Here is a 72,089-nt window from a genome sequence, read left to right on the forward strand (position 1 = left end):
TAAAGTATAGGATACTTTTTTGCGTACGTTAAAAAGGGGCGCTGGGAAAAAAGGGCGCGGGGTTTTAAACGATAAGCATGGAAAAGTTTAAAAATGTATTGTACTGTATTTCGTTTAAAATTAATGTTTTATAAAGTTATAAAACCTTAAATAATGTGCATTAAATCGGCAATTGTAAAAACGTTAATCTTCCGTTTAAATAGTGAAACGTATAATAACGTTTAAAAAAAAAATTACTAAGTAACCCTCCCTGTACCTACCCCTAACCCCTAGACCCCCCTGTTGATGCCTAAACCTAAGACCCCCCCCCCCCTGTTGGTGCCTAAGTAACCCTCCCTGTACCTACCCCTAACCCCTAGACCCCCCTGTTAGTGCCTAAACCTAAGACCCCCCTCTTGGTGCCTAAACCTAAGACCCCCCTGTTGGTGCCTAAACCTAAGACCCCCCTGTTGGTGCCTAAACCTAAGACCCCCCTGTTGGTGCCTAAACCTAAGACCCCCTGTTGGTGCCTAAACCTAAGACCCCCCTGTTGGTGCCTAAACCTAAGACCCCCCTGTTGGTGCCTAAACCTAAGACCCCCCTGTTGGTGCCTAAACCTAAGACCCCCCTGTTGGTGCCTAAACCTAAGACCCCCCTGTTGGTGCCTAAACCTAAGACCCCCCTGTTGGTGCCTAAACCTAAGACCACCCTGTTGGTGCCTAAACCTAAGACCCTCCTTAGTGCTCACTGTATTGTGTGTAGAATAATGTTTTAAAAACAGTAAGGGATAAAATATATTACAATTTACATTACGTACTGATCGCTTTGTTTCGTGAATAATAATGTTTTACAAACAGTAAGGGATAACATTTAAAATAATGTTTTATTGAAATAAGAAACGTAAATCATCACAAGCAGTTATAAAACATGAAAAATCTTCGGGCGCCGTTGGAAAACCTTATTATTCTCGGGCGCCCTTTTTTCCTGTTCGGCGCCCATTAAACGATAATTATTATAGGAGTGAATTGCGGCGCCTGATTTGTCCACTAGCCTCCTGCGCCCTTTTTTACTGTTACCTACTTTTTCTTCCCATAACCAAAAAGACAAATACAAATTTCACTAGAAAATGTAAACTGCAGCCATTCTTACACTGTTAATGGTAGGGTTTAGGGATGGTCGGAATGCCAATTTCCGATTCCGCGGTAAATCCGCATTCCGTCATGTACCGATTACCGATTCCGCCTTCCGCTACCAATTTCCGCATTCTAATGCGGAATTTCCGCCGGAAATCGCGGAAATTCCGCCCGACTTTAACATCGATTTTCTCAAAAACTATAAGGTCTTTTTGAAAACTTTTTTTTGCATCTTGTTCAGAAGATTCTGTTTAATAAACCCTAAAAATTTGGTGTTTCTAGGACTTACGGTGGCTTTGCTATTAACTGCTAAAGTCGGCAGATTTTTACTGTAATATAAAATGCAGAAAATAGGCAGATGCAGATTTTCTGCATTTTACATTACAGTAAAAATCCACCGACTTTAATGGTTAATAACAAAGCCCCCTTAAGTCCTAGAAACACCAAATTTTCAGGGTTTATTAAACCGAATCTTGTGAACAAGATGCAAAAAAAAGTTTTCAAAAAGACCTTATAGTTTTTGAGAAAATCGATGTTAAAGTCGGGTGGAATTTCCGCAATTTCCGGCGGAAATTTCCGCGATATCCGGCGGAAATCCGCCTACGGCACTTACATTACCGATTTCCGCATTCCGATGCGGAAATGCAATTTCCGATCGGAATTTCGGAAATTGCATTTCCGCGGAATCCGAATGAGCATTCTCAAACTTTGCACAGTTGGTCGTTGGGTTACTGGGATTAATATTCAGAAAGGTGGGTGGAGTCTATAAAGCCAATCAAAATTCACCTATTGATTTTCAAGGGGAATATTTACATTGCTGCCATTCTTGCACTGTTAATGGCACAAGCCTCAAACCTGGTACAGTTAATCATTGGGTGACTGGGGTTCAATTTCAGAAAGGGGGTGGAGCCACAAACAGCCAATCAGATTTGTTTCATTTCAATGCAAATTATTGATGCCAAACACCGCAAAGATCACAAACTTGGTAATTGATTAATTCTGTGTTAGGGTTAGAAAAGTAGGCACAGCCAACACCAGCCAAATACTTAAGCGGGCAATGCCGGGTCATAAGTGGGCGGAGACAAATACAAATTTTACCTGGAAAATGTAAACTGCAGCCATTCTTACACTGTTAATGGTAGGGTTCTCAAACTTTGCACAGTTGATTACTGGGTGACTGGGATTAATATTCAGAAAAGTGGGTGGAGTCTATAAAAGCCAACCAAAATTAACCTATTTATTTTCAAGGGGAATATTTACATTGCTGCCATTCTTGCACTGTTAATGGCACAAGCCTCAAACCTGGTACAGTTGATCATTGGGTGACTAGGGTTCAATTTCAGAAAGGGGGTGGAGCCACAAACAGCCAATTAGTTTTTTTACATTCCAATGCAAATTATTGATGCCAAACACCGCAAAGCTCACAAACTTGGTAATTGAGTAATTGATTGTGGGTTAGGGTTAGAAAAGTGGGCACAGCCAACACCAGCCAAATACATAAGCGGGCAATGCCGGGTCATAAGTGGGCAGCGACAAATACAACTTTTACTGTGAAAATGTAAACTGCAGCCATTCTTACATTATTAATGGTAGCGTTTTTCAACTTTGCACAGTTGGTTACTGGGTAACTGGGGTTAATATTCAGAAAAGTGGGTGGAGCCTACAAAAGGCAATCAAAAATTACCTATTGATTTTTCAGGGGAATATTTCATTGCTGCCATTCTTGCAATGTTAATGGCACAAGCCTCAAACCTGGTACAGTTGATCATTGTGTGACTTGGGTTTACATTCATAAAACAGGGTGGAGCCACACACAGCCAATATGATTTGTTTCATTTTAATTCAGGTTATTGATGCCAAAGACCGCAAAGCTCACAAACTTGGTAATTGAGTAATTGATTAATTGTGTGTTAGGGTTAGGAAAAGTGGGCGCAGCCAGCACCTGCAAAATACATAATCAGGCAATGCTGGGTCATCAGTAGGCGGAGACAAATGCAAATTTCACTGAGAAAATGTAAACTGCAGCAATTCTTACACTTTTAATGGTAGGGTTCTCAAACTTTGCACAATTGGTCACTGGGTGACTGGTATTAATATTCAGAGAAGTGGGTGGAGCCTACCAAAGCTAATCAAAATTCACCTATTGATTTTCAAGGGGAATATTTACATTGCTGCCATTCTTGCACTGTTAATGGCACAAGCCTTAAACCTGGTACAGTTGGTCATTGGGTGACTGGGGTTCAAATTCAGACAAAGGGGTGGAGCCACAAACAGCCAATCAGATTTGTTTAATCTCAGTGCAAATTATTGATGCCAAAGACTGCAAAGCTCACAAACTTGGTTATTGAGTAATTGTGTGTTAGGGTTAGAAATAGTAGGTGGAGCCAACACCAGCCAAATACATACCTGAACAATGTTAGAAAATAAGTGGGTGGAGAATTTTTTTACTGGGAAAATGTAAACTGTGGCCATTCTTACACTGTTAATGGCAGGGTTCTCAAACTTTGAAAGGGGGTGGAGCCACAAACAGACAATCAGATTTGTTTCATTCCAATGCAAATTATTGATGCCAAACATCGCAAAGCTCACAGACTTGGAAATTGAGTAATTTATTAATTATGTGTTAGGGTTAGGAAAGTGGGCACAGCCAACACTGCCCAAATACATAAGTGGGGAACGCAGGGTCATAAGTGGGTGGAGACAAATACATATTTTACTGGGAAAATATAAACAGCAGCCATTCTTACACTGTTAGTGGTAGGGTTCTCAAACTTTACACAGTTGGTCACTGGGTGACTGGGATTAATATTCAGAAAGGTGGGTGGAGCGTACAAAAGCCAATCAAAATCCACCTATTGATTTTTATGAGGAATATTTAATTGCTGCCATTCTTGCACTGTTAATCACCTGTACCTGGTACAGTTGGCCATTGGGTGATTGGGGTTCAAATTCAGAAAAGGGGTGGAGCCACATCCAATCAGCTTAATTTTATTTCATTGCAAATTATTGATGCCAAAGACCGCAAAGCTCACATACTTGGTCATTAAGTAATTGTGTGTTAGGGTTAGGAAAAGTGGGCACAGCCAACACTAGCCAAATACATACCCGGGCAACGCCTCGCGTCCAGCTAGTATAATAAATTCGAAAGTTTGGATGTTTGGATGTTTGTTACTCGATCACGCAAAAATGGCTGAACGGATTTGAATGAAATTTGGCACACACATAGTACATTACCAGGAATAAAGTATAGGATACTTTTATTACCATAACCAAAAAGGGGGCGGAGACAAATACAAATTTCACTGACAACATGTAAACTGCAGCCATTCTTACACTGTTAATGGTAGGGTTCTCAAACTTTGCACAGTTGGTTACTGGGTGACTGGGATTAATATTCAGAAAAGTGGGTGGAGTCTATAAAAGCCAATCAAAATTAACCTATTGATTTTCAAGGGGAATATTTACATTGCTGCCATTCAGCCAATCAGATTTGTTTAATCTCAATGCAAATTATTGATGCCAAAGACCGCAAAGCGCACAAACTTGGTCATTGAGCAATTGTGTGTTAGGGGAAAAGTAGGCGGAGCCAACACCAGCCAAATACATACCTGAACAATGTCAGGAAATCAGTGGGTGGAGAAAAATACAAATTTCATTGGGAAAATGTAAACTGCAGCCATTCTTACACTGTTAATGGTAGGGTTCTCAAACTTTGCACAGTTGGTTACTGGGTGACTGAGATTAATATTCATAAAGGTGGGTGGAGCGTACAAAAGCCAATCAAAATCCACCTATTGATTTTTAAGGGGAATATTTAATTGCTGCCATTCTTGCGCTGTTATTGGCACAGGCCTCTTGCACTGTTAATCACCTGTACCTGGTACACTTAGCCATTGTGTGATTTGGGTTCAAATTCAGAAAAGGGGTGGAGGCACAGTCAATCAGATTTATTTTATTTCAATGCAAATTATTGATGTCAAAGACCGCAAAGCTCACAAACTTGGTCATTAAGTAACTAAGTAATTGTTTGTTAGGGTTAAGAAAAGGGGGCGGGGCCAACACCAGCCAAATACGTACCCGGGCAACACCGGGCGTCCAGCTAGTAGTGTAATATGTACTTGTAAATGGTTACTAGATAGAGTAAATATTAATACTCACAAACCAGGGTTACTATTAGGCAACCACTGTAAAGGCAGGTGGGGAGATTCCCCACTCAGGAATAAGAAGTCGCTCTCTGTAGATGAGAAAAAGGGGGTTCAACCCTCCACCCAGGGTGGACTCAATATTATGCAGGAGAACAGAGGTGCCAAAAGGATAAAAGGAAGCTAAATGAGCTTAAAAACAAATTCTTGGTAAATAGAGGAGGTAGTGGTGGACTTACCTCCTCCAAGTAGACACACAACGACTGTAGTAAAGACAGTCAATATATTTTATTTATAAACTCCAAGTATGCAATGCGTTTCGCAGGTTTGATCCCGCTCCATCAGAAGAGGTGCCTGGCTCTTCTACTGACCACATATGCTGTTGCTCCATTGTTATTGCCTGATGAAGTGGGATAAAACCTGCGAAACACGTTGCATATTTGGAGTTCATAAATAAAATATATTGACTGTCTTTACTACAGTCGTTGTGTGTCTACTTGGAGGAGGTAAGTCCACCACTACCTCCTCTATTTACCAAGAATTTGGTTTTTAAGCTCATTTAGCTTTCTTTTATCCTTTTGGCGCCTCTGTTCTCCTGCATATTAGGAAAATGTAGAGGGGCATGGAGCACAGCAAAGCGGCAACCAGGTTGAGTTAAGCCTCTTTCTTGCAGCCATTTCCACCAACCCTCTGGTTTCAGTTTTGCCTGACTCCTCAATGGGCAGCATATTGGCATAATAGATAGCACTCTTAGCTAGAGATGAGCGTAATGGAGTAATTACGATTTCGCGAAATTTCGCGTAATTAGTGTAATTACGTTTATGGCCGTAAGTACATAATCTTAATGAAGAAGGATTTCGCGAAATTTCGCGTAAGCGTAATTTTTCGCGTAATTTTCGCATTGCACCGGTTATTACGAAATTAATGCGTATGGTCATGTTCCCGAAGCGGAAAAGTTGACGCATGTATCAATGTTAGGTAGCCGCCGACTTTAAGGGTTAATAGCAAAGCCCCCTTAAATGCTAAGAGCCTCAAATTTGGAGAATATATTAAGGAGATCAGAAGGAATAAGAGGAAAAAATTTTTTTTTTAAAAAGACCTTATAGTTTTTGAGAAAATCGATGTTAAAGTTTCAAAGGAAAAATGTATACATTTAAAAACCCGCCGACTTTAACGGTTAATAGCAAAGCCTGCTTAAAGTTTAGGAACACCAAATTCCCAGGGTATATTAAGGGGAACAGTGGGAATAAGAGGAAAAAAAATTTTTTCAAAAAGACCTTATAGTTTTTGAGAAAATCGATTTTTAAGTTTCAAGGGCGAAAATGTCTTTTAAATGCAGAAAATGTCAGTTTTTTTTTGCACAGGTAACAATAGTGTATTATTTTCATAGATTCCCCCAAGTGGGAAGAGTTTTACTTACTTTGTTCTGAGTGTGGGAAATATTAAAAAAAACGACGTGGGGTCCCCCCTCCCAGACCTCTTTAACCCCTTGTCCCCCATGCAGGCTGGGATAGCCAGAATGCGGAGCACCGGCCGCGTGGGGCTCTGCACCCTGACTATACCAGCCCGCATGGTCCATGGATTGGGGGGTCTCGGAAGGGGAGGGGCAGCCAAGCTTTCCCCTCCCCCTCCGAGCCCTTGTCCAATCCAAGGACAAGGGGCTCTTCTCCACCTCCGATGGGCGGTGGAGGTGGAGGCCGCGATTTCCTGGGTGGGGGGTTCATGGTGGAATCTGGGAGTCCCCTTTAAAAAGGGGTCCCCCAGATGCCCACCCCCCCTCCCAGGAGAAATGAGTATAGAGGTACTTGTACCCCTTACCCATTTCCTTTAAGAGTTAAAAGTAAATAAACACACAAACACTTAGAAAAAGTATTTTAATTGAACAAAAAACATAACCACGAAAAAAGTCCTTTAATATTCTTAATTAACCATTAATACTTACCTGTCCCTTTAAATAAATGATCCCTCGAAATAGCCTCGGAAATGTTCTATCAGTTACAATGTAACAAAGTTATTACAATGTAACAACTTTGTTACATTGTAACTACGCCGCACCCGACGCCACTCGCTGCTCAGCCGCCGCATACGCGTCCGTGCAGGACGCTAAGTCCCCGCAGCTCCCGCTGTCCACCCCGCCCACATCTGTCACCCACATGTCACCCACATGTGGGTGACATGTGGGTGACATGTGGGAGAGGCGGGGAGGGCAGCGGAGCCGGCGGGGACTTAGCGTCCTGCACGGACCCGACAGAGCTCTGAGCTATATAGCTCAGAGCTCTCTAAAGCATCTTTGTATTTGGGCTCCAAGGAGCCCCATTGGTCCTTAGCAGACCAATGGGGTTCCTTCAAATCAGAAGGAACCCCATTGGTCTGCTAAGGACCAATGGGGCTCCTTGGAGCCCAAATACAAAGATGCTTTCGAGAGCTCTGAGCTATAGCTCAGAGCTCTGTCGGGTCCTGCAGCACAGACGCGGAGGCGGCGGCGGCGGTGAGTGACGTCGGGTGCGGCGTAGTTACAATGTAACAAAGTTGTTACATTGTAATAACTTTGTTACATTGTAACTGATAGAACATTTCCGAGGATATTGCGTGGGATCATTTATTTAAAGGGACAGGTAAGTATTAATGGTTAATTAAGAATATTAAAGGACTTTTTTCGTGGTTATGTTTTTTGTTCAATTAAAATACTTTTTCTATGCGTTTGTGTGTTTATTTACTTTTAACTCTTAAAGGAAATGGGTAAGGGGTACAAGTACCTCTATACTCATTTCTCCTGGGAGGGGGGGTGGGCATCTGGGGGACCCCTTTTTAAAGGGGACTCCCAGATTCCACCATGAACCCCCCACCCAGGAAATCGCGGCCTCCACCTCCACCGCCCATCGGAGGTGGAGAAGAGCCCCTTGTCCTTGGATTGGACAAGGGCTCGGAGGGGGAGGGGAAAGCTTGGCTGCCCCTCCCCTTCCGAGACCCCCCAATCCATGGACCATGCAGGCTGGTATAGTCAGGGTGCGGAGCCCCACGCGGCCGGTGCTCCGCATTCTGGCTATCCCAGCCTGCATGGGGGACAAGGGGTTAAAGAGGTCTGGGAGGGGGGACCCCACGTCGTTTTTTTTTTATATTTCCCACACTCAGAACGAAGTAAGTAAAACTCTTCCCACTTGGGGGAATCTATGAAAATAATACACTATTGTTACCTGTGCAAAAAAAACTGACATTTTCCGCATTTAAAAGACATTTTTGCCCTTGAAACTTAAAAATCGATTTTCTCAAAAACTATAAGGTCTTTTTGAAAAAAAAAAATTTCCTCTTATTCCCACTGATCCCCTTAATATACCCTAGGCATTTGGTGTTCCTAAACTTTAAGCAGGCTTTGCTATTAACCGTTAAAGTCGGCGGGTTTTTAAATGTATACATTTTTACTTTGAAACTTTAACATCGATTTTCCCAAAAACTATAAGGTCTTTTTGAAAAAAAAATTTTTCCTCTTATTCCTCCTGATCTCCTTAATATATTCTCCAAATTTGAGACTCTTAGCATTTAAGGGGGCTTTGCTATTAACCCTTAAAGTCGGCGGCTTTTTTATATTATACCGAGCGTTCTGGTTTAACGCGAAATTACGGTAGCGTTTAATGCGAAATTACGGCATGAACGAAATGCGAAATTACGGCATGAACGAAATGCGAAATTTCGCGTTGAAAATTACGCTTACGGTATTTTCAATTACGATTTTAATGGCAATTTCGCTACGCTAATTACGCATCGTAATCGCAAATTTCGCATGCGTAATTATAGTAATGCGAAATTACGAAAATTTCAGCTCAACTCTACTCTTAGCTTGCAGCCCTGGGTCCCCGGTTCAAATTCAAGCCAGGGCACTTTCTGCACAGAGTTATTATAGTCTCACTGTGTCTGTGTTGGTTTCCTGTGGGCACTCCAGTTTCCTCCAAAATTCCAAAACTGGCCCTAGACCACAATGAACATATAAGTATAGTAGAGACTAGCTGGACGCCCGGCGTTGCCTGGGTATGTATTTGGCTAGTGTTGGCTCTGCCCACTTTTCCTAACCCTAACACACAATTACTTAATGACAGTATGTGAGCTTTGCGGTCTTTGGCATCAATAATTTGCAATGAAATAAAATTAATCTGATTGGATGTGGCTCCACCCCTTTTTGAACCCCAATCACCCAATGGCCAACTGTACCAGGTACAGGTGATTAACAGTGCAAGAATGGCAGCAATTAAATATTCCCCTTAAAAATCAATAGGTGGATTTTGATTGGCTTTTATAGGCTCCACCCACTTTTCTGAATATTAATCCCAGTCCCCCAGTGACCAACTGTGCAAAGTTTGAGAACCCTACCATTAACTTTGTAAAAATGGCTGCAGTTTACATTTGCGCAATGAAATTTTTATTTTTCTCCACCCACTTATTGCCTAACATTGTTCAGGTATGTATTTGGCTGGTGTTGGCTCTGCCTACTATTTCTAACCCTAACACAAAATTACTCAATAACCAAGTTTGTGAGCTTTGCGGTCTTTGGCATCAATAATTTGCATTGAGATTAAAGAAATCTGATTGGCTGTTTGTGGCTCCACCCCTTTGTCTGAATTTGAACCCCAGTCACCCAATGACCAACTGTACCAGGTTTAAGGCTTGTGCCATTAACAGTGCAAGAATGGTAGCAATTACATATTCCCCTTGAAAATCAATAAGTGCATTTTGATTAGCTTTTGTAGGCTCCACCCACTTCTCTGAATATTAATCCCAGTCACCCAGTGACCAATTGTGCAAATTTTGAGAACCCTACCATTAAAAGTGTAAGAATTGCTGCAGTTTACATTTTCCCAGTGAAATTTGCATTTGTCTCCACCCACTGATGACCCGGCATTGCCCGATTATGTATTTGGCAGGTGTTGGCTGCGCCCACTTTTCCTAATCCTAACACACAATTAATCAATTACTCAATGACCAAGTTTGTGAGCTTTGCGGTCTTTGGCATCAATAACCTGAATTAAAATGAAACAAATCATATTGGCTGTGTGTGGCTCCACCCTGTTTTATGAATGTAAACTCAAGTCATGCAATGATCAACTGTACCAGGTTTGAGGCTTGTGCCATTAACAGTGCAAGAATGGCAGCAATGTAAAAATTCCCCTGAAAAAATCAACAGGTAATTTTTGATTGCTTTTTGTAGGCTCCACCCACTTTACAGAATGTTAATCCCAGTCACCCAGTAACCAACTGTGCAAAGTTTGAGAACCCTACCATCAACAGTGTAAGAATGGCTGCTGTTAACATTTTCCCAGTAAAATTTGTATTTGTCTCTGCCTACTTATGACCCGGCGTTGCCCGCTTATGTATTTGGCTAGTGTTGGCTGTGCCCAATTTTTTAACCCTAACGCACAATTAATCAATTACTCAATTACCAAGTTTGTGAGCTTTGCGGTGTTTGGCATCAATAATTTGCATTGAAATGAAACAAATCTAATTTGCTGTTTGTGGCTCCACCCCCCTTTCTGAAATTGTACCCCAGTCACCCAATGATCAACTGTAGCAGGTTTGAGGCTTGTGCCATTAACAGTGCAAGAATGGCAGCAATGTAAATATTCCCCTTGAAAATCAATAGGTTAATTTTGATTGGCTTTTATAGACTCCACCCACCGTTATGAATATTAATCCCAGTCACCCAGTAACCAACTGTGCAAAGTTTGAGAACCCTACCATTAACAGTGTAAACATGGCTGCAGTTTACATTTTCCAGTGAAATTTGTATTTGTCTCCGCCCCCTTTTCGGTTATGGGAATAAAACGTATCCTATACTTTATTCCAGGTAATGTACTAAGTGTGTGCCAAATTTCATTCAAATCCGTTCAGCCATTTTTGCGTGATCGAGTAACAAACATCCAAACATCCGAACATCCAAACATCCAAACATCCAAACATCCAAACTTTCCCATTTATTATATTAGTAGGATTAGATTATGAGCTCCTCCAAGGGACAGCTAGTGACAAGATTAAGTATAGTATGCTCTGTAAAGTGCTGCGGACAATGGCACTATATAAATACAACATAATAATATTAAGGGACATGTATGTGTAAATTCTATGCAAAATGAAAATGTAACCCGTCGTCAACATAATTTTGAATTTCATGGATTCCAAGGTTGTATTGCAAATGGAAAATTCGTTATTTGTTGCCTGGCAGTCCTGCTGATCCTCTAATGCTTTCAGCCATAGACCCTGAACAAGCACGCAGCAGATCAGGTGTGTCTGACATTATTGTCAGATCTGAGAAGATTAGCTTCATGCTTGTTTCTGGTGTTGTTCAGACACTACAGCAGCCAAATAGATCAGCAGGGCTGCCAGACAAAATATATTTGGAATTCTGGAATTTGGAATGAAATTTTGTAATTTTGGTGGATTTGAAATTTGGCTGTTGCAGCCATCTTTAAAAAAGAGAACATACAAACTTTGTGCAGATAGTGTCCTCACGCAGATTCAAACCTGAGACCGAGCGCTGCAAGGCAAGAACGGTGTCCTTGCTGAGAGGTAAACTTGGTCCCGCTGTGCTTCATGACCAAAGTGCTAGCCACTCATGCTGCTCTAGAACTAAGCAGATAAACTGTTAACCACTTCAGGACTCAGCCTTTACCCCCCCTCCCCCCTTAAGAACAAGCGCTGATTTAGAAGATCTGTGCTGGGTGGGCTCTACAGCCCCCAGCACAGATCAAATAGCAGGCAGACCGACCAGATCGCCCCCTTTTTTCCCCACTAGGGGATCCTGGGGGGGTCTGATCGCTCCTGCCTGCGTGTGGGTGGCGGGGGGGGAGGGGCACCTCAAAGCCCCCTCCCTGGCAGGATTCCCCCTCTCCCTCCCTGCCCTGGAGATCGGAGGCTGCACAGGAATGGATCTGTCCTGTGCAGTCTCTAACAAGCTCCTGCCTGTCATGTGACAGCGATTCCCGGCCGCTTAATCCTCACTAACACAAACAGGATGTACCGGTATATCATCTTTGCAATCAGCGGCGAGTGTGTGCACACTGATGCTGCTCGATTGCGGCGGGACTTACACTTGGGTGATTGGTGAATGGGAACATTACACACCAGGGAACTTTGTAGGGGAGGGAGTGATCACTGGACACATGGCCGTTTCTACGGCCGTGCAGGGCGTGCCGCCGCCCGGGGCGCTGCTGGGAGGGGGGCGCTGTGGTGGAGGGGGAGCTGCAGCCGTGGGGAGGGCAGCCTGACCTCTCCCTCCCTTCCTCTCCCCGGGCCGCCCTCAGTGCGATCCCCCTCGGATGGAGAGCAGAGTAATGCAGCAGGGAAGCGCTATGCAAAACTACTCACCTCGCTGGCTCGAAGTGCTGCTCTCTCGACGCCAGTCTCCTCTCTGCCTACACGCTGATACACACACACGCTGCTTCCTGTTTAGCAGCGTGTGTGTGTATCAGCGTGTAGGCAGAGAGGAGACTGGCGGCGAGAGAGCAGCGCTTGGAGCCAGCGAGGTGAGTAGTTTTGCATAGCGCTTCTCTGCTGCATTACTCTGCACTCCGAGGGGGGATCGCACGGAGGGCGGCCCGGGGAGAGGAAGGGAGGGAGAGGTCGGGCTGCCCTCCCCGTGGCTGCGGCTCCCCCCTCCATCATGGGGGGCACCTACCTAACCTATACTGGGGCAGCTACCTATCTAACCTATCCTGGGGGGCACCTACCTAATCTAACCTATCCTGGGGGGCACCTACCTAATCTAACCTATACTGGGGGCACCTACCTAATCTAACCTATACTGGGGGCACCTACCTATCTAACCTATCCTGGGGGGCACCTACCTATCTAACCTATCCTGGGGGGCACCTACCTAATCTAACTTATACTGGGGGGCACCTACCTAATCTAACCTATACTGGGGGGCACCTACCTATCTAACCTAAACTGGGTGGCAGCTACCTATCTAACCTATCCTGGGGGGCACCTACCTAATCTAACCTATACTGGGGGGCACCTACCTAATCTATACTGGGGCAGCTACCTATCTAACCTATACTGGGGGGCACCTACCTATCTAACCTGGGGGGCAGCTACCTAATCTAACCTATACTGAGGGGGCAGCTACCTAATCTAACCTATACTGGGGGTCACCTACCTAATCTAACCTATACTGGGGGGGCAGCTACCTATCTAACCTATATTGGGGGCAGCTACCTATCTAACCTATACTGGGGGGAAGCTACCTACCTAACCTCTACTGGGGGCACCTACCTAACCTATACTGGGGGGCAGCTACCTATCTAACCTGGGGGGCAGCTACCTAATCTAACCTATACTGAGGGGGCAGCTACCTAATCTAACCTATACTGGGGGGCACCTACCTATCTAACCTATACTGGGGGGCAGCTACCTATCTAACCTATACTGGGGGGCACCTACCTATCTAACCTATACTGGGGGCAGCTACCTATCTAACCTATACTGGGGGGCACCTACCTAACCTATACTGGGGGGCAGCTACCTATCTAACCTATAGTGAGAGCATTAACTTATCTAACCTGTATTGGGGGCACCTACCTACCTAGCTAGTCTATACAGGTGACAACTATACTGGCTACCTATATTGGAGGCACCTACCTAACTAACCTATACTGGGGGCATCTACCTATCTAACCTATGCTGGGGGCAACTATTCTGGCTACCTATATTAGAGGCACCCACCTAGCTAACCTGTACTGGGGACACCTACCTATCTAACTTATACCGGGGACGCCTGCCTATCTAACCTATACTGTGGGCAACTATACTGGCTACCTATGCTCTAGGCACCTACCTGGCTAACCTATACCGGAGGCAACTATACTGGCTCACCTATGCCTGGCTACCTATACTGGGGGGACCTATAGCTGGCTACCTATACTGGGGTACCTATTCTGGGGGAATCTATACTGAGTGCAACTAGAGCTGGCTAAACTACACTGCGGGCACCCATACCTTGCTTCGGGGGCGCAATTTTTACACCCTCGCCCTGGGTGCATTTTAGCCTAGAAACTGCACTGACTAGACACCAGGGAACTGCAAAGGGGAGGGAGATCCACTAGACATGAGGGAACTGTATAGGGGAGGGAGGGGCACTAGACACCAGGGATTATGTATGGGGAGGGGGGGGGGCACTTGACATCAGAGAACTGTATAAGGGAGGAAGTGGGGCTATTAGGCACTAGGGATGGCCCAAATGGTTTGCCGGCGAACTGGAACTTTTGCAAACGCTGAGAGCCGCAAACTTTTACGGAAGTTCGATTCGCCCCTACACTACATCATTAGGGTCAACTTTGACCCTCTACCTCACAGTCAGCAAGCACATTGTAGCCAATCAAGCTACACTCCCTCCTGGAGCCCCACCCCCCTGCAGTAATTAGAGAAGGGAGAGCTGCTGCACAGAGACCTATGGGGAAAGCTTAGTTAGGCTCTTGTAGGCTTATTAGCTTGCTCCTTGCTGATTCTTATTGCTAAAAAAGCACCCCTCAACAGCTCTTTTGAGAGCTAATCTTGTTCTTGTGATCTATTTTTTTTTTGTGTGGCCCACTTGCATTATATACAGCCCTGTCAGTCAGTCACAGCTGGCCTTTGGCCCCTTGGTGGTAATTCCTACTGTGCCACTGCCAGGCCCAGCACATTCAGTGACTACCTGTGTGTGTGACAGGCAGCTGCACATTTGCAATCCCAATCACTGAACCTGTTCACTGTTCAGTGTACCTACCTACTTACCTACCTACGTGAGTGCACGCATTGTTAATACCACCAGTCATTGCACCTGTTCACGATACCTGTGTATGTGTGTGACAGCTGCACATTTGTAAAACCAATCACTGCAGTGCATACCTGTAACCTGTTCAGTGCACCTACGTGACTGCAAGCAGTGTAATATACCACCAGTCATTGCACCTGTTCATGGTACCTGTGTGTGACAGCTGCACATTTGTAATACCACTCCATGCATACCTGTTAACTGCACCTGTGTGACAGCTGCACATTGTATCATAATACCAGTCACTGCTACCTTTCACTGCACCTGTGTGACTGCACATTGTATTAGTCAAGTCAGTGCATACCTTTCACTTAATTCCCCCGATATGGACAAAACAACAGGCAGAGGCAGAGGTAGACCCAGAGGCAGGCCACCCGGCAGGTCTGTTCGAGGTCATGCTGATGTGATTTTGTGCGGCCCTAGACCAAAGTACAGTGCTCAGAAGAAGGAACGTCCCATCAACTCCCAAGATTGACAGGACGTGGTTGACTATTTAACACAGAAAACCTCATCTTCCGCAGCCACCAGCGCTACTACTAGTACCACAACCGCTACATTTGACACTTCGCAGGAGTTATTTGGGGGAGAAATCACTGATTCACAGCCATTATTGTTACAACAAGATGAAGATGCTAAGCAAGTTACACCACCTCATATGTCTGAGTTAGGCGACACTATGGACGTAAGGTGTAAGGAGGAGGAAGATGAAATACCTGTTGTTGGTGCAGTTTTGGAGATGTTTGATACAAGCGAAGCTGGGGAGTATAATTATGATGATTATGATGATACGGATGCCACGTGGGCTCCCAATAGAGGAGATGAACAGGTGGACAGTTCAGAGGGGGAGTCAGAAAGCAATGCCAGCTGTACTCTCTGCCACCAAAAATTGAGCCATGGAAAGGCCAACACTCATGTAGGGACAACTGCCTTACGAAGGCACATGCAGAAAAGGCAAAATCTGCAATGGGAAGACCACCTGGGCAAAAGCATCACACAAAAGCAAAGCCACCCTTCTTCTCCTTTTCCTCCTTCAGGTGCATCATCTTCAGCCGCTTTCTCCCTTGCACCTTCACAATCACAGCCACCCTCCTTCACTCCGCCTCTCACCTGGAGTGGCTCCTGCTTCTCTGCCCACAGCAGCAGCCAGGTGTCCATGAGGGAAATCTTTGAGCAGAAGAAGCCAATGTCTGCCAGTCACCCCCTTGCCCGGCGTCTGACAGCTGGCTTGGCGGAACTGTTAGCTCGCCAGCTGTTACCATATCAGCTGGTGGACTCTGAGGCCTTCCAAAAATTTGTGGCCATTGGGACACCGCAGTGGAAGATACCAGGTTGCAATTATTTCTCCAAAAAGGCGATACCCAAACTGTACCATGAAGTAGAAAGGCAAGTGGTGCCATCTCTGGCACACAGCTTTGGGTCAAGGGTCTATCTGACTACCGATGCCCGGTCTACCAAGCACGGTCAGGGCAGGTTCATTACTTACACAGCCCATTGGGTCAACCTGGTGACCGATGGCAAGCAGGGAGTACGTGGCTGTGCAATGGACCTAGTTGTGACACCTGCACGGGTTGCAGGAATGCCTGCTGCCACCTCCTCTCCTTCTCTTCCTACTCTTCCTGCTACATCCGCTTCGCTGTCATCATCCTCCTCCTCCTTCTTGGCTGAGTGGCAGTGCAACTCTACTGGTGCTGCAATCTCCTCTCCAGCTACACAGCCCCAGCTCCCCAGGGGCCAGGGCCTATGCTGCATGCCAGGTACGACGGTGTCACGCCACGTACGACGGTGTCAGGTACAACGGTGTCACAACATGTCTTGCCTCAAAGCGGAAAGTCACACTGGAGCAGCTCTCCTGGCTGCTCTGAACAAACAGGTGGGTCAGTGGCTAACCCTGCACCAACTGGAGATCAGCAACGTGGTGTGTGACAATGGCAGAAATCTCATTTCGGCTTTGAATTTGGGAAAGTTGACACATGTATAGAGTTGAGCTGAAATTTTCGTAATTTCGCATTACTATAATTACGCATGCGAAATTTGCGATTACGATGCGAAATTAGCGTAGCGAAATTGCCATTAAAATCGTAATTGAAAATACCGTAAGCGTAATTTTCAACGCGAAATTTCGCATTTCGTTCATGCCGTAATTTCGCATTAAACGCTACCGTAATTTCGCGTTAAACCGTAACGCTCCGTATAATATAAAAAAGCCGCAGACTTTAAGGGTTAATAGCAAAGCCCCCTTAAATGCTAAGAGCCTCAAATTTGGAGAATATATTAAGGATATCAGGAGGAATAAGAGGAAAAAAATTTTTTTCAAAAAGACCTTATAGTTTTTGAGAAAATCGATGTTAAAGTTTCAAAGGAAAAATGTAAACATTTAAAAACCCGCCGACTTTAACGGTTAATAGCAAAGCCTGCTTAAAGTTTAGGAACACCAAAGTCCCAGGGTATATTAAGGGGATCAGTGGGAATAAGAGGAAAAAAAATTTTTTCAAAAAGACCTTATAGTTTTTGAGAAAATCGATTTTTAAGTTTCAAGGGCGAAAATGTCTTTTAAATGCGGAAAATGTCAGGTTTTTTTGCACAGGTAACAATAGTGTATTATTTTCATAGATTCCCCCAAGTGGGAAGAGTTTTACTTACTTCGTTCTGAGTGTGGGAAATATAAAAAAAAAACGACGTGGGGTCCCCCCTCCCAGACCTCTTTAACCCCTTGTCCCCCATGCAGGCTGGGATAGCCAGAATGCGGAGCACCGGCCGCGTGGGGCTCCGCACCCTGACTATACCAGCCCGCATGGTCCATGGATTGGGGGGTCTCGGAAGGGGAGGGGCAGCCAAGCTTTCCCCTCCCCCTCCGAGCCCTTGTCCAATCCAAGGACAAGGGGCTCTTCTCCACCTCCGATGGGCGGTGGAGGTGGAGGCCGCGATTTCCTGGGTGGGGGGTTCATGGTGGAATCTGGGAGTCCCCTTTAAAAAGGGGTCCCCCAGATGCCCACCCCCCTCCCAGGAGAAATGAGTATAGAGGTACTTGTAGTACCCCTTACCCATTTCCTTTAAGAGTTAAAAGTAAATAAACACACAAACACATAGAAAAAGTATTTTAATTGAACAAAAAACATAACCACGAAAAAAGTCCTTTAATATTCTTAATTAACCATTAATACTTACCTGTCCCTTTAAATAAATGATCCCACGCAATATCCTCGGAAATGTTCTATCAGTTACAATGTAACAAAGTTATTACAATATAACAACTTTGTTACATTGTAACTACGCCGCACCCGACGTCACTCCCCGCCGCCGCCACCACCGCGTCTGCGCTGCAGGACCCGAGCTCTGAGCTATATAGCTCAGAGCTCTCAAAAGCATCTTTGTATTTGGGCTCCAAGGAGCCCCATTGGTCCTTAGCAGACCAATGGGGTTCCTTCTGATTTGAAGGAACCCCATTGGTCTGCTAAGGACCAATGGGGCTCCTTGGAGCCCAAATACAAAGATGCTTCTCAGAGCTCTGAGCTATATAGCTCAGAGCTCTGTCGGGTCCGTGCAGGACGCTAAGTCCCCGCCGGCTCCGCTGCCCTCCCCGCCTCTCCCACATGTCACCCACATGTCACCCACATGTGGGTGACATGTGGGTGACAGATGTGGGCGGGGTGGACAGCGGGAGCTGCGGGGACTTAGCGTCCTGCACGGACGCGTATGCGGCGGCTGAGCGGCGAGTGGCGTCGGGTGCGGCGTAGTTACAATGTAACAAAGTTGTTACATAATAACTTTGTTACATTGTAACTGATAGAACATTTCCGAGGATATTGCGTGGGATCATTTATTTAAAGGGACAGGTAAGTATTAATGGTTAATTAAGAATATTAAAGGACTTTTTTCGTGGTTATGTTTTTTGTTCAATTAAAATACTTTTTCTATGTGTTTGTGTGTTTATTTACTTTTAACTCTTAAAGGAAATGGGTAAGGGGGTACTACAAGTACCTCTATACTCATTTCTCCTGGGAGGGGGGTGGGCATCTGGGGGACCCCTTTTTAAAGGGGACTCCCAGATTCCACCATGAACCCCCCACCCAGGAAATCGCGGCCTCCACCTCCACCGCCCATCGGAGGTGGAGAAGAGCCCCTTGTCCTTGGATTGGACAAGGGCTCGGAGGGGGAGGGGAAAGCTTGGCTGCCCCTCCCCTTCCGAGACCCCCCAATCCATGGACCATGCGGGCTGGTATAGTCAGGGTGCGGAGCCCCACGCGGTCGGTGCTCCGCATTCTGGCTATCCCAGCCTGCATGGGGGACAAGGGGTTAAAGAGGTCTGGGAGGGGGGACCCCACGTCGTTTTTTTTTTATATTTCCCACACTCAGAACGAAGTAAGTAAAACTCTTCCCACTTGGGGGAATCTATGAAAATAATACACTATTGTTACCTGTGCAAAAAAAACTGACATTTTCCGCATTTAAAAGACATTTTCGCCCTTGAAACTTAAAAATCGATTTTCTCAAAAACTATAAGGTCTTTTTGAAAAAAAATGTTTTCCTCTTATTCCCACTGATCCCCTTAAAATACCCTGGGAATTTGGTGTTCCTAAACTTTAAGCAGGCTTTGCTATTAACCGTTAAAGTCGGCGGGTTTTTAAATGTTTACATTTTTCCTTTGAAACTTTAACATCGATTTTCTCAAAAACTATAAGGTCTTTTTGAAAAAAAAAATTTTCCTCTTATTCCTCCTGATCTCCTTAATATATTCTCCAAATTTGAGGCTCTTAGCATTTAAGGGGGCTTTGCTATTAACCCTTAAAGTCGGCGGCTTTTTTATATTATACGGAGCGTTACGGTTTAACGCGAAATTACGGTAGCGTTTAATGCGAAATTACGGCATGATACGACTGTAATGCGAAAATTACGCGAAAATTACGCTTACGCGAAATTTCGCGAAATCCTTCTTCATTACGATTATGTACTTACGGCCATAATCGTAATTACACTAATTACGCGAAATTTCGCAAAATCGTAATTAGGTCATTACGCTCATCTCTACACATGTACCCCGCATGGCACATGTGCTCATTCTCGTAATCCAGAGATTTGTGTGTAAGTACCCAGGCCTACAGGATGTCCTGAAGCAGGTCAGGAAGTTGTGTGGGCATTTCAGGGGGTCTTACATGGCCATGGGACGCTTGGCCGATATTCAGCGGAGAAACAACTTGCTGGTGAGGCGCTTGATTAGCGATAGCCCGACTCACTGGAATTCGACCCTCCTGATGTTCGACCGCCTGCTACAACAGGAGAAAGCCGTCACCCATTATATCTACAATTACAGTAGAAGGACATGGTCTGGGGAGTTGGGAATGTTCTGGCCGAAGAACTGGACACTTATGCAAAATGCCTGCAGGCTCATGCGGCCGTTTGAGGAGGTGACAAACATGGTGAGTCGCAAGTGAAGGCGCCGTCAGTGGCTTGATCCCGTATGCCTTCTTCCTGGAGCGTGCCATGAGTAGAGTGGTGGATCAAGCTGTGGATGAGCGTGAACAGTAACAGTTACAGGAGGAACAGTTGTGGGATCAATTCTCATCAGAACCAGATGTTTCCTCAACACCTGCGGCAGCACAGAGGGGGGGAGGAGGAGGAGGAGGAATAGTCGTGTGGGGAAGAGGAGTCAGATGATAAGGAAGGTGTTTTGTTTTTTTTAGGAGGAGGCGGTGGCAGAAAAACAACCGCAGCAGGCGTCGCAGGGGGCTTGTGCTGCTCAACGCTCCCGTGGTATTGTTCATGGCTGGGGGGAGGAGGAGAACTTACCTGACATCACTTAGGTAGAGCAAGAGGAGTTGGATAGTACGTCTGGATCCAAATTTGTGCAGATGGCATCTTTCATGCTGTCCAGCCTGTTGAGGGACCCCGTATGAAAAAACTCAAGGGGAATGAGCTGTACTGGGTGGCCACGCTACTAGACCCTCGGTACATGCACAAAGTGGCGGACATGTTACCAACTCACCTGAAGGCAGAAAGGATGCTGCACATGCAGAACAAGCTAGCAACTATGCTTTACAGTGCGTTTAAGGGTGATATCACAGCACAACGGAAAAAAGGTACCACTGCCAGTACTCCTTCTCCAATGTCCAAGCAGGCAAGGACAGGACGCTCTCTGGCGATCTCATGGTGATGTCGGACATGCGGACATTCTTTAGTCCTTAGCGCTTCCGGATCCACCCTTCACCAACGCCTCTACTGGCAAGTAGCTGACTACCTGGCCTTAAGTGTGGATGTAGACACTGTGAGCAGCGATGAACCCTTGTACTACTGGGTGCGGAGACTTGACCTGTGGCCAGAGCTGTCACAATTTGCCATCCAACTTCTGTCTTGCCCTGCCTCAAGCGTCCTGTCAGAAAGGACCTTCAGCGCAGCTGGAGGCATTGTCACTGAGAAAAGAAGTCGCCTAAGTCACAAAAGTGTTCAGTACCTCACCTTTATCAAAATGAATGAGGCATGGATCCCGGAGGGCTACTGCCCCGCCCGAAGACTAAGTCAGTCCCCACACACAGTATCTCTGCCTGCACGCCGTGTGACTGGCTGCCTGCCCCAAGACTAAGTCCCTCCCCACACAGCATCTCTGCCTGCAGGCCGCTTGACTGCCACCACCAACAGGGTCCACCAGGACTCCACGCGGATTCCTGAATTTTTAAGGCCGCTGCTAGCAGTGACCGCTATAATACTTTTTCTGGTGCATGTACATGCCTGCCTAATTTTTCTGTCTGCACTGCAGCTGCAACAACAAAACAAATGGCATGTACATGCGCCCATTCCCCTTCATGATCATTACCTTGCCGTGGTGAAGGGGCTTGCATATCACAATGAAGCAATGACCGCCGGCTATATGAGTGTGTTTGGGTTGGGGGGCACACCTGACCCAAGAAGATAGATAATAAGGTTGTTGCTTCATTGTGGACAGACCAAATTCGATCAGCTGGACACTCAGTCACTGTTGTTCTGTCATTCAGCTACCTCACATGGGCTTGAAAACCGCCATCACCTGCACTCTGGCCATGGTGCGCACCAGTCCAGCACGGCCGTCACAACACAAACAGCTGTTTGCGGTGCATTACACAGTGAGTTTGGTCTGTCAGTGTGAAGCAATACACTAATTACACTCCCTGATTGATGTATACACATGCAAGATGTTTTAAAGCACTTTGGGCCTCCAATTTAGCAACAAAATCTGATTTCTGCCCTTAAAATGCTGCTGTGTGTCAAATCCTGATTTTTCCTGGGGAGTTTTGGCATGTATCCCACTCCATCATGCCCCCCTCCAGGTGATAGACCCCTTAAAACATCTTCTCCATCACTTTTGTGGCCAGCATAGATTTTTCTAGTTTTTAAAGTTCGCCTCCCCATTGAAGTCTATTGCAGTTCGCGGAAGATCGCATGTGTGCAAACTTCGCGAACCGAAAATCGGAGTTTCGGGCCATCTCTATTAGGCACCAAGGAATTTTATAAGGGAGGGAGGTGGCCAGTAGATATTAAGGTTGGCTCGCGACTTGGCCCCAGAAATGCTGGAAATATTCCCTGCTTAAATTCTAAACACCAGCCGAAACTGCAGCTACGACACACACCCGCAGCACTTTCTGTTGAATCAAGGCTGGGAACTAGAGTGAATAACTTTTTAACTTCTACATCCCCCTCTCATATTAACTTTGCAACTTTGTTGTGATGATACAATATTATCCCTACAGAAATCATTTCACCTATCTATTTCACACGTTTTCTGCTTCCAAACAAGCCTGCCAGCTGTTGTGAGGGAGGCATATTACTGACGATTGCTTGCTTAAGTGTGTTTTGTGGCATGTTTATTTGGTCAAGGCAATGAAGAAATCTGCTATAAATACAATGTATATCTGAAATTTTGGACATAATACAACATTCTGATTGGAAGAAATGTAGAATAAATTATACACTGGAAAATAGTGACACCTAGTGGACAATAGAGAGAACACACAAAACATTTATAACCATTTCACTTTTTATTGGTGGTAAAGTATATGTGAAGTGAGAAAAAAAAAAAGATGCAAATACTTAAATATGGAGAGGGAAGGCTCTGGATGCAAAGAACATTCCCTGTCCTCTCTTCAGTGGAGTAGCAATAGAGAGAGCGACCGCACCGGAGCCCCTGGACTAGAGGGACTCTCCTTCATCCCTCTTATTAGCTTTAAATTGGTGCTATGCTGGTAATGAATACATCTGTATATTCTTTGCATAGTGGTAACCCTTAAAGGGACACTTAAGTCAAAAAAAAAAAAAGAGTTTTACTCACCTGGGGTTTCCAATAGCCCCCTGCAGCTATGAGGGTGCTTTGTCTCTGGTTCTCTTTAAAGGGACACTTAAGTCAAACAAAAAAAAAGAGTTTTACTCACCTAGGGCGACCGCACCGGAGCCCCTGGACTAGAGGGACTCTCCTTCATCCCTCTTATTAGCTTTAAATTGGTGCTATGCTGGTAATGAATACATCTGTATATTCATTGCATAGTGGTAACCCTTAAAGGGACACTTAAGTCAAAAAAAAAAAAAAGAGTTTTACTCACCTAGGGCTTCCAATAGCCCCCTGCAGCTGTCCGGTGCCCTTGCCGTCTCCCTCCGATCCTCCTGGCCCCGCCGGCAGCCACTTCCTGTTTCGGTGACAGGAGCTGACAGGCTGGGGATGTGAGTGATTCTTCGTGTTCCTGGCCACAATAGCGCCATCTATGCTGCTATAGCATATATCTTATACCATATAGCAGCATAGAGGGTGCTAATGTGTCTGGGAACACAAAGAATCACTTGCGTCCACAGCCTGTCAGCTCCTGTCACCGAAACAGGAAGTAGCTGCCTGCGGGGCCAGGAGGATCGGAGGGAGATGGCGAGGGCACCGGACAGCTGCAGGGGGCTATTGGAAGCCATAGGTGAGTAAAACTCATTTTTTTTGTTTGACTTAAGTGTCCCTTTAAAGAGAACCAGAGACGAAGCACCCTCATATATTTTATTACATTTATCAGTGAGAACATGACAGTAAACACCTACCCTGCTTTTAGTTTTATTCTTATCTGCTTAATTAGTCTATTAGCAGCTGTGATAAGAATCCCCGACTGGCTCAGTCTAGGTTTGACCTGGAATCATTATAGCTGAGTCACTCTTCTGTGGAGTCTTTTCAAGCCCAAGCCTGCCACCTCCTAGCTCAGATTTCCTGCTTTGCATACTGAGAGCTGTGATGACATGGGAGGGGCTGCTGCTGCTGAGAGAGAATCTCTGAAACAGACAAGTGTGGCTGCAATATGATCCCTGTGTGCTCTGTGTGCTCTCAGCATAGATAATGATGATGACTGCAGTTTCATTCCTATGAGAGAGACTTCCTACAGGCAGCTGCACGTCATACCAGAATGAAAGCACACAGATGAAAGGCTGCAGCAGCCTAGTCTTATATAGCCTAGATAGCAGCCTAGTCTCATATAGCCTAGATAGCAGCCTAGTCTCATATAGCCTAGACAGCACATCCAGAACAACTCATAACCCGGAAGCAGAAGGGATATGAGCCAGCGGCCATATTTGATTTTTCCTGGAGCAATAATGGATAACACTGGTACTTGAAAGAAAAAGCTGTGCACCTTCCTCACAAACTGCTTTTATTTAGGCCTTCAAACAACAGCCAGCGTATACAGCATACATATGAAACAGAAATTGTCAATGTTTGTCAAACTTGGATTCCATGGAGGTGTGGAGGTGGTTGGGGAAGAGGTGACCAGGGGATGTAAGGACGGCACTACAGCCGTTTCACGCCGTCTGGCGCTTGCTCACGTGCGTATGTCCTAAACGGAGCAGCGCTGTACGGCTTCCTGTATAAGATCCTGAAGCCGCGCCTCCAGCGCTGCCCCATTGGTGTAGAGTGCCTGGGAGTGAAGGTCGGAGGTGAGGGGGCGGAGACTTGCCGCTCAGCGGCGAGAAACTGGTGTCTTACTGGTGTCATGGCAACCTGTTAGCATAGTGACGTAGTGATCGGCTGCGCAGCCATATGTGGGTGAAAAAGTGCCTTCATATTTGCTTTGTGCATTACCCATCAGGATGTGGAAACCTGAACATACGAAAAATCACTATTTAGCATAGTGCAAACAAAACAATGGGCCTGATTCACAAAGCGGTGCTAACAGTTAGCACGCTGGTGAAAAGCCCTTTATCATGCCTAAACTCAGTTTAGGCATGATAAGTTTAGGTGTGATAAGTTTAGGTGTGATAAGTTTAGGCATGATAAGTTTAGGTGTGATAAGTTTAGGCATGATGGGCTCGATTCACAAAGCGGTGCTAACCCAGTTAGCATGCCTAAAAGACTTTAGGCATGATAACCATTGCACCATGCTGGTGAAAAGCCAGTTTAGGCGTGATAAGTTTAGGTGTGATAAGTTTAGGTGTGATAAGTTTAGATAAGTTTAGATCGCTTGCAAAGTCCCGCACGCAAAGCAGCGCCATTAAACTTTATACAAAGTGCACCAGTCTTTGCTAGCGTAAAACTTTTGATCAGCTGTGCACTGCGGTGCTAACGCAGTTGGCGCTTAAACTTAGCATGCCTAAACTTATCACACCTAAACTTATCATGCCTAAACTTATCACACCTAAACTTATCACACCTAAACTTATCATGCCTAAACTAAGTTTAGGTGTGATAAAGGGCTTTTCACCAGCGTGCTAACTGTTAGCACCGCTTTGTGAATCGAGCCCGATAAGTTTAAGCGCCAACTGCGTTAGCACCGCAGTGCACAGCTGATCAAAAGATTTACACTAGCAAAGACTGGTGCACTTTGTATAAAGTTTAATGGCGCTGCTTTGCGTGCGGGACTTTGCAAGCGATCTAAACTTATCTAAACTTAGCATGCCTAAACTTATCACACCTAAACTTATCACGCCTAAACTTATCACGCCTAAACTGGCTTTTCACCAGCATGGTGCAATGGTTATCATGCCTAAAGTCTTTTAGGCGTGCTAACTGGGTTAGCACCGCTTTGTGAATCGAGCCCAATGGGCTCGATTCACCAAGCGGTGCTAACCCAGTTATCACGCCTAAAGGACTTTAGGCGTGATGACCTCTTCACCACTGAGTTAGCACCGTTTTTGCCTGCACTTCGCGCGAAGTTATCGCGCGCAAAGTTTTGCGCGCGCACCCGCACAGGCGCGCGCGCAAAGTCCCATAGGGTTTAATGGGCGCATCGCGCGAAGTGCGGGGCGCTTCGCGCGCACGCACGCGGGAGGAAGGAGAGGGGGAAGTGCCTGCTCTTTTTTGTAGTGAGGCAAACAATGGTATAGGATATCACGGGGTCGCCTTCAGAAGCCGACCATGGGTCTTGGAGACGCTTTCTGCTTAGGGACGCCGAGACGCCTCTGTTGTCCCCTCTTGATTTCCTGAACTGTTCGGTCCATTCTGGACCCATCTCTGGGTGGCACCCTGGGGGTCTCACATCTTAAGATTCCCCTATTCTTGGTTTTTTGTATGGTGTTCCCCTCACTCTTCACGTGGTGTAACCTCTGAACCTCGTTGTTCAAAGCAAGGTTTACTTTGGCTCTTCTCCCTAATAGACAACGCAACTAAATTAAGGGAGTTTATGCATCCAGCTTTGGAGGCGAATACGCCCCAAAAGGTCTCAATGTTCATAGTTTTACCTCCTGGTCTTTTTTAAAATGGGAGCCCCATTGGGTTTGGTATAGGGGGGTGATCCCCCTTTTTATGTGATAAAGGGACAATGAAATAAAACATAGGGTTTTTAACTGGGGTGTCCAGGCTTGGACACGGCCATGCCACAATGTCAGCAACGTTATATGCACCTTATTTATGCACATTTGCGATTTAGAACACATTGTTTTGTTTGCACTATGCTAAATAGTGATTTTTCGTATGTTCAGGTTTCCACATCCTGATGGGTAATGCACAAAGCAAATATGAAGGCACTTTTTCACCCACATATGGCTGCGCAGCCGATCACTACGTCACTATGCTAACAGGTTGCCATGACACCAGTAAGACACCAGTTTCTCGCCGCTGAGCGGCAAGTCTCCGCCCCCTCACCTCCGACCTTCACTCCCAGGCACTCTACACCAATGGGGCAGCGCTGGAGGCGCGGCTTCAGGATCTTATACAGGAAGCCGTACAGCGCTGCTCCGTTTAGGACATACGCACGTGAGCAAGCGCCAGACGGCGTGAAACGGCTGTAGTGCCGTCCTTACATCCCCTGGTCACCTCTTCCCCAACCACCTCCACACCTCCATGGAATCCAGGTTTGACAAACATTGACAATTTCTGTTTCATATGTATGCTGCATACGCTGGCTGTTGTTTGAAGGCCTAAATAAAAGCAGTTTGTGAGGAAGGTGCACAGCTTTTTCTTTCAAGTACCAGTGTGTTCCATTTGTGCCCTGCACTAACCAACGCTTGATGCACTTCCCCCTGCTAAAACAGAAGCCCAACAACATGGGGTGTCAATAAACGGGGTGAAGCTATCGCAGATTTCAAGGAGCTAGTCCCACCCCCAGATTGAACAGCTGAGTGCCGAGTGATTTTTTCTTCTTAAAGTGTACTAGCAATAATGGATAAAAAACACTAAAAAAGGCACACCAGAGCGGCAAAATTATCAGGTAGAGCATTTATTCTTTACAAGCTATCGACTGATATGTTTATTTTGTGTGAAACGTTCATCTCTGGTTCCCTTTAACAAACTGTCTCCTTACTCTGATTACACCTCTCTGACACTGCAGCTGTCCTTGGTTGGTTTTGGGGCTCCACATTAATAGGGGCCGCAAGCTTCTTAGTTACACCACTGCCTCTCTTGCTCCCCTCATTTCAGAATTGTCACCCCTGTTGTGTGTATTTGACCAACTAGTCAGATGCATATCTGTGACCCCTTGGTAGGCTTTGGAAGCACTTGGGCACTTGTGCATGCACATTACAGAGCCACCTGTCTTTGGAAGCACTTGAGGATATGAGGCTGCCAACGCCTTCCAAGATGGCAAATTTAAACAGGGGTGATGGTGATGAAGCCAGGGGAGCAAGAGAGCACAAGGAAGGTTTTACAGGATCTATTGACTTTCCTGGCCATAGGTAAGAATATGACTTTTTGTTTCAAGTCACTTCACATTTACTTTAAAGAGGCATTGCCATAGTGACATATAGTAGAATGCAGTAAGCTACTCAGGATACCCACTTTTACGGTCAATATGTCGGTATAATGAATATTGAATGTACCCCTGCCATGCCACTGATGTTTAGCCTAGCCTGTTTAGCTGTTTGGAATCAACCCCCCCCCTCCCCCCCCCGTCACATTGGAGGACCAGGTATATTTTGTACTGGCTTTGAGACTCTTAGTAATTGCACCTTCCTGCTAGATTGGCTAGCTAACTGTAGCTAACATAAACTGTTCCCTTGGTCAAGGTGATGAAAAAAACTGCTATGAATACAATGAGCTTGATTCACTAAAAGACTAAAAACACGCCTTATCAAAGTTAGCTTGCCTTATCAAAGTAAACACGCCTTATCAGAGTAGCATAGCATGCACTACGAACCCGCAGGGGCTCAGGGCAGGATGAATGGAGCTCTCGTCATTCAATTAGCAGGAATACGTTTGCTATGCTACTCTGATAAGTAGCAGGTTAATTTTGATAACGCGTGCTAACTTTGATAAGGCATGCTATTTGTCTTAGTGAATCAAGCCCATTGTATATGTGCAGTTTTGGATGTAAAACAACATTCTGATTGGAAAAAAAGTAGTAGAAATCATTCATTGGAAAATACTGACACCTAGTGGACAATATAGAGAATACACAAAAAAAAGTCTAAATTGACTTAATATGGTTGTTATAACTCTACACAACTATTGCCACTTTCAAACAGTTTTATTGGTGTAGTAAATAAATGTGAATCGAGTAAAAAAAAAAAAAAAAGGCAGATACTTACTTATGAAGAGGGATGGCTGTGGATCTAAAGAGCCTTCCCTGTCCTCTCTTGCTCCCCTTAATCCATTGTATTGTGTGTATTTGTTAAACTGGTCAAATCCATGTCCGCGAGCAACTGGTCAAATCCATGTCCGCGAGCAACTGGTCAAATCCATGTCCGCGAGCAACTGGTCAAATCCATGTCCGCGAGCAACTGGTCAAATCCATGTCTGCGAGCAACTGGTCAAATACATGTCCGCGTGCAACTGATCAAATACATGTTCGCGAGCAACAGGTCAAATACATGTTCGCGAGCAACTGGTCAAATCCATGTCCGTGAACAACTGGTCAAATACATTTCCGCAAGCAACTGGTCAAATCTATGTCCGCGAGCAACTGGTCAAATACATGTCCACAAGCAACGGGTCAAATCCATGTCCGCGAGCAACTGGTCAAATACATGTCTACGAGCAAATGGTCAAATTCATGTCCGCGAGCAACTGGTCAAATTTATGTCCGCGAGCAACGGGTCAAATCCATGTCTGTGAGAAACTGGTCAAATACATGTCCGCGAGAAACTGGTCAAATCCATGTCCACGAGCAACTGGTCAAATCCATGTCCGCGAGCAACTGGTCAAATCCATGTCCGTTAGCAACAGGTCAAATCCATGTCCGCGAGCAACTGGTCAAATACATGTCCGTGAGCAACTGGTCAAATTCATGTCCGCGAGCAACTGGTCAAATTCATGTCCGCGAGCAACTGGTCAAATTCATGTCTGCGAGCAACTGGTCAAATTCATGTCTGCGAGCAACTGATCAAATCCATGTCCGCGAGCAACTGGCCAAATCCATGTCTACAAGCCCTTGGGAGTCTTCGGAAGCACCCGTGCACTCATGCAGGCGCAGTACACAGCAACTCATCTTTAAAAACACCCAGGTACATGAGTCAGAGCAAAGTCGAAGCGTCTGCTCTACATGCTCATTTTGGGCCAGTTAGGGCAAGGTCTTTTAAAAAATCATGAAAATCGTGATAACCTGTACCCACTGGTGCAATGTGTTTTTAGAAAAATGCAATTGCAGTGACTGCTGCACTTTTTCAAAGCCCTGCGTTTGAAAAAAAAATGCATGAAAAACGCAATGCATGCAATTTTCATTGCGTTTTTTAGGTAAAAACAGTCAGGAAATCACGAGAAAAAAAAGCCTCAGCAAAGTCGCAAGCACAATAAAAGGGCACAAAAATCACAAGTAGAAGTTTGATTAAAGGCCCTTAAAGTATTAGAGGCAGAACAGATTCAGCACTAAAGTCAGATAACAGGCATTGTTTACCTTCAACACTGAGTCATAGGCCCATATGCAATTTAACTTTTTCTCCTGTGTCGCCCCATTCCCGACGCAAAGTCTGAAGGGCGTTGCCACATGATCCATGTCTACCTCACGGATTATTATTATTATTTAGTATTACCACCAACATCTTCTGCAGCGCTGTATAGAGTATATTTTATCTAGTCACTAACTGTCCCTCTGAGGAGCTCACAATCTAATCCCTACCAGAGTTTTTAGGGGAAAGCCAATTAACTTATCTGTATGTTTTTGGGATATGGGAGGAAACCTACGCAGACACGGGAAGATGATTTTCCAGATGACTGGTGACTTTTTGAGTAAATTCTGCGATTTTGCGATGTGGGTACACGTGCGCAATCACAGGAATGGCGTTTAGCAACGTGCGGTGATAACAACTGTCAAATTAGACCTTCAAGACCCCCAACGACTGCGCAAAGTACCGCGGTCGCTTGTCTTCCCGTTCACGTCCGTCATGGGCCGTTGTGCGATGTCGCATGTTCCCGCGGGCAGGAAGATGGCTCGGGCAGCGCTCGTCATCGTGGGACGAGGCTGTGATCTATCTTCCATCGTTGCGAGGTGAGTAGTCAGCTTAAAGAGACTCTGTAACAAAATTGTGAGCCTTATTTTTTCTATTCTATAAGTTCCTATACCTTTTCTAATGTGGTCTGGCATACTGCAACCTTTTCTAGTTGCACTGTCTCTGTAATAAATCTTATCTTCTTTCCTCTGTCGTGTCTGTCGGCAAGAGGCTGGAATGTGTGGAATGTGGAGCACTGCTTGTCATTGGCAGAAGCTTTACACACCCCCTCCAAGCTCTGCATGAATCACACAGTAAGCTGTTCTCAGCCTATGATACTCTGGTTAGAAGCCAGTCATTTGTTTGTAAACACTGCCTAAAACTGTTAATTACAAGCCAGGATTGCAGCAGGAAGTGACAGAAACAGCACAGATGGGCACAGGGGAACATAAGGAATAGAATGGTATGCTTTTTAATGTAAGAATATTAGAGTACAGATTCTCTTTAAGTAATACAGATTGTTTACTAATTCTGGAAACTCTTAAGGCAGGATTGTCAGCCATAAAATCAAATTCCAGTTACCCACTGCTCTGTGTTTATTATGCAGTCTACAACCTGACCCTGCATTGCAAGCATTCCAAAATAATCAGAAATGTTTCGGCTGTAATAAATCTTATTCCAGTCTGCCTGGCTCTATCTGGTACATTGCCATGGAGAGAAAAGCTTGTTATCTCCCCTCCCTCATTCCTGCTCCCGGCTGATTGGCTGAGGGCAGTTCAGTGTGACAGGCTGAGGCGGAGAAGAGAAATACAGCTCTCACCTTGGCAGAAGCTACTGAAATAGTATCTATACTGTGCACATGTGTATTTACAAAGCAAGCTAGATATTACAGCACTGTTTCTAGGAGAGAAAAAAAGGAGTAAGGGAGGAAATGACATCAGGGTTAGCTTCAGGAAGAGGTAGTAAAGATGTTGAAATGCCAGAAACAATTTCTTCTTTATTTACTATACAATATACAGTGAAATCAAAGGGGGGGGGGGGAGGAGGATGAGGATGATGAGGAGGATGATGAGGAGGATGAGGATGAGGATGATGAGGATGATGATGAGAATGAGGATGATGAGGAGGATGAGGATGAGGATGATGAGGAGGATGATGAGGAGGATGATGATGAGGATGATGTGGAGGATGATGAGGATGAGGATGAGGATGATGATGAGGAGGATGAGGATGATGATGATGAGGATGATGAGGAGGATGATGATGAGGATGATGAGGAGGATGATGAGGAGGATGAGGAGGATGATGAGGATGAGGATGAGGAGGAGGATGAGGATGAGGAGGATGAGGATGAGGAGGAGGAGGAGGAGGACACAGTCTGAAACTCTGTCATAATTAGCTCACAACCAACCTGAAGGTGATACCAGTTGCAATATCAACTTAGCTAACAGGGCTGCCTAAAAGAACACCAAGATGTTAACTGGAGCCATTTTTCAGGCAAGTTGTGTCCTCTGAGCGAGATTAAAGACAAAATCCCCTCGCTTGCCTGGAGTGTATCTTTAATCAGCATAAGCTTTTTCTTAATCAGCACTGATGAGCTGGTAATTAAATCATACTGCATAATCAGCCTGTTCCTGTTTTGTGACATTAAGAAAACAAAACAAAAGAAAATACTGTATATTTAATTTGAAAAAAAATACAATTTCTTTAACCCTTTGCACTCGTATGTCCTGCATAGCGGGGCATCACGAATTTCCCGATGCGCTCGTATGTCCTGCTATACGGGACATTTTCCGTGCGGCAGTTTGCGGCACATCAGTACCGCCCGCAATGCCCGATTCTCTCCTGGCTATTAGTGGGCATGTAAAACTACATGCCCACACAATCAGTACCCCCTGCCCGAAAACCGGAAGTGCGCGATCGGCGCACCAGGAAGTGTCTGATGCAATGAAATTTCATTCCATCTGTCTTGCAGAATTTTTGCTGATTTTTTTTTTTTTTTTAACACACTGATTCTTTGCTGATTCCTTTTTGCAGATTCCATTCTGCAAATTACATGCAAAATCCTTGCAGATTTCCTGCAGATTGCTTACAAAGTTGCATAGAGAATCAATGGCATTCTATGGAATGGACTGGGGGAGAGTGTAAATAGTAGCCAGTATTTTATTGCTAATATGCCCAATCTAAATACCAAAGATTGCATTGTGTGTAGGGACAGTAAGACACCGGGTGGCGGGCATAAAACCACCTATTATTGCGAAACTTGCTCACGCAGGCCAGGATTACACCCAGGAACCTGTTTTACTATTCACCATACCTTAGCTTGCTCCTCTGCTACCAGCCAATAGAAGATGCCAAACTGTCCAAATAAGGTATCACATTAAACATTATAATGTGTTCTTTAAAATAAGATATTCCATGTTACTGTGTTACGTTCCATGTTAAAATGGGAAAGAGAGTAAGAGGGAGAGTGCATTTGTGTAAAAAAAAAAACTCCAAGCAGAAACGACTCCCTTTAGGAAAGAACTCAGAGTGGAAAGGGTTAAAGTAAGCCTCCCTTTAACCCTTTCTGGCCCAGCATCCTCTGCCCCCTTAAAGGGAAGGTCCAAGCAAAATAAAAAAATGAGTTTCACTTACCTGGGGCTTCTACCAGCCCCATGCAGCCATCCTGTGCCCTCGTAGTCACTCACTGCTGCTCCAGTCCCCAGCTGGCAGCTCGCCGACCTCGGAGGTCGGCAGGCCGCATAGCGTACATTTTGACGCATTTCCGTTAGTGCAGGAACATTAACACATACATTTTTACACATTACTTGTTCAATGCGTAAAAATGTACGCATTAAACCAGTAACGCGTAAAAATGTATGTGTTAATGTTCCTGCACTAGCGGGAATGCGTAAAAATGTATGCAATGCGTCCCGCCGACCTCCGAGGTCGGCAAGCTGCCAGCGGGGGACTGGAGCAGCAGTGAGTGACTACGAGGGCACAGGATGGCTGCATGGGGCTGGTAGAAGCCCCAGGTAAGTGAAACTCATTTTTTTATTTTGCTTGAACCTCCCCCTTAAGGACCAGAGGGTGCTGGTCCAGCAAACCGCCGCTTCCCGCCGGACACGCCGCTCTGTCCCTGCCGCAGGCTGCTCTCTCTGCCGTCGCTACGACCAGGCCCGGCCCTAGACCATTTGCCGCCTGAGGCAAACTTTAAAGAAATCGCCGCTGCGCCCCCCCCCCCCCCCCATGGGTGTGGGGGGGCCGCCCGAGCTGGAGGGAATAGCGGGCAGGAAGGGGGTATTGGGGCTAGCGGCGGGGAGGGGGATCGGACCCCCCCCTCCCTCGCCTGGGTCCCCCGTCCTCCGCTCCCCTCCAGCTTGTTATGCGCGCTGGCTGGCTGCAGCTGTAAGAGGCAACGGGCGGGGATCACTCACCTCTTCCTTGTTCAGCCTGCGCTCCACTGACGTCACTTCCTGCTACGCCGCAGGAAGTGACGTCAGTGGAGCGCACGTTGGAACGAGGAAGAGGTGAGTGATCCCCGCCCGTTGCCTCTTACAGCCGCAGCCAGCCAGCCAGCGCGCATAACAAGCTGGAGGGGAGCGGAGGACGGGGGACCCAGGCGAGGGAGGGGGGGGTCCGACCCCCCTCCCCGCCGCTAGCCCCAATACCCCCTTCCTGCCCGCTATTACCTCCAGCTCGGGCGGCACTCCACACCCACGGACGGGCGGGTGCCGCCCCCTCAGAAGCGCCGCCTGAGGCAAACGTTTCACCCCGCCTCATGGGCGGGCCGGCCCTGGCTACGACGGCAGAGCGCTGTGCGCCGGTCAGGAGCAGCTTTCATTGGCTCCTGACCCTGTCATTCCATGTAAGCCAATGAAAACGGCTCCTGCCCGGCTCACAGTGCTCTGCCGTCATAGAGGCGGCAGGGCATCACATTGCGGCAGGGGCAGAGCGGACCGAGGGACGGGCGGGGGCGTGCAGTCAATGGGACGTAGAGCTTACGTCCGGTCAGGACCGCAGCACCCCCTGCCCGACGTAGATTCGTACTCGCTCGGTCCGCAGGTAGTTAATATGCTCCTGATAAATCCTGCTGTAAAATGACATGTCGGTAACAACATGAGCAAAAGCCAAATTATAGCAGGAGAAAAACATGCAGACTGCACCATCTAGTGTTCAGTTGGTAAAATGCAGAATGTATGGTTTCAATGCAGTTTTAAACTCAAACTATATTTATTGTGCACCTGAGGTGAAAATAAACTAATGAAATAAACAATTGTATCTATCTACCTTCTTCTAAAAATGACTTTTTAAGAAATTCTACAATTTTATTTTATGTTTAAATCTACTTGTTATGTTTTAACTGTTTTATTGTTTTTGCTCAATGACACATTCATTGAAGTACGGCAGAACTAAAATCTATGAACTATTGACACTTTTTATCTCTTCCCTGCTGTCAGAAGCCATTTTCTGCAAGGAAAGTGTTTTATAGTTATAACTTCTTATCAGTGAGGGTCACACTGTAGTCTGACCCGGTCCTGACTCAGACAGGAACTGCCACTTACATAGCTGATGTTTAACTCTTTCAGACAGAGAAAGAAAAAAGGAACACAGCATAGTTATTTGTGTGCTAGGCACTCTACATACATGTCTATCTCATCATGTCACATGTCACCTCGGGTATGCTTTAAGGGCCTATTCACACTGGATTGATTTGTGGGCATTTATCAACGATTGCCAAATAGCCAACGATTGCTAGCAGTTTCAAAAGCACTAGTGTAATTAAAAGTATATGACAGGATCTCACTGCCGTGATGGCCGGTGATTCGTGGTAAACGTAAACATGGTACATGCAACACTTTTTCCCGATTTTAGAGTGATCGTGATTGAGATGTAAAAAAAAAGTACATCACGAAATGCGTTAATCGGTAAAAAAATTAGTCGATTTTGCTAGCGTTTTGCAATCCCCAGTGTGAATGGGCACTAAAGGTACATAGTACATTTATACATACTGTACATAGTACAATTTTCATTTTTTTTTTTGATTAGATAATTTAGTTCAATTATTCCATTAGAGTGAATATAAAGATTTTTCCAGCATGTCCAATCAGATTTTTCTCGAAAAAACTGGATAATCGTTTGAATTTCTTGATCAAAAAACTATATATATATTTTCAACTTTCATTCAATTTGATCATTTAGATCGAATAAACGGGAAAATTAAACGTTTTTATTGTATTGTGTATGGGCACCATAAGGCCTAGTTCACGGTGCTCAGTTTTGTTGCAGAATTATTATTATTTATTGTATTTATAAAGCGCCAACATAGTACGCAGCGCTGCACAATAGATAAATGGGTTAACATACAAGGTAGAACCAGTAGCGTACCTAGGGCATTTGGCACCCGGTGCTGGGTATTATAAGGCACCCCCCCCCCCAAGAAAAAAGTAAAGGAGCGAGTGTGGCATACAAAGCGCGCCACGGCGGGTAATGACAGGTATAGGTGCCCTCTATATAGGTAATAGAGGTGCCCCACTATATGTAATAAAGTCGCCCCCAGTATAGGTAGCTAGGGCCGTGGCTATCCCACGAGAAAGTGGGCATGGCCATGGCATGTGGGTGGTGCTACGCGCTCCAAAAAATGGGCGTGGGGGATTGGGGGGGGGGTCGAAAAATGGGTGTGACCATGACAATGTATGGGTGGACCGTAACCCCAAAGCAGCAAATATAGCCAACTATGACCATTAAATAATAAATGCAGCAACAGTTACCCCAGACAACAAAAAATAAACGCAATTCGGGCCACATTTCACCAGAAAATAAACGCAAGTTGGGCCACATTTCACCAGAAAACAAACGCAATGCGGGCCACATTTCAACAGAAAACAAACGCAATTCGGGCGACATGTCAGCGACTCTCAGCAGAAAACAAATGCAATTCGGGCCACATATCAGCAGAAAACAAACGCAATTCGGGCCACATTTCAGCCGAAAACAAACGCAATTCGGGCCACATTTCAGCCGAAAACAAAAGCAATTCAGGCGACATTTTAGCAGAAAACAAACGCAATTTGGGCAACATTTCAGCAGAAAACAAATGCAATTTGGGCGACATTTCAGCAGAAAACAAATGCAAATCGGGCGACATTTCAGCAGAAAACAAACGCAATTTGGGCCACATGTCAGCAGATAATAAACGCAATTCGGGCCACATTTCAGCACAAAAAAAAATTACTCACCTGTCAGAAGTATTCTCTTCCGGCCGGCTTCTGGCGCGCATGCTCCTCCAATATCCCACGCTGGCAGTCAGGCAGAGCAGGGCTACGGGAAGATGGCGCCCGAAGCCCTGTACTGGAGACACAAATAGTCTCCAGAGCAAGGCTTCGGCAACCATCTTCCCATCGCCCTACTCTGTACTGGGAAGTGGCTGGCGCGGCGTCAGTGCAGGCAACAGTGTGGTGTCACGACGACGTCACGGAGCCTCTGAGGCCCTTAAAAACGTGAGGCCCCAAGCGGCTGCTTGGTGCCTGCTGGCGCCCCTGACAGTGGCCCCCAGTGTAGGTAGTATAGCTGCCCCCAGTGTAGCTAGTATAGTGGCCCCTAGTATAGCTAGTATAGTGGCCTACAGTATAGCTACCTCCTAGATAGGTAGTATAGTAGCCCCCCAGTGTAAGTAGTATAGCTGCCCCCAGTGGAGCTAGTATAGTTGCCCCCAGTGGAGTTAGTATAGTGGCCCCCAGTGGAGCTAGTATAGTTGCCCCCAGTTTAGCTAGTATAGTGGCTCCCAGTTTAGCTAGTATAGTGGCCCCCAGTTTAGCTAGTATAGCAGCCCCCAGTTTAGCTAGTATAGCTGCCCCCAGTTTAGCTAGTATAGTGGCCCCCAGTGTAGGTAGTATAGCTGCCCCCAGTGTAGCTAGTATAGTGGCCACCAAGTGTAGCTAGTATAGTGGCCCCCAGTTTAGCTACTACAGTGGCCCCCAGTATAACTAGTATAGCTGCCCCCAGTATAGCTAGTATAGCTGCTCCCAGTGTAGCTAGTATAGTGGCCCCCTTGGTAGCTAGTATAGCGGCCCCCAGTTTAGCTAGTATAGTGGCCCCAAGTTTAGCTAATACAGTGGCCCCCAGTGTAGGTAGTATAGCTGCCCCCAAGTGTAGCTAGTATAGTGGCCCCCAGTATAGTGCCCCCCCCCCCAGTGTAGCTAGTATAGCGCCCCCCCCCCCCCCTCGAAAGCTAGAAGGAGGGTGGAGGAGTGGCGGGGAGGGGGGACAGATCCCCCCTCCCTCACCTGTGTCTCCTCCTTCTGCCTCTCTTCCCCTCCAAATGACAGCGGGGGCAGCGGGAAACGAACAGTCAGGGCGGGCAAGCGGGCGGAGAATACTCACTTTACTTCAGCTGCATTCCAGCAGCTGGAGCGCTCCGTCACCGTCATGTGCCTCTTCTGCGCCTCCAATGCTGTGACACGTATTGGAGGCGCAGAAGAGGCACGTGACGGCGACACAGCGTTCCAGCTGCTGGAACGCAGAAGTAAAGTGAGTATTCTCCGCCCGCTTGCCCGCCCTGACTGTTCGTTGCCCGCTGCCCCCGCTATCATTTGGAGGGGAAGAGAGGCAGAAGGAGGGGACTCAGGTGAGGGAGGGGGGGGATCTGTCCCCCCTCCCCGCCGCTATCCCTGTCACCCCTCCTTGCAGTGCTGCTCTTCCCCTCCTGCACTGCAAGAATGGGGGGGTCGTGACGACACCCCCCCTGGCTGTCTGTCACCCGGTGCGCCACGCCCCCCTGCGCCCTATTGTAGAAACGCCACTGGGTAGAATATACAGGAAACTCACAACAAGAATAATTCAACTCAGTATTTAGGAACAATCAGCATGTTGCTGCTGTTATATGTAAAAGTACACTTCAAATATCAGTACAATTTAAAGTGGATCCGAGGTGAACTTTTACTCATTGCATAATTGTGTTCCTTTCCTATTGTTTATAGGGCATTCCTCAAGCCAAATACTTTTTTGTTTTTGTTTTAATAATTCCCTATAAACTAAATAAACCACGCCCACAGGTTTTCAGAGAGCCAAGGCAGTAGCAAGGGTACATGGGAGCTCAGTCTGGGCAGGAGAGGAGCAGGAGGTGTTACTAGCCATTGATTTCAGAGGCAGAGGGGAGGAGGGAGGAGGGGGCTGAGTGCTCAAGATACAGATAAGCCTGCCTCTGTGTAATGTTTACAAACAACATGGCTGCTGTCATTGTATCACAGGAAGAAATAATAATTGTCTATTAAAGCTGTTTGCAGCTAGATTTGCTGTGTAAACGTTAGATAAGATATATAGACAACTTACTTGTTATAGTTAGTTTTTTATCTCGGATCCGCTTTAAATTAAAGGAAAACTTTGACTTCTAATATACATAACTGGAGGTGTCTGAGATCTCAGGGATCTGAACTCAGAACTCCCCCTCTGCTCTTAAAGATAAGCAACAGTGTAATAATCTTTAAAGAAAAATGTTCTTTGTTACAACTGATACAAATCCTGCAGTAAGTCTGCAGTGTGTCTACTTCATGCTTTCATGGAAGCAGACACAGGGTTAACATCTTGTGTTTACAAATTAGCTGCTCTGCCATGACAGAGGAGATTCCTGAGCTCACATAGCTGAGAGATTAAATTACAGTGGTGATTAGTCACAGATGAGGGGGAATTAGACAGGCAAAACTCTCTAAATACATACAGGGTGCATTTCTCTCTGTTTTCTTCTGTCCCGTCAGGTCCACTTTAAAGAAGTATTGAAGTACTCTTTGCTCTCAGTGTTAATAATTGAAAGCTGTAGGATGGTGACAAAGTTAATAGTGGCGGGCTATGACTTTGTGCAAAAGCTATTTTTGCATTGAAATTTGCATTATTGCCTGACTTTAAATTTTCCTAATAATATAAATGGAATTCCCCAAACATACACATTTTTGTGAAAATAAAAACTTTATGCCTGTAGATGCTTGCATCCATACTAATTTAAAGAGACACTGAAGCAAAAAAAAAAAAGATATAGTGAGTTGGTTGTGTAGTACGGATAATTACTAGAACATTAGTAGCAAAGAAAATAGTCCCATATTTTTGTTTTCAGTTACATAGATTTTTTATAACATTGCATGATTCTCTAATATTTGCAGTTTACACACTAAACTCAGCATTCTAAATGATTTCACAGAGCAGGAAAGTGAACTTTTGAACCCTTCTCTGCAGACAAAAAGAAAATACAATGACTGACAGTTGAGATAGGAAGCTTCAGAAGACAGAGCTCTCTGCGACTTTGAAAGTTGTGGAGCTCAATGGCTCTTTTGCATAGATAACAACTGGAGTTTCTTAACTCTTCCTGTACTGGAAACAATATTAGACATATCTCTGCTGCTAATGTTTTATTTCTTAGCTGCACTACACATACAAATCATTTTATCATATTTTTTTTCCCGCTTCAGTGTCTCTTTAAGTGAAATGTTATTTATGTCCATTGACTTCAACAAATTTGTTGGAAATTAGTTTCTTATTCACGCCTGTAAACTTTCACACACATACTGATTTGAACAAAAATGTGGTTTCTCATCATACCCCTAAACTTCAATGCATTTGAGACAAAAATCTCAAACTGGTCTCTGGTGCCCTCTAGTGATGTACAATAAATATGGCACATGTTTATTACAATTTTTATGGTTGTGACTTTTGAAGGGGATAGACCTTGTCTTCCTATTAAAATAAGCAGTCAGGTTTTAATGATATTTTTTTTTCTTTTTCTTTTTAAAGGTACATCAATGAAGAAGTTGAGAGGTTGAGAGACTCTTAAGTGATGTAATATGTGACAATATGATATTGTGACATTGTGGTCACAACGATATGGTGATGCATTTCACTAGTTGTGCGGTTCCTACTCCAAACTTACTGCCTTTATATGCACAAGCTGTGAACTGTCAAAGGCAGGGAGACTTTTTTTTCTCCCATATTTTGCCCCTTAAAAAATATCCCTTTGTCTCATCTCTGAGTTCACACTCAGGAGCTTTTTGCCTGCGATTTGTGCTTTGCTGATTGCCGGCGATCAGCAAAGCTCTGCTGCACAAGTAATCTTATGGGATTACTCACACTGCATGCAGCATTTTCCCCGCGATTGCATCTTTATTCTCATTCACTTGAATGAGAATCGCAAAACACCATCGCCGAAAAATAATCGGCAAACATTTCAACTGCAGAGCATGATTGCAATTGCTAGATGATTGTGACCGCATTTTACAATTGAAAATGTGAATGAGGCCTCATAGTTGGCAAGTATACTTTTCTACTTAGACAGTGGCGTATCCATAGCAGGTGCAGAGGTTGTGAGCACACCGGGGCCCTTGGATCAGAAGGGCCCATTCAGAGCCCTCCTGCATCCATCTTATTAGCTTTTTATTGGTGCTACACCTCTATATGTGCATTGCATCATGGTTATCATTATCACACTATTTCCTTACTCTGATTACACCTCTGTGACACTGAAACTATCCTTGGTAGGTTTTGGGGGTTCATATCAATAGAGTGCTTGGGGCCCCGTGTAAAACTCGCACTGGGGCCCTGTGTAAAACTCCCACTGGGGCCCCAAGCTCCTTAGTTATGACACTGTACTTAGAGTTTCATTTTAATACTCATAGTCAAAAATGTATGTCACCCTTTCTCTGATAAATGCATTAGTTCATTTTCTTAATCTTAAATGTATGTATTAGGAATATGGATAAAACAGAAAGGACCGGCACCGCTGTCTTGTTTCAAAGCTCTTTTAATAGCACCAAAGTGGCAGCAGTGACACTGCTGCCACTTTGGTGCTATTAAAAGAGCTTTGATACAAGACAGCGGTGCCGGTCCTTTCTGTTTTATCTGGACTGCACTTCCCAGGAGGCACTGGGGAGAGACCTTGGGCACGCTGCATACTCTTTTTTGGAAACGGTGCTCCCTCTCTTTTGTTTATGTGTATTAGGAATCTGGTCATGCCACTTTCTGCCTGCCGGTGGCAGCATTGTCTTGAAAGTTGATGGACTTCCATTATTTCACCAGCAGGTGGCTCTGGGGTCTTTGCGTGTCCTGAACTTTCACTGTTCCACCATTATTTGGCTCTATGATATCTGGAAACAGCTCTGCCATTGCAAAGGTTACTCTGTATGGACTTTGCTTCTCAACCATGCAGCAGGTGTGTCCTCCTTATATAAGAGCCCTGCAAGGAGTGACCTGTGCCAGAACTTTGTGCTCACAGACTTGAGTATCTGAACAATCCTGGTTCCTGGGAAGTCCGGCATTCCTGTATCTGCTATACTGTTGCTGAAACTATATTCTGTCTGACCTTGATTCCTGCCTGTTACTTCCGTAATGCGATTGATTTGCTATGCTATGTTGTGACCGTGATTTCTGCTTGCCTCCTTGTACTGCAATTGGTTGTATATATTTATCCTGTATGTGTGGTTGCACTTAAAGAGAATCTGTACTGTCCGATTTGTACAATAAAAAAACATACCAATCAAGTCACTGTGATCTCCTGAATCCTTCTTTGCCGTTTCCGCCACTCCCTGCTGCGATCCTGGCTTTTAATCGCCACTTTTAGGTAGTGTTTACAAACAAAAAATATGGCCACTAACCAGGAAGTGATGTATGTGTATGTGTATATATGTATCATGTTACAGTATACTACATGTTTTTATTACATCTGCACTCCTGTCAGGGGTTCCCACAGTTTCTCAGCATGACAAGCTGAAACAGAGAGCAGAGACCTGTTTGTGAGGGATAAAAAAAGCACACACACAGAGCCTAGAGGGGGCGTGGAGGGGGCGTGCATAACTTCTCCCTATCACAGCAGATGTAGTGCATTCCTCTCTGTGTCCACAAAGCCTGACAAAGGAAAGAAGATACGATTTATTACAGAGACAGTGCAACTAGAAAAGGCTGCAGTAATCCAGACCACATTAGAACAGGTATAGGAACGTATAGGATAGAAGAAATAAGGCAGAACATTTTGTTACAGAGTCTCTTTAATTTGTTTTGTATTGTTGTATGCACGATTTTTCAATAAACACTCTTACACCGTATTTCCCTGCCTCGGTGTCTGTGTTGCTGTAAACTGGGATCAATCCCAGTTCCTCCATTCAGGCTTGTAACAGTGTGCCATGGCATATTTCTGTATGGTAGGATCAGTGTAAGCAGAGCAGGGTGCACATCGGGGCCAGTACTCCCCCTCCTCCTCCTCTCTCCCCTTTAATCAAGAGTCAGAGAAATAATATAGTGAGAGATCCCAGTTATCACTAAATCCATAACTGCAATCAGGACACATTATGTTGGGAATTACAGTTTCTTACATAGAAAGTGACTGATTGCTCAGGCCAGGAGCTGCAATCAGGCAGCGCTTATCTGTGACATTTCCTTCCTACTTGATTTTGTATACTATAAAGACAGATGTATTTAGACCAGACCTGGATTTACCTTACAGGAGTCTATACAGTACAAACCCCTGCAGAACCACACTGCAAGTCCCAGCTGTCACTATTCCCTTACACATCACAGGTGCCACTCAGTATTAGGTAACCAGAAATACCCTCCATATTAAGCAGCTAGAGGTGCCCCCAAGTATAAGGCAGCTAGAGGAACCTCAGTTTTAAGTAGCTAGAGGTGCCCCTGACTGAAGTGAGATCTTGTCAGTGGAATGCCGAGAGTTGGGGGAGTAACCTCCCATTTACACTCTCATCAGGATGCTGCATAAGGAAGAAGGGAGGGAAGCAATCGGGGAGGGGAGTGAGCCGCCTTTCCATCCTCAGGCGCCTGTAGGCACATACCTAGAGTGCCTGATAATTTAGTCCAACTGCACCCAAAAGGCTGCCTGGGCAGACATGGACTGAGATGGAATAAGGCCCTAGGCAAGATAGCAGTGTTTGCCCCCACTGATGGTCACCTGGCTATTAAAGTAAGATTTGATGGGGGCTAGCATCCACAAGCCCCCTATTATCCCTGCCCTACTATCCTATATGGCCTTATTTTTCTGCTCCTGGCCACTGGAGGTAAAATGTTCATTTTGTTCATTAAAAGTTCATTTGTGATGTTGCTGACTTGAGTGACAAAGTAAAAATTGTATACATGTTCCATTTCCCTTTACTAATTTACTGACTGTGATCTTGCTTTGGACATTGGTTGTTTCAGAGAAGCAGCTGATGATTTGTGATTGGTCGAATTCCAGGCTGCAGAAGTCTGCATAAAAAGTGCGTAAAATTTGCATCCATTGGGTATTATTAGTTTCTCATTGGCCATGCCTTTTTTAGAAGTCGCAAGTTTGTGGTTTGCTGCTTTGTTCATTTTTTTTAGGGACCAGACAGCTATGGCCCCTTTAAGACCAGAGCCACCCGTGCCCAATGAAATTGACACCTGCCCAATATACAGAAGTGAGGGGGTGCAGTGACTTGGGAGCGGCGAGAGTGAGTGGACGGCGCAGCGGTTATAGAAGTCTATGCCCTGGCAGGAATAAGCAGCCACAAACGGGATGTACATTTCAATCACTGCTGCCCGGAAGCCATTAACCTGCCTGGCGTTCTGATTCCCGCGGCCCTGCGGCCGCGGGAACGTTTTTTGCAATTTTTAAAAAAAATATATCATGTAGCCAGCCTAGCGCTAGCTACATGATTCCCCCCTCCCTGCGGCGTCCCTCCCACCCCTCCAATCCCCGCCGGCGCAATCACCCATCCAGGAAATCCCGTTCTGAACGGGATTTCCAGGAGGGCTTCCCCCATTGCCATGATGATGCACATCGTGACGTCACAGGGAGACCCGATCCACCCCTCAGCGCTGCCTGGCACTGATTGGCCAGGCAGCGCATGGGGTCTCGCCTGGGGGGACCCTGCATCGCGGCGGGTAGCGGCGGATCTGCGGTGGGCGGCGGCGATTGGACACAACACGCAGCAAGCAAAGTGCTTGCTGCGTGTTTTAAAAAAAAATTATTCAAATCGGCCCAGCAGAGCCTGAGTGGTGACCTCCGGCGTCTCTGGGCGAGCCTAGCTCGTCCAGAACGCTAGGGAGGTTAAAACATTCAATAGAAACATGATTTGATTTTGTTAATATTTACTTTGTTCTTTCTCCTACTTCTATTTCTCCTTTTGTTAATAATAATATGATAATCATCCTTCCTCCACACTTAAATTTTGATGAGAACAGATTTGTTATTACAAAGATTATTATAATTTATGTCATTATCACAATACTATTGTAATGGGTACTCCACAAATAATGTTATTTGTAGTTCTGTTTCACATTTTCGAATGATTAACAAATCTGCATTTTATTCATCAAATTAGTGCTACAGCTAGCCCTGGACTTATGAACACCCAGCTTACAAATGAGCCACCAATAAGAACAGCCCGAAATGTGAAATGTAACTCCTTGGGATCAAGTCAAACAATTTACTTATTTTCCTTTGAAAAGAAAAGTAGTTTTTGAGAAAATTGATTTAAAAAAAAAAAAAAAAGTAAAAAGGTTTTTAAACTGATAAACTGTAATTTTACTGCAGTACACTGAGTGTGTGAGTGTGTATGTGTGTGTGTGTGTGTGTGGGGGGGGGGGGGGGGGGGGGTATCAGCAGAGTGGGCACAGAGGAGACAACTGAAGGCACTGGTGAGCAAAGGCGGCACACTGGAGGCACAGGGCAGCCTAAAGGAGGTACAGGGGACAGGGATGATACAGTGTTTCAACTTATGGACAGATTCAGGTTAAGAACAGACCTATAGTGTCTGTCTCGTTCGTTAACCGGGGACTACCTGTACTTAGTTTTAAATAATATTTCCAGTCTCAAAGGTTCTTGCTGAACAAAACTGTGCACAAAAAAGTTTTTCCCAAATAAAGACGCAAAATACTTGTTGCTTTAGTGCATAAATCCACCTAAAATCCACCTGATCCCTCCACAAGTCAGTCTAAATCCTTGACTTTTTGTACGTCAGCGAGAGGTGTGACAACATCTGACAAAGAAATCAGACTCCTCCCCCGGCATGCTTATATGACTAAAAAAGGAGTGTTTCAAAGTTAATGTAGGTAAGCAGCGGGCCATCAGTCTCTGAGGATATATAAAGTGGGGCAGCAGCTATGATCATTTTTTATTTTGCTAAAAAAGTACACTTTTTCACTGGAATATAATTGAAGCTAATATTCTCCATGATAAAAATGCCTCAACACCTTCTCCTGTGTCCATTGGTTCTAACAAAAAGGAAGAGCCTACTGTGGCCTATTGGTTCAGGAGCCAAGTCATAGGCCAAAGGCTGAAGTCAAAGCTTTTACTTTTATTTTCTCAAGTAAAATTGATCAATTAATTTATTTTTTATTGATCAGGTGTAAGATTTATAAGCCTTTGATTTGCTGATCCCAATAAATACAAGTAAAAAGCACACTCCAGCCATACACTAATGTTGCATTAAAGAGAAACCGTGACTAAGAATTGAACTTCATCCCAATCAGTAGCTGATGCCCCCTTTTACATGGGAAATCTATTCCTTTTCACAAACAGATCATCGGGGTACTCTGTATGGCTGATATTGGGGTGAAACCCCTCCCACAGGAAACTGTGAGGACCATGGTCCTGGCAGTTTCCTGTCTGTGAACCTCATTGCATTGTGGGAAATAGCTGTTTACAGCAGTTTCCAACTTTCAAAAAAGCAAGCAGCATCTCCTGCCAGCAGTAAAAATGTCACCATGTGATAAATGTCAGAATGTAAATCAGGAAGAAGAAAGTTTTTACAATGGGCAAACACTGACTAAATCATTTATACATAATTATTGTAAAAATGAGGGACTTTTTTTTTTGTATTACATTATTTTATTTACTTACTTACAGTAAGTTCCTCTTAAATCCAGTTACACACATCAAATTGTGATTTCCATGTAGTATGAGAGCTTACTTACACAATCTGTTTATAATATGCAAAGTCTCTTGGCCCTTGTACTATGCTGAGGTGGAACAATTGGTCAGAGATGGCAATCAAAATTGGATGTGTATATGCACCTATACTCTATAAGGTACTTACTAACTGATGAATGTGACTACAGCGATGTCCAACAAACACTCCATGGAGCTTTGCTCTTGTATTGTGGCCTTTGTTGTTTATTTCAAAATAACATAATATTCAATTTAAAGCAGCACTGCAGTCAAAAATTGTCTTTCTTCTTAGATAAATTATATTTTTTTTTCAGTTTTTTATTTACATGCCTGAAAATGGTAAAGGTGGCCATCACTCAATGTAATGGATGGAATCTGATCAGAGAGGGATCTTTTGCCTGGCCACATACTGCACAGTGATTTCCAATGGATTTCAACATGCAATTGATTGGAAATCGTACTCACGCAGTCACCCCCTGCCGGCCACACCCCAAGTGTATAAGTGCCCCCTCATGCCTGCCCTCAGTGTTGAAGCCTCACCTCTCCATTGCCATAACTTCTGGCCACCTCTGGTGTTTGGCATCACCACAAGTCCCTTTACCACATGACTCGGCACATGTTGATGACACACAGTACCGGGCCGAGGCAGAGGCAAGAGAGACTCCAGCCTCAGGGTGCAGTGTAGGAGGGGGCGCACAACTCACTCAGCTATCATTCCCTTATTATGTTTGAAGCAAAGAGAAATAAGAAAAGGGGGTACATGGCAGTGACTGCAAGCCAGATAACTAGAGATGGAGGTGTTGGGGGCCCTGGGGCCCTTCTTAGTCTAATAGCAATCAGTGTGTGATGACTGGGGTGGGAGGGATGGAGGGGCGCACTTTGGTGTCTCAGCCTTGGGTGCTGGAGGACCTTGTCCCCGCTCTGATGACACAACATGCACCAGTGTCAAGTGGAAAAGGCCAGGAGTCGCACCGGTGGAGAGGTGAGGCTTTGACACTTCACACGGGCATGGGGGGACACTTATACACTTGGGGGACATTGGCCGGGTGTCCATCAGGTATGTCGGTCAATGTGATATTGTAGGTGAGTCGGTGATTAGAGGCTCCCCAAAACAATAGCCTTTTTCCTTTCTATTTAAAAACAAAGTCTGCAGCTGTGCCTTCTTTCATCCACAGAAACTGTCATAAAAGGTCACAGTGCTAGGAGTTCTAGGCATACAGTAGATAGATCCAATCTACCTCCAGAGATCCCTCCTGTATTGAAGTGCCTGTAGTGCAACTCCGTGCACCCCAAGAAAAAAACAAAAAGAGGGATTCTCTCAGTAGATAAAGTCCAAGGCAGCTTTATTCATAAAAAAACATCAACCCGGCATATACAAGTGCCACTCACATCAGGGGATACCTGATGACAGCGAGATGCCGAAACTAGTCGGGATGAGAGTGGGCTATACACCAGAGATCGCAAGTGTTATCTGAGTACCACAAGAGAGGGAAGCGAACTATCCAGAGAGGATCCTAAGTGACATAGGACCCTTGGAATGTTAGTGACACTTGTATATGCCGGGTTGATGTTTTTTATGAGTAAAGCTGCCTTGGACTTTATCCACTGAGAGAATCCCTCTTTTTGTTTTTTTTCTTGGGGTGCACGGAGTTGCACTACAGGCACTTCAATACAGGAGGGATCTCTGGAGGTAGATTGGATCTATTGTATGCCTAGAACTCCTAGCGCTGTGACCTTTTATGACAATGTGATATTGTACACCCTTATCAATCAAGCCCTTATGAATGAGATCTTGCCAGCATTCACAATCAATTCTTTCAACCAATTTTGGCCCGAAATCGATCAGAAGACCAATTATCCTCCAGTTCGTTAAAATTATCTAATCAGAAGGCACCTTAAATGTGTTTAATTTTTTTCTTGTCCTGGAAGCCTTATCAATTCCTGAGCTTTGATTTATGAACACTGAACATTGGGTGGTTCTTTTCCATTAGCCGGGCTCAACCACTAGGTGGCGATAAAACTCCAGCAATCGCTGGCAGCAGAGTTACATCTTTCCCTACTATCCATGGCGGCCTGGAGGGGGAATAGTTATTAACGCCACCTAGTGGTTGCGCCCGGCTAATGGAATAGTACCCATTGGGCTCTCCAGACATTTTTATTTGATATCTGAAATAAGAAAAAGAGGGCGGCCCAAGGGTGGCCCATTGGGGAGAGGGAGGTGGGCTTTCCTGTGCTATAGCACCACCTATCTGCCCAATAGCACCTCCAGATCACCTCAATTGAGTGTGGGGCAGCCACCTCATGGAGGAGAGAGAAGACAGCCAGCCCAGTGAGAAAATCACTCACCCCTCCACTCGCTTCCAGTGCTGAAGCTTCCTCTTCCCCTTAAACGAGTGCCACCATGCGCCCAAATTTCCCTTCTTTGCCGCAAATCATGGCTTTTATAATAGGCACCTATAACGGTGCCCTTTTAAGGGATCCTGCAACCTTTTTTCCTGATTCGCTGTGGCGGTTCTAAGGCAGACATAGCAGGTGAATTCCATCACTACTACCTTGGCTACGCTCACCTTGGCTACACTTGCCTACAAAGGGAACACAGTCCCTGTGCCTCATTTACTGTCAGTCCTACCTGTCAGACTATTACGGAGGTGAATAATATTTTACAAAGGCTTGGGAAGTGGTGTTAGAACAGCATGTTTCCTAGTTGACACTGAAATCCATCTGTAGTTACTTATCTTGTTATCTATTCCTCTAACCAGGTAGAAGAGGAAGATGTGGCTGGAAACAGACTTAATGCCCTCCTGTCGGGCCGCACGTGAAGATGAATATTTTATTGTCTTTGCATTGCAGAAAATAACACTTTCCCTTGGCAAAATACAGAGCTAACTGCACAAGAGGGGACATCGCCTCGCTTCTAAATGGCTTTTAAAAATCTGGGATTGTCAGGAATGGATGACTGCCTAATGAGATATAAGTCGGTAATGAGTTCCCGGGCTTCCTGGGCCCTTTCACAAATGCAGAGGCTCAGCCTTTAATGAGGTCATTGGAAGTTGCCTCTCGTTCTGCAAAGTGAAGGATTAAAGGATGATAATAGCCTGCTATCCCCAGGAAAGTCACTTTACACTGTGCACAGAGAGGTTTCAGGATTTTGATGTGTGTGATAGTTCCAGCACTTGACTAACATCATTTTACCACCTATTACTGGCACTGCAGAATGTAGAATATTCAGAGAGATAAGAAAATGTTCTCTTTTTTACATTTTTTCCCTTTGTTTTTTGTTCTTTCTTTTATTCTCTCTTGGTTGCCCTCTTTCTTGCTATCTCTCTGTTTCCGTTTCCCAGAGTTTCTCACCAGTCACCACCACCCTCCTTCCTTTCTAGATTGCTTCCTAGGGACATAACTGTCTATAAATCATACTCCCCCCCAGCAAAACTTTGATAGCGCCCCTTAATGTTCACTCCCTTTTCCTTCCCAAGTCCTTGTGACCCTCACAGCCTGGGGGCCATCTTGTACACAGGGCAGGATTTACCGTAAGGCACTGTAGGCATGTTCCTACAGGCGCCAAATGAGAGAAAGGTGGCTCACTACCCTCCCTGAATGCTTCTCCCTTCCCTATGCAGAGTCCCGAGTGGAGTGTAAATGAGAAGTTACCTACCCAGGTCTCAGTATTCCACTGAGGTGATCTCCAGGGGTGTAACAATAGGGGATGCAACCCCTTACCCCTCTAGGGGCCACTCAGAGCTTTTTTGGGGGGCAGGAGGGGTCGCAACATAAGAGGAGAGCATGGCACATATCAGCAGGGAGAAAGGACATCCCCCCCTCTCTCCTCGGGCTCTCCTCTCAGCGCTCCCCCTCCTGCAATCATTAATGGCAGCAGGTGGCGGCAGGCTGCCCACATACTTCCATCGCGCCGGAGGTTCCAATCAGGAAGTGCTTCATGTTATTTCCTGTGTGTTCAGCCTGCCGCCGCCCGCCCCACTGATCTGTGCCATGCTCTCTTCTTATGTTGCCATTTTTGTTTTTGCAGGGGGGCCCGGGGATTTCTAGTTATGCTCCCGGTGATCTCCTTTCAGTCAGGGCTGGTTCACACAGACGCTTGGCGGACATTTACCACCAGCATCTGGGACTCGTTGTTAAACACTCCGATTCAAGTGAATTGGAGTGTTTGTATTGGGCGGTTCATATCATTTACCAGCAGGGGCGTAACTAGAAATCACTGGGCCCCCCTGCAAAGCTTTGCATGGTGCCCCCTCCCACCAAGGGGGCTGGGCGCTGTACACGAGAGCCTGATGCACACTAAAATGGGACTGTCTACAAAACTTTGTATGATTCCTTATCAGTAGCTGAGCAGATGCAGTCATTAGATCAATTGTGCAGAGAGCAGAAAGCTTCTTCTCTTCTTGCTCATGTTTGTCAGTCTATCAGGATGGGCCCCCCTGTGGCTTTTGCCCCCCCCCTGCAGCTGCATCCACTGCAGGGTCTATTGTTACACCCCTGTATACCAGCATTTGCGCAAATGCGGCATTCCGATCCCAATTTTCCCCGTCATTCCTGGTGACCCTGGACGCTACATGCAGCATCCAGGGCCGATTACCGCTGCATCTTAGTGTTTCCCCCCCCCTCCCCTCAGTCGAATGCTGCTTGAAGCCCATGTGAACCGGTCCTCAGGGGCACCTCTAGCTACTTACTACTGAGGGTACCTTTGGCTACCTAGTAATAAGGGGGGCCTGCAGCTACCTATGACCGACAAGCGAAATAAGGGAGAAGTGACAGCTGGCCCATCAACACACTTGCGGTGCGGTTTCAGCGGTTGCTTGTACATTCATGGAGGGTGGAGTCCAAAGTGCCAGGAAATCTGTGCCTATAGGCTCCTGTGATGTAAATCCAGGCCTGGTCATACAACTTGATTGTAAATTTAGACGCAAATTTATGTAGCTTAAAAATGTACCATAGTCCAGCATCAACTTGGAAATATTTGCATCTCATTGATCATACCTCTACTTAAAACTCTATGGTAGGCTGTAATGATGACAAGGTTAGGGTACCTCCTTATCTGCATTCTTGCCCTCAGCTCATGGGCGTCCACAGAAAATTTTCCAGGGGGGGCAAAAAGGCGAGGAAGAAGTGGCGCGGGTGCGTGGCGCGCCGCGTCAAAGATTTTGGAGAAGTTGTGCGACGCGCGTAGCTTGCTGAAAAATATGATGGTTAAGTTGCTTAGCGTGCCGCGCCGAAAAATGGGTGTGGCCATGGACCACAATGTGGGTGTGGTCACGGGTGGAGACAAATTTACATGAACTTAGCAATGTGGGACATTAGATTAGGACAGTGTTGGCGAAACTTTTGGAGGCGGAGTGCCCAAACTGCAACCCGAAAGTCACTTATCTATCGCAAAGTGGCAACAGCAATTTAAACTAAATAGAAACGTTTTAACTCATACATGAACATTATGGAAAATCCAAGTTAAAAATAAACTTCAGCGGCGGCCGGGGGGTGGGGGGGGTTCATCGGGGGTCCAGGGCAGGGCAGATGCCCCAATTTGCCCAACGTGTGGACGCCCGTGCCTCAGCTCCCCGTCTTCTTTCTGGAAAGCTTCTATTTTGTTACAATTCCTTCGCAATCTAAGGGCCTGTACACACTGCTGCGCTTGCACTGCGTTTTTAAAATAGCATGCGAATTTTAAGTCACAAGCCTTCATGAGAATAGAAAAATCGCATTGCACCAGTGTGTACAGGTCTTCGCGATTTTGATTATTTTTCAAAAGACCTTGCGATTCAAAAACGCATGTGATTTCAAAAGCGCAGTGCAAGCGCAGCAGTGTGTACAGGCTCTAAGGAATTGTCCAGTTGATGCTGCCCATTTTTGGGAGGGGAGGTGAGAGCTTCATCTAGACAAGAGGGTACTCCCTACAGTGTTTTTTTCTATGGGTACAGGTACTCAGGGAGGTACTGTCCTTTCATTTTCAAATCCAAAAAAAAGCAATTTCACTCACACTGTATTCCTATTGTTAATATTCAATTCTGACACAAAGGATTGCAGATCTCCCTCAATATCCATCCACAGCATGAAGATGTCATCCACATAGAAGATCCAGGCCCATATGCAATTCATTTTTTCTACTGAGTTTTCTCCTAGGTGATATTTTTCAAATGTTCAATAAAATACATTTTAAGCCCCCAGAAAGCAAGAAAATACTCAAATTAATTTTGACAGTACTTTTTCTCCTACTCTTTGGTACTTTTTTAGTTGAAAAGTGCTGGAAAGTTATTTTAAATCAAAGATAAAAAAAATATCTCCTAGGAGAAAACTCAGCTGAAAAAGTGAATTGCATATGGGCCCCAGAGTGCAACGTTTTCCGATTTTAAGGATCACCTACCACCTTCTTTGACCTCTCTCCACTTCAACTTATTAAAATGACCATGAGGAGGCCTACAGCTACTACCTTGTCTAGTGCCCCCTTACATCTTACTCAATTTCTGAGCGCATCAACGCATGCCTCTCACGATCGCCTGCCCCAATAGTCACGTCTTTCTTTTGTTTTATATATGCTGCTTCCAAATGTAAAAAAAAAAATAAAAAAATATCAGGTATCAGCTTCATAGAGTCCAACATGAACTTCACATGGCTTTCGTGAGCTGTGACCTGAAAAACGGGTATTAGGAATCAACATAAATAATGCCTTTGATGTCCAGCCCTACTAGAAGCCAGTTCTCCTCGAGGCCAGCAAGCACATCCCTGGCCTGCTATCCATAACTAAAAAGGGAAGATTTTTTACAATATTTTTAATCTTTAAGTCCACATATTGAGATAATTTGGGCTGTTATTCCTTGACAGTATGCGGCATCCTTGGGGGTGGAGCCCTCAACGGTTTTATGATTTTTTGGGGAAAATGTACAAGAACGGGATTGTAAATACTGATACCCTAAGATGTTTTAGTTCTCTCCAGGAATCCCCACTGCAGCTTTAATTTTATTTTTTTCTATTGGCTCAGGGAAAGGATTTTTAAAGGGGAACTTCAGCCTAAACAAACATACTGTCATCAAGTTACATTAGTTATGTAGGTAATATAATATCTTACCCACCCTGTTTTAAAAGAACAGGCAAATGTTTGTGATTCATGGGGGCTGCCATCTTTGTCATGGGGCAGCCATCTTTTAGGTTGAAAGGAGGTGACAAGGAGCAGGAGACATAGTTCCAACTGTCCTGTGTCCTGATTACCACTCCCAGCTGCACACGCTAGGCTTCAAATGTCAAATTCAAAATGTAAAAAAAAAAATTGCACCAAAACAGCAGAACGAGAACAACAAAATCAGAAATCCCATCATGCTTTGCACAGCATCAGGGGAAAAAAGCCCGGGCAGTTTTCTTCTGTGCAGATAAAAATGAGGCTTGTATAAGAGAAACAAAGTTCTGATGCTGTGAAACTGTTAAAGAAACACCAAGTCTTTTCAGTATCGCCGAGTCGATTTTTAGTCCGGAGGTTCACTTTAAGAACTCTCTTTGTAAATGAACCTATAATTATGCTCATTTTAATGTTTCATCCTCATCATCAACACTACATTGCCCCCCTTGTCACACCTTTTTTTTTTTTTTTACGATATTAGATGTTAATTGTAGCGCACTCAGAGCTTGTCTCTTTTCCCTAGAGAGATTGTCTCTGCCTTTATATTTCCGGTTGATATTGTTTTATATCTTCTGATATTAATATCATGATGAATGATATATATTTATTGGAGCACAGGGGGTGTATACCAACTTCGAATACAGGTTTGTATAATGGAACTGGTTTCCCCATCTATTTCTCTAAAGAGACAACCAAGGTCCACATCATCTTCATCTATAGTAAAAAGGGAGCTCTGGATTAACCAGGGATGTGTTGTTGGCATCAACCAGGGCTGGTCTGCCCATAAGGCGGGGTGAGGTGGGTTCCCTTAGGCGGCAAATTTGGGCGGGGAGGGGGGGCGTAGGTGTGGGAGGGTGCCGAGCTGGAGGGGGTAGCAGGTAGGAAGGGGGTAGTGGAAACAGTGGCGGGAAGGGGGGGTTGGACCCCGCTTTCTCACCTGAGTCTCCCCGATAGCTGACCACCTAGTGTGATCCAGGATCCCTTGTTAATGAGAGGCTGATGAACCCTATCCAGTCTGCCTTATAGCATATAAATGCAGGCACAATGCCACTCCAATGTCTCCACTCTACAAGGGTGTAGCAATGGGGATAGCAACCATAGCGTTGCTATGGGGCCCCTACGTCAGGGGGGGCCCGCAGCAGGATGCCCCGCTAGGTGCTGGAGGGGTCGTAGCATGAGGGGAGAGCTTGGTGGCACGTTGGTAGGGAGGGGGGAAGGCCCCCCCCTCACCTCGGGCTCTCCCCTCTGCGCTCTCCCCTCCAGCATTAAACAGAGATTCTATGCAGGCGGAGGCGGTGGGGCAGCGGCGGCAGATACATACCTTCCGTGCGCTCCACGGATGCGTCTCTCTCTAGCCTCTGACGCGACTTCCTGTTTATACCCTCAAAAACGGCCCTGAGCGGGCTTGGGGGGAGGGGAAGGGGCGGCCTAACCTGGGGGGCGCCTGTCACTCACTACTTAACTGGGGGGCACCTGTCACTCACAACCTAACCTGGGGGTCCCTGTCACTCACCTAACCTGGGGGTCCCTGTCACTCACAACCTAACCTGGGGGGCGCCTGCCACTCACTACTTAACTGGGGGGCGCCTGTCACTCACTACTTAACTGGGAGGCGCCTGTCACTCACTACTTAACTGGGGGGCACCTGTCACTCACTACTTAACTGGGGGGCGCCTGTCACTCACCTATCCTGGGGGTCCCTGTCACTCACTTTACGTGGAGGTCCCTGTCACTCACAACCTAACCTGGGGGTCGCCTGTCACTCACTACTTAACTGGGGGGCGCCTGTCACTCACTTCTTAACTGGGGGGCGCCTGTCATTCACTACTTAACTGGGGGGCACCTGTCACTCACTACTTAACTGGGGGGCGCCTGTCACTCACCTAACCTGGGGGTCCCTGTCACTCACCTAACCTGGGAGTCCCTGTCACTCACAACCTAACCTGGGGGGCACCTGTCACTCACTACTTAACTGGGGGGCACCTGTCACTCACGACTTAACTGGGGGGCACCTGGCACTCACAACCTAACCTGGGGGTCCCTGTCACTCACCTAACCTGGGGGTCCCTGTCACTCACAACCTAACCTGGGGGGCACCTGTCACTCACTACTTAACTGGGGGGCGCCTGTCACTCACAACCTAACCCTGGGGGTCCCTGTCACTCACAACCTAACCTGGAGGTCCCTGTCAGTCACTTCCTAACTGGGGGTCACCTGTCACTACTTACACTGGGGGTCACCTGTCACTACTTACACTGGGGGGTTCCTGTCACTGCCTGAACTGGGGGGGCTCCTGTCACCACCTGAACTGGTGGGGCTCCTGTCACTACCTAAACTTGGGGACTCCTGGCGCTACCTTAACTAGGGGGCACCTTTCACTACCTAAACTATCCAGGCCAGCCAGCCTAGCATCACCACCAGCCAACCAGCCCAGAATCACTGTCAAAAAGGCCACAGCATCACCACCAGTCAGGCCAGCATTTACTTCAACCAGCCAAGCACAGCCCAGCATCGCCGCCAGCCAACCCAGCCACAGCATCAACGCCAACCCAGCCACAGCACCTGCCACAGCATCAGCGCCAGCCAACCCGGCCACAGCATCACCGCCAGCCAAGCCACAGCATCACTGCTAGGCCTTTCAGCCCACACATCATCCCCAATCCAGCCAAAAACAGTATTGCCAGGCACAGCAGCCAGTAGAGGAGAATTCAGAAGCCAGGTGAGAGGTGTCTACCATATTAAGGGGGCATTCTGCCTATTTATGTGAAATGCTGTCTATTTATGTGCCTCATGATTGCTGAATTTGTCTTGTGAGGGGCCTCAGGATTGCTGAATTTGTCTTGTTGGGGGCCTCACAATTGCTGAATTTGTCATGTTGGGGGCCTCGTTTTTGCTGAATTTGTCTTGATGGGGGCCTCATGATTGCTGAATTTGTCTTGTTGGGGGTCACATGATTGCTGAATTTCTTGTTGGGGGCCTCATGATTTGTTAAGGGCCTCATGATTGCTGAATTAGTCTTGTTGGAGGCCTCATGATTTGTTGGGGGCCTCATGATTGCTGAATTTGTCTTGTTGGGGGCCTCACGATTGCTGAATTTGTCATGTTGGGGGCCTAATTTTTGCTGAATTTGTCTTGATAGGGGCCTCATGATTGCTGAATTTGTCTTGTTGGGGGTCACATGATTGCTAACTGCGAGACTATGGGAAAAGCTGAATCATCATCATATGAGACAATAGCATTAAACCTACTTTTTTAGCTTTTTAAAATAGGAAATAAAACTGGGAGGTTGTACAAAATGAATTTATTTTTCAGGAGTAGGATGGATGAAATTGTTTATCTTCACAGTTTATTTTCAACTTGGATTTTCCATAATGTTCATGTATGAGTTAAAACGACTGTACAGTATTTAGGTTAAATTGCTGTTGCCACAAGGGGGCCCAGTGATTTCTAGTTACGCCCCTGACTACTACCTAAACTGGGGACACCAATAGACCTGGCTACTTATACTGTACTTAGAGAGGTGTGGGAATGTTGGAGTGGAGGGTCCTGGAGGAATGTTTAGGTGGGAGGTCCGAGGTCCGTGGGGTTGGAAGGGGAGGGGGCATACATTTTTTTTGCTATGGGGCCCAGTCATTTCTAGCTACGCCCCTGCCACTCTATGTTCAAAAAGCGACGTAGCAAGACACAGCCATGCAGAGCATCACGTTGATACTTCAGCCAATCAGAGTGCAGCTAGAGATCACAACAAGGGACTGTAAGCTATGCATAAGCGTGTTAGTTAATTTTAACAGCAACTGGTTTGAGTGTTTTAAGTGATAAAGATGGTAATCCTCCATTCAAAACTGTTTCTGCTTTTATGGTTTGGAGTTATCACATACCTTAGGAGCACTGGCCCTTTAATAGCCATTGCCAAACAGTTGCATGCTGGGGGTTCTTGTTTATCTACAATATATTCCTCCTCTTGCCTTTATTTCCCGGCCTAGCTGCCTAGCTGAAACATGTTCCTCTGCTCACTAGTGTTTACAAGCAAGGCTGAGGTGACTCAGCGATTGGAGGAGAAAAGAAAAAAGTGAGGGGAAGAATTACATCAATATTTAGCCTCAAACTGTGGGCAAAAGACATGGTTCCCACCAGGAACAGCATTAACTTCATTTACTATATAAAATTCACTGAAATCAAAACATGGACAGTACAATACATGTGTTATGTAAGTAGATCAAGTAATTATCTACTTATATATTCTTTTGTTTTCCCCTGGCATAGTATGGCTAATCCTCCTGCTTTAAAATAACTTTACAAAATCCTTTCTTTTTTCTTCCACTAGATGGCAGCTCTGTTTTGCTTGCAAACTATTTCAAAACCTGACTGTGCCTTTGCAGGGAATGTAGTTTGATTCACTTTATAATTTCTTGTTTAAAAAAAAAAAAAATACAGTTAAATGATCACAAAGCGCTCATTGATTCATCCAGTGATATTTATGCATTAAAGACTTTTCATGTAAGAAACAGCTTTTCTTTGAATAGACATAAAAATGCAATGCAGTTCTATCCCGACAATAAAACAGACAGACAAGAGGTTTATTTCTTTCATCAGCATCGCTGAATACAGTTCTCAAAAAGCATCTTATCCTTTATACTGTAAAACTGTATATGCAGCATGCTTTGCACAGCACTTTTCATTTGCTTCTGTTTAGTTTTTTTTACCTTATTTTAACTCATAACGTTACCATACCTTTGCAGTTTTCTGTGTAATGTTCTTAACATAAAAATAAAACTGGATAGTTTGTGCCTAGCACAATATTAGTAACTAGGCAACCTAAGCCAGTTTAAAAACAGGCTCTAGGTCTGTCACCGCTGGAACTGCAGCATTACATGCCCGCCCAGCCTGCCCTCTGGCCTGCGTCCTGTTCCAACGGCTGTCAGTGCAGGGCATGCGCAGTAGCGCAAAAGCACTGACTCAGGGACATGGGACGCAGAGACACTTGGATATTATTATAAAGGATATCAATAAAGCACATAAGACCAAGGGAATTTCTATTCCAATGCACTGCAAAATTCCACTACAAAACCTTCTCAGAGTACATATGACTGACCTCTATATTGCACCATGCCTGTTAAATACATGGTACATTCAGTGTCCATGCTAGTTGCACTGTGTTCTAAACAGGCAAGTTGCAATATAGAGGTCATATGTATTCTGAGAAGGTGTTTTAGTGGAAATAGCATGTGGTGTAGTGCTTAGTGCTCTTGCCTTGCAGCGCTGGGTCCCTAATTTAAATCCCAGCTGGGGCAATATCCGCACAGAGTTTGTATGTTCTCCCCATGGTTGCGTGGGTTTACTCTGGGCACTCCGGTTTCCTCCCACATCCCCAAAACATACAGATAAGTTAATTGGCTTCCTCCTAAATTTCCCCTAGACTACAATACACGATTCGTACGTAGACGTATAAAAAAAACAATCGCTAAAATTGCGCTTAGGAATTATACACAGTACCAGTATCCTTATACGTGGTGCGCGCTTCTACTTTCTGATGTAAAGAAGTCACAGATTAATATTTACAATTAAAGCCACGCTCCAGACCTATTAAGCTAAGAGTTAAACCTGTGAGGCCTAGTGCACACCGGAGCGTTTCCGCTGCGGTTTGCGATCTGCTTGCGGGTGCGGATCTGCTAGGGTAATGCATTTCAATGGGGTGGTGCACACCAGAGCGGGTGGCGTTTTGCAGAAACGCATACTCCCGGGCTGCAGCAGATTTTGGATTGCGGATGCGTTTCTGCCTCAATGTTAAGTATAGGAAAAACGCAAACCGCTCTGAAAAACGGCACTTCAGAGCGGTTTGCCAGGCGTTTTTTGTTACAGTAGCTGTTCAGTAACAGCTTTACTGTAACAATACATGAAATCTACTACACCAAAAACGCTACACAAAACCGCAAAACGCTAGCTGAAACGCTGCAGAAAAATAAGAAAAAGCGTTTCAAAATCTGCTAGCATTTTGCGGATCTGCTAGCGGTTTTTGGTGTGCACCAGGCCATTGAACCAATTAAATGTCCACACATAGAGTAATCAAAAGTCCATATATCTAGCTTTAGTAGAACTTCAGATCCTCTTTTGTTCAGACTCCACTTTAGGTCAACACGTCATGTAAGGAAAAGGAGAGAAAGAGGGAGATAGTGTAACACTGTTATATGCATCAAGGTCTACCACCACCTTCCCCCTAAAGAAATGACCGTGGGAACTCTCAATTAAAACACACCACGAGTGAGCACCTTGACACACCCCCACCGTGTCTGCACTCACCCCGAAAACCTCCTTCAGTCTCCGGAGGTAGGGTTTACAGCGTATAGGGGGTTAACACGTAGAGTCCATTAGCTACCTTTCTATCAATCAACTGCAGGACTGAAAAGATCTCGATAGTGTAAAACCTTTTATTATAAAAAGACTAAAAACCACATTACACTCACACTTTGTTGACTTGTAAGATAGCGCTATAACAGTGTTGGGTCCCCGGGTGACCACTCTGCCAACAGCCGCCTTAATCCCCACGTCTCCAAGCGTGTGAGCCGGTACTTCCTTTTTTGCCGACAGCGTCTAGCGTAGCTCCGCCCCACGCTAGACGCTGATGAGTCAGACCTCTGACGAAATGCGTAGGGCGGAGCTACGCTAGACGCTGTCGGCAAACAAGGAAGTACCATCTTACACGCTTGGAGACGCGGAGATTAAGGCGGCTGTTGGCAGAGTGGTCACCTGGGGACCCAACACTGTTATAGCACTATATGGACTCTTGATTACTCTATGTGTGGACATTTATTTGGTTCTCAAAGGTTTGACTGTATGTATACATATGACTATGGTAAGAATTAGATTGTGAACTTCTGAGTGACAGTTAAATGACCCCTTCACCAATCCTCCGCTTGGTGTAAGAGCCGGCATTTAAATACACAAGTGGCGGCGTATCCACTTGTGTATTTAAATGCCGGCTCTTACACCAATCGGTTCTCCGAGCTCCTGATGACGCGTTGGCGAAACCTGGTAGAGCGGAGGATTGGTGAAGGGGAGAGCGGCACCCCACGTATCGATTGGTTGAATACACTGCTCTTTACTACTGTGGGTCCCTTTCAAAAGGGCCCAGGAGTGAGTATCCTGTATATACCATTTTAGTGAATAAAAGTTGTTATCCTTTTTAAACGGAGTACACTTAGATCTTTATTTGTCTGTTATGCATATGCTGGGAATGTCTAAATGCTGAGGAAGGAGGCTGGACAGAAAGCATAGAAGATAAAGACAAGAGATGGTGATCGTGGTGATACATATTCACATACGCTTTAGACCTTATAATCTGGGTCTCACTAAGAGCTGGTAAGCGTGCACTTTTGAAGGGTGTTGGTGGAGGAAAGAAGTACCGTATAGCGCTAAAGTTTTATTCGTGTGGAATTTTATGGAGTCTATCTGAGGACTTTTAACTTGGCAGCTTTATGGAACTTGTTTGAAGCCTAGAAAGGACATTTTAACATTCCTTTGCGCGGATATAACGTTTGTTCAATTAACTGAGATTTTCAGATAATATCTGCTGCAGGGGACTTTGTTTTATTATCATTATTGTGTATTGTACTGTTAATTATTCAATTTGAGTTAAAAACTATTAACGTATACCCCGAGGGGTGAGATCATATTGAAATAATCATGCCTTGTGAAATGGATGTTTTTGATTATATGATCCAACGGTGTATGGACATTGATGAGGCCTTTCATGGGTCAGAAATTGATGTTAAGAATGAGAATTTAGAGAGTCAATTTAAATTATTGAGTCAGAATTGTGAAAAGAAATTATCAGTCTGGTGGGATATTGCATCTCTTGAGAGATATCATAAGGCTGGTTATGTCCCTAGAAGGTGTAGATGGGATTTTAGCCCCAATGAAAGTGAAAGAACCACAGTCTCCGATGAGGACTGGTACATCTTTTTTAACAAATGTGGGAAAGAGCTTTTGAGTTTATTGATAAGAGGAAAGAGGGCCAAATTACATAAGCTAGATAAAGAGATAGAAACCATGAAAAATAAGATGGAACCCTTTAAAGGGATGACTGAATATAAACAATTGTCTAATGATCTACAGGGATATCTGAAAAAAAACTGACAATGATTTGAAAATCAAAAAGCAGAAAAAGTTCTCTAGAGATTTAAATGATTATAAATCGGGAGAGGTATTTAAATGGCAGAAAAAGGTTAATCCTAATGAAGAATCTAAACCAAAGGCAGAGACAGTAGAGAAACAGAATGGGAACCCACCTGAAGATCATAAGAAGAAAATAGTTAGAATAGATCCGAAAACAAGATGGGAAAGGAATCGTCAGCGGCCGCATAATTGGAACAATAGTCCGGTTTATTATAGACCTCAGGGAGAGTATGGGAGGCCTCGACCACCATATTCCCCTTATGAGAGGCCAAGAGTGAGAAATTCTCAAACGTATCTCCCAAAAGATTTTATCCCTAGAAGACAAGAATTTAGGGACAATAGAGGACGAAATAAAAGACAACAAAGAGGGTGGAGACCAAGGATTATACATAATCCCAATCTAGTCCCGGTACATAATAGGTTTGACGTATTCAATGATTACACAGAGTCTGAATCAGAATATCCCCCCACCCCGATTGAGACACATCCTTTTATAGACCCCAAGGTAGGACAAAGGGAAAAAAAGAAAAGAAAGCCAGGGGAAGACGGGGACTCAGAGGAGGAAGAAGACACCAGCAACGTCTCAAAAAAATGGAAAGAGTAGAAGGGGAAGGGATTTATAATCTGAGTAGTACTACTCTCAGTTCAAATCAGATATCCTTGTTAGATCAAGGCCTGAAATTCGCACCCCAAAAAAATGTGGATAAATTTGGAACATTTATTGACATTCAAAAATTTACCAGAAAATTGAGTTTAAAGAAGTATTTTTCAGGGAGTACAGGCCCAGTGAGTGGTCTGGTGAGTTCCAGTTTGGGGAGGGAATTCAGACATAGTGGCTTGAAAAATAAATCTGTATTTAACCCTCCGCAGGCTGGTAATCACCAGATTGAAGCTTTCAAGAAGATGGTGGTGAAAGATTTGAGAGAACTACAGGTTCCTAATATTTATATTGATCCCAAAATAAAAAAAGGGATCAAAGAGTTTAAAGAGAATAATAAAGTTGTTATAAAGGCAGCTGATAAGGGAGGGGGAATTGTTATATTAGATAAGGAAGATTATAATAAGGAAATGAATCGTTTGTTGGAAGATAGAGTGACGTATGATAAATTGAGAGGGGATCCAAGAATTAAATATAAAAAAGAACTAGAGACCCTAATCAAATTGGGAAAAGAAGAGGGGATTCTTGATGACAAGGAGGCCAAGTATTTGGTTCCGACAGTGATAAGAACCCCGGTGATTTATTATCTGCCCAAGGTTCATAAGGATGCCTGTAACCCGCCTGGAAGACCCATTGTTAGCGGGATAGGGTCATTAACATATAGGATAGGAGAGTATGTTGATAAGTTCCTACAACCCTTGGTTATTTCCACCGAATCCTATCTGAAAGATTCCAAACACGTTATTAATATTTTGAAGGATTTAAAATTTGATGAACCACCATTTTTAGTAACTGCTGATGTAGCTTCTTTATATACGGTAATACCCCATGATGAAGGCCTAAAAGCTATTGAATATTATTTAATAAAGAAGGGTCAGCTAGATGTTAGGCAAATTCTTTTTATAGTCCAATGTACCAAGTTTGCACTTGAGCATAATTATTTTTGGTTCAGTGGGGAGTTTTATCTGCAAAGAGTAGGAGTGGCCATGGGAGCCAAGTTTGCTCCGAGCATGGCAAATTTGTACATGTCCTTATGGGAGGAAGAAAAGATATTTAGAAGGAGAAACAATTGTTTATTATTTTGGAAAAGGTTTATTGATGATATTATGTTTATGTGGAAGGGAGACCGATCTTCACTACAACTTTTTATTGAATGCCTTAATGGAGAGACCACTAATTTAAAATTTACATGTGAATTTAGTCAGGAAGAAGTCCATTTTTTGGATCTAGTGATTAAAAATTCTTGTGAAGTAATCAAAACTAGTACTTACAGTAAACCTACTGACAGAAATAGTTTCATCCCCATAAAAAGTTGTCATCATCCTAATTGGCTCTCTGCGATCCCCAAGGGCCAATTTTTGCGTTTAAGGAGGAATTGTGGAGAGCTAAGTGAATACTATAAAGAAACAGATACTCTCAGAGAGAAATTTGAAAAGAAGGGTTATGAAACAGGGAAATTGTTAGCTCTACAGCAAGAAATTGCTACTATAGATAGAGACTCCATCCTAGAGGAGAATAAGAGGGCAGGAAAAGAATTAGTTTGCCCCTTTATTACTGGGTTTAGTCAGCAATTTAAGAAGATTAAAAAGATTGTTAATCGTCATTGGCCATTGTTGAAGGAAGATCCTATTTTGAGTGAAATTTTACCAGATCACCCAGAGGTCATTTATAGAAAGGCCCCGATTCTTAAGGATATTCTAACCTCCAGTGCAATTGATGAGCCGCAATATCAGGGGTTGAGTTCCTTTGGGGAGGTGGGTTTTTATAAATGCAGAAAGTGTTTACCCTGCAGAACTTGTAGTTTAACACCAAGGGTACAGACAAATTTTGGGGTGGAAAATTTCAACATAAAACAATTTATTACCTGTGAGACCAAGTACGTAGTTTACTTGTTGACTTGCCCATGTGGGAAGTATTATGTTGGGAGAACGAAAAGATCCCTTAAAGAGAGAATTGGGGAACATATTGCTAATATAAGAAATGGAGTTGAAGAACACTCGGTCTCAAATCACTTTAGAATTTACCACCAGCAAAACCCTGCAGAATTGTTGTTCTGTGGAATTGAAAGAGATTTGGGTAACTGGAGGGGGTCACATAGAATTAGGAACATATCTCAAGCCGAGACCAAATGGATCTTTAAATTGAATTGTATGGAACCTGTGGGTTTGAACATAGAACTGGATCTAAATTGTTTTATTTCTGATGACTAGTTTTAGGTGGGATTTCTGAGTGTGTAGGACTGGTTTTGATATGAAGAAGGGGTTTATTTGATGGTGGTGGAATGGTGTTGGGGTCCTCCTTTTGGTCACTGCCAGGTTGATGGCCCCTTTTTTTGGTTGTGGGGGTTGGCGGTGATCTGGGGACGACTTCAGTATCATTAGCCCACTTATAATGTATGATTTTATTGTTAATTGTTGCCAATTTTATTAGTGTATTTTTAGAAATACTCATTATGTACATTATGTATTAGTCTCATGGGTACAGATGAAGATTTTTATTGTTCAGGATTTGTGTAAATATTGTTGGTAGAATTGATGAGATGTTATGATATGTGGGGTCCGCAACCCGTTCACCAAGATTAGATGTGACTATTCTTTGTGATTTGGAAACAGGACTCCTGTTTATTTCCGCGTTCCATGGTGATTAATTTCGCAATGGATGCGAGTATCTATATTCACCTATCCATGCGTTCCAAGCGGTGGTTGTGTGGACAGGATGCGGCGGAAGTGATGTAATGGACTTGCGCAGTTTGCCCAGTTTTTCCGTGCGATCCAAGCGGCGGAAGCTGGGTTGATGACGTGGCGGAAATGACGTTACGTGTCTCCGTAATCAGTGGAGACACGTTGGATACGCCGCCACTTGTGTATTTAAATGCCGGCTCTTACACCAATCGGTTCTCCGAGCTCCTGATGATGCGTTGGCGAAACCTGGTCGAGCGGAGGATTGGTGAAGGGGAGAGCGGCACCCCACGTATCGATTGGTTGAATACACTGCTCTTTACTACTGTGGGTCCCTTTCAAAAGGGCCCAGGAGTGAGTATCCTGTATATACCATTTTAGTGAATAAAAGTTGTTATCCTTTTTAAACGGAGTACACTTAGATCTTTATTTGTCTGTTATGCATATGCTGGGAATGTCTAAATGCTGAGGAAGGAGGCTGGACAGAAAGCATAGAAGATAAAGACAAGAGATGGTGATCGTGGTGATACATATTCACATACGCTTTAGACCTTATAATCTGGGTCTCACTAAGAGCTGGTAAGCCTGCACTTTTGAAGGGTGTTGGTGGAGGAAAGAAGTACCGTATAGCGCTAAAGTTTTATTCGTGTGGTATATATAGATCTTGCTTGTCAGTTGCTGGTTGTCTGCCGCTGCGAATACTTACGTGTCAGCACTCAGACCTCAGTCAAATCCTACAGTGTGTTAGAACCAGGTGGACCTGGGAATTCACACTTAGCCAGATTACGCTATTGTTATATACTGTGTTATACTTTAGACCAGTTCCAGGGTGTTGTGACCACGGACCTCACACCCAAGCTTAGGATTACTGTGTCATTACTGTGTTATACTTTAGACCAGTTCCAGGGTGTTGTGACCAAGGACCTCACACCCAAGCTTAGGATTACTGTGTCATTACTGAGTTATACTTTAGACCAGTTCCAGGGTGTTGTGACCAAAGACCTCACACCCAAGCATAGGATACTGTGTTATTCTTTAGACTAGTTCCTGGGTGTCTAGACCAAGGTCCTCACACCCCAGACTAGGATTGTGATTTATATCTGTCTGTACTACCCGTGACACTATTCCACCAAGTGTCAGTTACTTGCAAGGACCTCTTGCTCATCAGAGAGTCCTTCCTGCAACACAGCCAGTGGCCTCTATCCCATTGGCGTCCCCTGGCTGCAGTACAGTCTGATTTCCAGTTTACCAGGGAATCACGGGCTGCCAGATTATCTCTATCTCCTCTCTCAAGGAGACAGTCCCTGCACAGCCCAGGGCCACCTGCCCCTCAGGTGGTTCCTGGCCGAGCTGCCTGTATCTCCCACCTCACGGGAGATAGCCTACAGTTACACTTAACACTTGTACTTCATTAGGTGTCCAGATGTTAGCCATACTTGTATTATTGGTGATTCTGCAGATCATCCATAATCAAGTATACATCTGTATTGTTGATGATTCTGCAGATCATCAATAATCAGATTCTCTCTGTGTGCTGACACCAATCGTTACAGCAGGTTAGTATTAGCGCGCACACACCCAATGCAGTCCTGTCAGCGTAATGTGCCCTCCTAACTGCCGCATGAGGCTTTTGTAGCGTGACCACAGTCCTCCACTAGCGTAGCCACTTCTATGATAATTACAGTGGTAGCAGCCTTGCTGGTGCAGTACCACGGTCATGCTACGAGCGCATCGAAGACAGCGGGGCAGTGAGTAATTGAAATCTACCTAATGACATGGATAAGAGGCAGTAAACAGTATTTCAATTGCCAACTGCCAAGGTCCAGAAGAGGTTAAAGAACAAATACTCCTTATTGCCCACTTAGTTATCCTACCTGCCTTTGTTCCAAAGTTATGATGTATGTGTACAAAAAATGGCTTCTATTAGAAGAGAACCTCAGATAAGACATTCCTATGGAATGGCATCCCCAACAAAATCTTTAGGTTACTGCACATAATCTATTATCTAAGACTTTTTTTTGTTTGTTTTGTTCTGTATGATGTTACTGTTAAATGCTGCTGATTATTCACCAGGGTGCCGTCAGGGTCAAATAGGGTTACTTGAATAAAAATAAAATTAAAAAAAAATTAAAAAATTCACCCTGAAGATTAATTTTCAGTTTTTTTTAATCTAAAAAAAAAAAAAATAAGAATAACCTGTTTCATTAAAAAAAAAAAAAAAAAAAAAAATATTTTTATTTTCTAGCAATGGAAATGCTCACATGTTGAGATCTGTTGGTGTTTTTTGTTTTCCCCTTTCGACACGCGTAGGTAATTATATAATCACTTTGGGAAGTCAATTTGTCTCCCAGGGGAAGGCTGATTGAAAGTGCGTCACTTCTAAAAGGTTGTTGCATAATTACGTTTTGCGACTTCTAACATGTTGCTTCAACATGCAATAAAACTAATTAGGGAATAATGCAGCATATAATTTACTCTGTGGAAGCTAAAATGAAGTGATGACAAGCTAAATACTGTGTGAAATAAAACATAATTACTCTAACTCTTATATATGTTATAAAGGATTTTATGTTAATAGATGTCCTACCTGGATTTGTCAACAAGGGCAACAAAACATTCACCCTTAATAAAAGATCTAATATTCTGCTCACCAAAAATTACAAACAATAACCTATTTCAGTTTGTTTATACTTGCTCCAGTCCATAGATTATCTACTATCATGACCAATGGATGACTGTGCCAAAGTAGAATATCTGTAAAATTACTATATATTCTATATTACTATAGTAATACTATATATTACTCTACTATTCTGCTCTATATTCTATTTAATTCATATAGTAATATATTAAAAGGGTGACCAAGATTGTTAGTGGAGATGAACAACAAGAGTTGAGATTAGGGGAGATGGTTGATCAGTTAAGATAGAGGGGATACCCTGAGTCTGTAATGAAGGAACAACTTTTGAGAAAGACCAGGCATAACAGTACTGATAGGATTGTATTAGTATTATGAGTAGTAGTGAGGTTGAGAAACGTATTAGGCGGAATTGGAACATTTTGAGTGATTCATTGACTTATATCAAAGAATGTCAACAGCCTCCTCTGTTTAGTTATAAAAGGGCTCCCTCTCTTTGTAGTTGTTTGGTTTACTCAGATGTTAGCACATAGTAACAGCTTCCTCAACATCAGGGCACATTCCCATGTTTGAATTGCCACCTCTATTATATTATTATCAAGGGAGACACCTTTAGGCACCCCACAAGTGGCAAAAAATATAAGGTTCATGGTAGATTTACTTGTGACTCTAGTTGGGCCGGGTATTTGATTAAAGTGAATGGGAACTGCATTTAAAAAAAATGAAGCAAATACTTACCTTAGGAGAGGGAAAGATCTGGGTCGTACAGAGCCTTCCGTCTCCTCTCTCGGTGCTCTCTATCCTGTGCTGGCTCCCCCGTTTCAATCCCCCGCCGAAAGGGTATTTGGAAGTCTTCAGGAACCATGTCCTCCTGAAGACGTGCAGCTCAATACTGCACAGGTGTGAGTGTGCAAGGGAGCGTGTTTGCGCAGGCGCAGTAAGGGACACCATTCCTCAGGAGCACACGGGCTCCCTGAAGACTTCTGAAGCCTCCTTTGGCCAGGTAAATCAGTATTTGACTAATTTAGTCAAATACTGCTACCGGGGGGACCAGGAGAGGAGTGGGAAGGCTTTATAGGACCCAGAGCCTGCCCTCTAATTGGGTAAGTATCTATCGTATTTTTCGGAATATAAGACGCACTTTTTCTCCCCCAAAAATGGGAAGAAAAAGTGCCTGCGTCTTATATTCCAAAGGCAGGGAATCCCCGACTTCAGAACCGCCTGCCGATGCCAACCGCCGATCCGCCGCATTGTCGGGGACTCCCTGCCTTGTCCCCCTGTGTGGTGTGCCAGTCCGCTCCACCGGTAACAATAACTGCAGAGCAACTCACCTTTCTATGGATTCCAGCGCTGTGTAGTCTGCTGTGTGGTCCTCCGCCTCCAGCATGTCAGCTACACCTGTAAATGAAAAGTTAGCGCAGAGACGCTCACCTACTCAGCGGCAGCCGCGGTGGTGGCAGCATGATCTGCAGACATCTCTCCTGGGAGGCTTCCCCTAGTGACGGCTCCTGCTAATGACTCATTGGGCCTGATTCACAAAGCGGTGCTAACAGTTAGCACGCTGGTGAAAAGCCCTTTATCACGCCTAAACTCAGTTTAGGCATGATAAGTTTAGGTGTGATAAGTTTAGGTGTGATAAGTTTAGGCATGATAAGTTTAGGTGTGATAAGTTTAGGCATGATAAGTTTAAGCACCAACTGCGTTAGCACCGCAGTTCACAGCTGATCAAAAGTTTTGCGCTAGCAAAGTCTGGTGCACTTCGCATAGAGTTTAATGGCGCTGCTTTGCGTGCGGGACTTTGCACGCTATCTACACTTATTTAAACTTAGCATGCCTAAACTTATCACACCTAAACTTATCACACCTAGGGCCTGATTCACAAAGCGGTGCTAACAGTTAGCACGCTGGTGAAAAGCCCTTTATCATGCCTAAACTCAGTTTAGGCATGATAAGTTTAGGTGTGATAAGTTTAGGTGTGATAAGTTTAGGCATGATAATTTTAGGTGTGATAAGTTTAGGCATGCTAAGTTTAAGCGCCAACTGCGTTAGCACCGCAGTGCACAGCTAATCAAAAGTTTTACGCTAGCAAAGACTGGTGCACTTTGTATAAAGTTTAATGGCGCTGCTTTGCGTGCGGGACTTTGCAAGCGATCTAAACTTATCTAAACTTAGCATGCCTAAACTTATCACACCTAAACTTATCACACCTAAACTTATCACGCCTAAACTGGCTTTTCACCAGCATGGTGCAATGGTTATCATGCCTAAAGTCTTTTAGGCATGCTAACTGGGTTAGCACCGCTTTGTGAATCGAGCCCCAACTGCGTTAGCACCGCAGTGCACAGCTGTACAAAAGTTTTGCGCTAGCAAAGTCTGGTGCACTTCGCATAGAGTTTAATGGCGTTGCTTTGCATGCGGGACTTTGCACGCTATCTACACTTATCTGAACTTATCACGCCTAAACTTATCACACCTAAACTTATCACACCTAAACTTATCACGCCTAAACTGGCTTTTCACCAGCGTGGTGCAATGGTTATCACGCCTAAAGGGCTCGATTCACCAAGCGGTGCTAACCCAGTTATCACGCCTAAAGGACTTTAGGCGTGATGACCTCTTCACCACTGAGTTAGCACCGTTTTTGCCTGCACTTCGCGCGAAGTTATCGCGCGCAAAGTTTTGCGCGCGCACGGACCGCACAGGCGCGCTGCGCAAAGTCCCATAGGGTTTAATGGGCGCAATCGCGCGAAGTGCGGGGCGCTTCGCGCGCACGCACGCGGGAGCGCGCGCAAAACTTTACGCGCGGAAACTTCGCGCGAAGCCCTTCTTATCATGCCTAAAGTGACTTTAGGCGTGAAGAGGCCTTTTCACCACGGTGCTAACACTTTGCACCGCTTGGTAAATCGAGCCCAAAGTCTCTAACTGGGTTAGCACCGCTTTGTGAATCGAGCCCTAGGTGTGATAAGTTTAGGGGCTCGATTCACAAAGCGGGTGATAACCCAGTTAAAGACTTTGGGCCTGATTCACAAAGCGGTGCTAAGCAGTTAGCACGCTGGTGAAAAGCCCTTTATCATGCCTAAACTCAGTTTAGGCATGATAAGTTTAGGCGTGATAAGTTTAGGTGTGATAAGTTTAGGCATGATAAGTATAGGTGTGATAAGTTTAGGCATGATAAGTTTAGGTGTGATAAGTTTAGGCATGATAAGTTTAAGCACAACTGCGTTAGCACCGCAGTGCAGAGCTGATCAAAAGTTTTGTGCTAGCAAAGTCTGGTGCACTTCGCATAGAGTTTAATGGCGCTGCTTTGCGTGCGGGACTTTGCACGCTATCTACACTTATCTAAACTTAGCATGCCTAAACTTATCACACCTAAACTTATCACACCTAAACTTATCACGCCCTAAACTGGCTTCTCACCAGCAAGGTGCAATGGTTATCATGCTAAAGTCTCTAACTGGGTTAGCACCGCTTTGTGATCGAGCCCTTTAGGCGTGATAACCATTTTTATCATGCCTAAACTCAGTTTAGGCATGCTAAGTTTAGGCATGCTAAGTTTAGGCATGATAAGTTTAGGTGTGATAAGTTTAGGCATGATGGGCTTGATTCACAAAGCGGTGCAAACACTTTGCACGCCTGTGAAAACCCCTTTATCACGGCCTAAACTCAGTTTAGGCATGATAAGAAAAAACTTGCGCGAATTTTCCGCGCGCAAAGGTTTTGCGCGCGCAACCGCGCACGGCCGCGCGCAGCGCCTCCCGCTTCGCGCGAAGCTCCCATTAAGCCCTATGGGACTTTGCGCGCGCACATACGCGCGTACGCACGGAAACTTCGCGTGAGTTAGAGCACAAAGCGGTGATAACTTTGCTGGTGCAAAGGTTATCACGCCTAAAGTCTTTTAGGCGTGATAACTGAGTTATCACCGCTTTGTGAATCGAGCCCGATAAGTTTAAGCGCCAACTGGGGTTAGCACCGCAGTGCACAGCTTATCAAAAGTTTTTATGCTAGCAAAGTCTGGTGCACTTCGTATAAAATTTAATGGCGCTGCTTTGCGTGCGGGACTTTGCAAGCGATCTAAACTTATCTAAACTTAGCATGCCTAAACTTATCACACCTAAACTT

This window comes from Hyperolius riggenbachi, chromosome 1, assembly GCF_040937935.1.
Source record: "Hyperolius riggenbachi isolate aHypRig1 chromosome 1, aHypRig1.pri, whole genome shotgun sequence".
NCBI lineage: Eukaryota > Metazoa > Chordata > Amphibia > Anura > Hyperoliidae > Hyperolius > Hyperolius riggenbachi.